Source organism: Dipodomys spectabilis, unplaced genomic scaffold (genome assembly GCF_019054845.1).
Source record: "Dipodomys spectabilis isolate Male_0828 unplaced genomic scaffold, ASM1905484v1 ptg000030l, whole genome shotgun sequence".
In the NCBI taxonomy this organism is placed as follows: Eukaryota; Metazoa; Chordata; class Mammalia; order Rodentia; family Heteromyidae; genus Dipodomys; species Dipodomys spectabilis.
Genome location: NW_024870707.1, coordinates 10,878,477 through 10,935,551, shown reverse-complemented (window position 1 = coordinate 10,935,551; position 57,075 = coordinate 10,878,477). Strand labels below are relative to the sequence as shown.

The 57,075-nt window shown below is 52.6% G+C and overlaps 5 protein-coding genes across 10 annotated transcripts in view; 3 read left to right on the top strand and 2 right to left on the bottom strand.

The window, feature by feature from the left end:
• Ovol1 (ovo like transcriptional repressor 1) overlaps positions 1–1,797 on the bottom strand; it is a 10,797-nt gene extending 9,000 nt beyond the window's left edge. Inside the window, exon 1 of the mRNA XM_042676071.1 lies at positions 1,613–1,797. Coding sequence (XP_042532005.1) covers positions 1,613–1,712 — 100 coding nt within the window. The 5' untranslated portion in view covers positions 1,713–1,797. The remainder of the gene's footprint in view (positions 1–1,612) is intronic.
• A 9,317-nt stretch (positions 1,798–11,114) lies between these two features.
• On the top strand, positions 11,115–14,247 carry Ap5b1 (adaptor related protein complex 5 subunit beta 1). The gene is made up of 2 exons (XM_042676503.1): positions 11,115–11,270; positions 11,350–14,247. The coding sequence occupies exons 1-2, from the start codon at positions 11,121–11,123 to the stop codon at positions 13,816–13,818; spliced, it is 2,619 nt and encodes an 872-aa protein (XP_042532437.1). The 5' UTR covers positions 11,115–11,120; the 3' UTR covers positions 13,819–14,247.
• Positions 14,248–20,315: 6,068 nt separating this feature from the next.
• On the top strand, positions 20,316–21,544 carry Rnaseh2c (ribonuclease H2 subunit C). Its single transcript, XM_042675933.1, has 4 exons — positions 20,316–20,645; positions 20,804–20,982; positions 21,056–21,175; positions 21,420–21,544. The coding sequence occupies exons 1-4, from the start codon at positions 20,477–20,479 to the stop codon at positions 21,444–21,446; spliced, it is 495 nt and encodes a 164-aa protein (XP_042531867.1). The 5' UTR covers positions 20,316–20,476; the 3' UTR covers positions 21,447–21,544.
• A 73-nt stretch (positions 21,545–21,617) lies between these two features.
• On the bottom strand, positions 21,618–30,946 carry Kat5 (lysine acetyltransferase 5). 5 transcript variants are annotated; one of them, XM_042675928.1, is made up of 14 exons: positions 30,745–30,945; positions 30,579–30,645; positions 30,201–30,269; positions 29,974–30,110; positions 29,528–29,710; positions 29,364–29,438; positions 29,194–29,268; positions 28,426–28,674; positions 28,260–28,349; positions 25,306–25,446; positions 25,134–25,227; positions 22,456–22,615; positions 22,263–22,344; positions 21,618–22,168 (listed from the first exon to the last, which is right to left on the bottom strand). In XM_042675928.1, exons 1-14 carry the CDS (start codon positions 30,754–30,756, stop codon positions 22,034–22,036), a joined length of 1,569 nt encoding a protein of 522 aa, XP_042531862.1. In that variant the 5' UTR covers positions 30,757–30,945; the 3' UTR covers positions 21,618–22,033. The 5 variants fall into 5 exon arrangements, with proteins under 5 accessions (XP_042531862.1, XP_042531863.1, XP_042531861.1 ...); XM_042675929.1 differs by having other exon boundaries at positions 29,528–29,683; positions 30,745–30,944; XM_042675927.1 differs by having other exon boundaries at positions 29,528–29,683; positions 30,579–30,946.
• Positions 30,947–47,492: 16,546 nt separating this feature from the next.
• Positions 47,493–56,618, top strand: Rela (RELA proto-oncogene, NF-kB subunit). Of its 2 annotated transcripts, none has more exons than XM_042676203.1 (11): positions 47,493–47,601; positions 48,165–48,191; positions 48,289–48,440; positions 48,611–48,759; positions 49,645–49,736; positions 50,085–50,216; positions 51,041–51,145; positions 51,359–51,571; positions 53,841–53,921; positions 54,016–54,087; positions 55,280–56,618. In XM_042676203.1, the coding sequence occupies exons 1-11, from the start codon at positions 47,595–47,597 to the stop codon at positions 55,897–55,899; spliced, it is 1,650 nt and encodes a 549-aa protein (XP_042532137.1). In that variant the 5' UTR covers positions 47,493–47,594; the 3' UTR covers positions 55,900–56,618. The 2 variants fall into 2 exon arrangements, with proteins under 2 accessions (XP_042532137.1, XP_042532136.1); XM_042676202.1 differs by having other exon boundaries at positions 48,286–48,440.
• Positions 56,619–57,075: the final 457 nt, after the last annotated feature.

The following is a 57,075-nucleotide window of genomic DNA, read 5'->3' as shown; positions in this document are numbered from 1 at the left end:
CCACGGGCTTCGTACCACGCACATGGGAAATTCTTACCAGCTGTCCTGCACATGGGCAGGTTGGCTGCGTCCTGCCCAAGCCAGCACTTGTGTGTCCCCTCACCTGGGTAAGAGCAGCAGGGGACATGGACCACCCAAGGCCACCTCTGCACCTGACAGGATGGGTCCCAGGGGCACCAAAACTGGGGTGGTGAGGAAATCACTAGGACTCAAAGAAGACTTGAACAAACGGAATTTCTTTGTCCTTCATAAAAGTCAACACATGATCTGGTACTGATTGGGATGTGAAATAAAACTAAAAATAACAGCGCACCGAGCCTGGCTCAAGGCTCAGCTCACCTTTCACACAGTCCAAGTTCAGTTTATCAGATCCCAAGGAGCAGCTAAGCAGCAAGTCAAACACAGGTTGGGGAGGAGGCAGGAGCAAGGAAGGGGCTGCCGGCCTCCGTGGCTCTTCCGGAGGTGGAGCACTGGCCAGCTAGCCAGGGTCCTTGGCAGGGAAGAACTAGAGTCCTGAGCCCACAGCTCAGGTGAGGAGCCACCAACTACTTCCCTTTTGGCCTCCCTTTTCTCTACTGGGGCCATCAAGCCTTCGGGCCCATTCCTCCGTTTAAGGAGGCTGCCGAAGTGTGGCCCTATCCTCTTGGGAACACGTTAAGTCAGTGACACTAGCCAAGCGATCCTGGAAGGCCAGGCCACAAAGAGCTCACCGTGACACATCTCCACTAGCATTTCCAAGAGGGAAACTGAGGCCAGAGGCTTCACAGAGCCCCTCACCCACTGCCCTCACTTCCCGACTTTCTTAAAGGCCTGGGCGGTGCCAGAGAGCCTGCGGATCAAGGGTCAAAGTCGGTTGGTTAATTACCACCTCTTCCCACCCCCACCCCCTCTTGGAGGCGCTGGGCAGCGCGCCCCCGCCCCACCCCCACCGCGGGGCAGCGGGGCGCCCAGGCACCGGCGCCTCCACACCAAAAGAGCAGGATGGGAGCGCAGGAGTGCCTTGAGGACACCGGAAGATGCAGCGGGTGGGGGGTGTGTGATACAACGCGGGTTACTCATTCCAAGTGGACGCGGACGCTGTCAAGGCGTCTTCTCGAAATAAACTGGGCGCACCAGTTTCCTGGTGCCCGTCCCCGGCCGTGGGGCGCACTTCTGGGACCCTCTTCTCCCCCCTCCCCGCGGCGTCCTCGGCAAGGTTGAAGGTGGGTGACGGAGGTGAGACCGGACCCCACGTTTGTCTCCAAGGGCAGGCGGGTGTAGCGGGCGCCGCTCGCCGTCCCCCCCTCCCCCGTTCCCCCCTCCCCGCTCCGGGAATCGCGCCTCGCCGAGCGGGAGCCGCGCCCGCCCCAGCCCCGATCGGACCCCTAGTGTGTGTGGGGATTGATCTCCCCCCGGGGCCCCTCGCCCGCCCCCATCGACGTCCCCGCTTTCTGGATTTACGGTGTGAGGGCCGGAGGAGGGGGTCGCCGGGGGTGCCACACCCCGCTGCCTCCGCCCCCCGCCCCGTGCCCGGCGCGGGCTAACGGGGCCACGGCCGCGCCGAGCCCCGCGCCCCAACGGCCGGCCCCCGCCCGCCCTCCGGTCCGCCCTCCCGCGCCGCGCCGCGCCGCACCTGGCACGTAGATCTCGCCGCGCTCCTCGTCCGGGAGCTCGCTCCAGTTCCGCTTGCACGTGGAGACGCACGGCTTCTTCACCAGGAACGCGCGGGGCATTTTCGAACCCTGAGAGTCTCGCGCCGGGCGCTTCCGTAACTCAGTTCGGCGCCGGCCCCCGGGCCGGGCTGGAAGCGCGGGGCGACGGGGCGGGTGGAGAACGGCTCCGGGGCAGGAGGCGCCGCGGGGGCTCCCGCGCTCCGCGCAAAGACGGTGCCCGGACGGCGCGCGCCACAGCCCACTCCGCCGACGGTCTCGGTCCTCCGTCCGGAGCGGAGCCCCTGCAGCCGGGTGCACCGGGCGGCTCGGCGTCTCCGGGTTCGGCTGCTGTCCCCGCGGCCGGCTCGGCGAGGCTTCAAGTGCGAGCCGGCCCGACGGGTTCACGCTTTATTGGCCCGCGGCGGTGCGTGGCGGTGGCGGGGCGGGGGCGGGCGGGGGTGTGGATCGGATCTAATTAGCTCCGAGTGGCCGGGAGAGCGATGGCGCATGCGTTGGGAAATAACGGTGACAACCCACCTATTTGTTACCTGTCGAACCGGTTTCCATTCCGCTGCCGGTGAGGTGGCCTCGCGGCCCGGGCGGGGCGGCCGGCCGGGGGCGGGCGGCGGGCGCCGGCTCGGGCTCTCAGCGGCCCCGGCTGCCCCCGCGGGGCCGGCCCGGCTCCCCGCCTCGCCCCCCCCCCCGCCCCCCCTCCCCGGCCCCGGCCTTCCCAGCCCGGCGAGTTTCGGAGACGGGGCGGGAAAGAGGAGGGCGGGGAGGGCAACGTTATTTGCACCGGCGCTCGCTCGCACGCTCCGCGGTGATGAAATGAAACTCGCCCAACTGGGCTGGGCTCAGCCCCGGGCGCCCGAGGAGGCGCGAAGCCTCCCGCCGGGAGGGGACGGGACGGCCCGGGCCTGCGCCCAGGCGGCCCGGGATCCTCAGATCCGCTCTGGGCCCGCCCCCCCCCCGGTGTTCGGGGAGGCGGGGACCGCCTACACCGCAAAACCGGAGACCTAGTCGAATTCATTGGGTCGGCTGAGAGCCCCCAAACGTCAGAGCTTTGACTAGTGGCTTTCCTGGTCCTAAACTGCCAGAGCGCAGATGCAGCCAGGGTCAGAGGAGGGCTGAGGGTCGGGGCCCCGGATGGGTCAGACCTAGTCTTTTTCCTAATGCTGGTGACCTGCCGAGAGATTCAGCCAGGGACCTCCTCGCCGCCATCCACCCAGGCCCGGGTGGGGGTGTCCCGCCCCCATCGCCTGTCCAGGAGGGCTGATTGGCCACCAAGAGCCACTTAACCGTGGCACTTTAGCCATGACTGTGCTTCTTTCATTGATTAACCTAAAGAGTAAGGGTGGGACCTAACATTTGAGTCCCTTTATCATATAGTATTAAATGGTTGCTGGAACAGATTGGGAGGAAATGAATCTGACCAATGAATGCACCCAGTTCAAAAAGTCAGGAGTCAGCATGAGCAGGAGGTGAATTGCAGTCATTCAGGAGGCTGGGATCTAAGATCAGGGTTCCAAACCAACCCGGGCAGAAAAGTCTAGGAAACTTATCTCCAGTTAACCTCCCCAAAAAAGCCAGACATAGAGATGTGGCTCCACTAAGCCTTGAGCTGCAAAAGCCAAGTTGAAAGCACAAGGCCCTGAGTTCAAGCCCTAGTAGTGGCAGAAAAACAAAAACTAAACACCTTCTCTGAAAACAAACTAAAAGCAAAAATGAAGTAGTGTGTGGTTCAAGTAGTGTGCCCCCCAGCCTCCCCCCCCAAAAAAAAGAAGAAATGAAGTGGCTGATGTGAGTTCTCAGACTTCTGGGTGCAGGTGGCATTCTTTCGAAAGCAAGGAGGCCTGTAGTCTCTGCACAGTCTGTTGAGCCTGTGGGTGAGGGAAGGATGGAATCTGGGGACAGATGGATTCTTGCTCATTGAAGGAGAAGGTGTCCAAGGACCTTTCCAGTTTGGCCGGTGAGAATTCTGTCACACACCTCCTAGCATTACTAGGAAAGATAGGAGCTCTTGCAAGAAGGTTCTAGGCTGTAGTGTTTATCCCCTTCCCTTCCTTCCTTTCCAGGGATTCTGCCTGTCCCAAACCTTCCCTCTCCATCCTCTACTCTGATCATGGACCTTTTTCTTTTTGCGTTCTTTGTTCTCTCTCTCTCTCTCTCTCTCTCTCTGTCACACACACACACACACACACACACACACACACTTTCTCCCTCCCTCTCTCTTTCCCATGCTGGTACTAGGACCTGAACTCAGGCCCTGCGTGGTTTTAGGCTTTTTCTCAAGGCTGGCACTCTACCACTTGAGCTACAACTCTGCTTCTGTGTTTTTGCTTTTTGCTAGCTAATCAGAGATAAGAGTCTCACAGACTTTCCCACTTAGGCTGGCTTCAAACCATGATCCTCAGGTCTCAGCCTCAAGTCTGAGCCTCAAGTGCCCGTCCAGTATCGTACTTCCTCTTTCATGTTCCAAGTGGTAGTAATGACGGCTACACAGCAGATCTCCTTATGATATGGAAAATGATAGTGCCAGCTTAGTAATAAAAAGGAAATGATTCTAGCTGTTGGGAAGACAAAGGAGTGGTGGGTACTGTGGAGAACATGCCCACCCACAAGGCAATCACAAGTATGTGGTTCAGGTAAGACAGTCATGGCCACATCATTACATTTTTCTTACACACACACACCCCTACAAAAATGGAGATCCAGATTTGTATGTGAAAAATAATTTTTAATGTTTACTCACATTAAAAACGAAGATGAGCAGGGCACCCGTGGCTCATGCCTATAATCCTAGCTACCCAGGAGGCTGAGATCTGAGGATCCTGGTTCAAAGCCAGCCCAGGCAGGAAAGGCTGTGAGATTCTTATCTCCAATAAACCACCAGAAAACCGGAAGTGGCACCGTAGCTCTCGTGGTAGAGCGCTCCCCTTGAGCTGAAGAGCTGAGGAACAGTGCTTGGACCCAGGGTTCAAGCCTGGGACACTGGTGACTCACACCTGTAATCCTAGCTGCTCAAGAGGCTGAGATCTGGGAATTGAGGTTCAAGCCAGCTGATTCAGGAAAGTCTATAATTTTTTTTTTTTTTTTTTGCCAGTCCTGGGGCTTGAACTCTGGGCCTAGATGCTGTCCCTGAGCTCCTTTGGTTCAAGACTAGCGCTCTACCACTTAAGCCACAGTGATACTTCTGGATTTTTCTGTGATTAATTGGCAACGTCTCATGTCCCTGTATCTGTGAGACTCTTATCTCCAATTTTAAAAAGCCAGAAGCTGGGCTTGGGTGGAACACACTTGTAATCCTAGCTACTCAGGAGGCTGAGATATGAGGATCACAGTTCAAAGCCAGTCCATGGACACAGATCTGAGAGGCTTGAGTGAAAAAGACAAGCAAGGCCCTGAGTTAAAGCCTGGTTCCACCCCAATAAATAAATAAGCAAACTGGGTTAGACCTACAAACAACAGAAATATGACATGATTGTAAAAGAAGGATTGTTTTCTAAGTGAAGAACCAGCAGAAGGGAAAAAAGGAAATAAAGGACAATGGAAATGAGCATGCTAAAAGTACATTAGTTGGCTGGGTGTAAGTGGCTCACACCTGTAATCTTAGCTGCTCAGGAGGCTGAGATCTGAGGATTGAGGCTCAAAGCCAGCCTGGGTAGAAAAGTCCATGAAACACTTTTTAAATATTTTTTATTGGTTGTGGGGCTTGAACTGGGGGCATGGTACTATTCCTGAGCTCTTTTGCTTAAGGCTAGTTCTTTACCACGTTGAGCCTTAGTGCCACTTCTAATTTTCTGGTGGTTAATTGGAGATAAAAGTCTTACTTTCTTGCCCAGGCTGGCTTTGAAACACAATCTTTGGAACTCAGCCTCCTGAGTAGCTGGATTACAGGTGTGAGCCATCAGCACCAGGATCGTGAGAATTGTCTCTCCAATTCACTCCTCAAAAGCCAGAAGCAGAGTTGTGGCTTAAATGGTAAAGTATTAGCCTTGAGCACAAAAGCTCAGGGACAGCCCCAGGACCTATGTGCGCGTACATATGTGCAATAATGCATACAAGAAGAACAGAATGAAATTCAGAAAAAAACCTAAAAAGTGAGAAAGGAGGGTAAGAGAGATGGGTAAATTTGATCAAAGTACATCATGCATGGTACTTTGTAAATATCACTATGAAACCCTTTGTACAATTAATATATGCTAATAAAAAACTTAAAAATAGTTCAGGGCTGGTGACTCACAGCTATAAAATTCTAGCTACTTAGGAGGCAGAGATCTGGAAGAACGCTGTTAAAAGTCAACCCACACAGACAAGGCTATGAGAATCCCATCTTCAGTTAACTAGCAAAAAAGCAGGACCAGACATGTGGTTCAGATGGTAGAGTGCCAGCTAAGCAAGCTAGAGGCCCTGAGCTCAAGCCTCAGTACAGGCATAAAAACAAAAATAGACTGGGCCAAACAAAACACTTGTGGGGCTGGGAAGGTGGCTTTGTGGTAGAGCGTTTGCCTTGCATGCATGAGGCCCTGAGTTCGATTCCTCAGCATCACATAAGCAAAAAGAAAAAAAAAGCCAGAAGTGGTGCTGTGGCTCAAGTGGTAGAGTGCTAGCCTTGAGCTGAAGAGCTGAGGGACAGCGCCCAGGCCCAGAGTTCAGGCCCCACAACCGGACCCCCCCCCCCAAAAAAAAAAAAAACCACTTCTGAGGGTCAGATTTGATCTACAGGCTGCAGTTTGTGGGCAACGGAGCAACTCTGGCCTTACATAAGGCATGCGAGCCTGGAGCTCAGTGCCGGGCAGCGTGAGGACCCGAGGCTCTGCTCTGTCACCGTTCATAGGCATGAGGCCAGCCAGGTGTCATTCTTCCTATCTTAATTCCATTAACAGGTATTTTTGTGGGTTCCAACTACGTGCTGGTCTCTGGGGCGTCTGCAATGCAAGGCAAAGAAATAAGGAACTTATGCCACACAGACCAGTTTAGTGATGGCAGCCCGTGTAGGCGCCCAGATGGCAGTGAGAGCTTGGAGCCAGCTGTGCAGAGCAGGTAAGAGCATGGCCAGCAGGGGAAGCGTGGGCGCCAGGGCCCCTGACTGCATGCTGAAGGGGAGGGGTGAGGCAGGAGAGGCAGGGGCCCTCCATTGGCTCCCAAAGCCACCGGACCTGCTACGGGGTGAATGGGCTTGTGTGTGTTGGTGGGAGTAGAAAGGCCAGTAATGGAGCCACTACAATGGTCTGAGCACGGTGGTGGCCTGCAAACAGCCAGGAGGACCTGAGTGGACATTCTCTCTCTCTCTCTCCCCCTCTCTCCTCATCCCCTTTCCCTTCCCCCCTTTCTCCCTCCCTGTCTCTCTCTCCCTCCCTCCCTCTGTCTCTGTCTCTATCTCTGTTTATCTCCGTTTCTCTCATGCTAGTCCTGGAGCTTGAACTCAGGACCTGAGTGCTGTCCTTGAGCTTCTTGCTCAAGGCTAGTGCTCTCCCACTTGAGCCATGTTTCACTTCAGCTTTTTGTTTATTTGGAAATAAAGGTCTCACAGAGTTTTCTGCCCAGGCTGGCTTCAAAGGGTGAGCCTCAGATCTCAGCCTCCTGAGTCGTTAGGATTAACAGGCGTGAGGCACCGGTGCCAGGCTTCAGTGGTCAGCTGTTGCCGGTACAGTGGGCAGAGGCGTGGCCACATGCTCCCAGATTTCACACTTAGCTCCCGTCCTGAGGCTCCAGAGACACTCAGATGGGATTTGGATAATGGGGGAGAAGGCCAGACCAGCCCTTCCTGTTTTGAGGAAAATCTGGAGAAGCCAGGCTGGGATGGCAGTGTGAAGGGGATCCTGGAGGCTCAAAGGCTCATGGGAGATGTGCTGAATAGACAGTCAGGAAGGATCCCGATGCAGACACGCTTACTGTCTAGGAACTTGAGCAAAGCTACCTGCTTTCTCAGAGCCTCGGTTTCACCTGTGAAAGTATCACTTCCTATATGAAGTGGGACTTCTAATTCTAGTCCTGCCTTGCAGCAGTTAAGACACTGGATCAGCCAGGCACCGGGGGCTCACACCCAGAATCCGAGCTACTCAGGAGGCTGAGAACTGAGGATGGAAGTTCAAAGCCAGTGCAGGCAGGAAAATCTGTGAGACCCTTTATCTCTAAACAGCCAAAAGCCCGAAGTAGAGCTGTGATTTGAAGCAGAGCGCTAGCCTTGAGCAGAAAAAGCTCAGGGACAGCACTCAGGCACGGAGTTCAAGTCCCAGTATCAACACAAAGAAGGGGGGGTCGGGGAACTGTGCTTCAAATTGGCTTTTGTCCTGAAGAACAGCAAGGGACTCGGCTTTACAGCAGACATGAAGCCTCTGGTTGGCTCAAACGTTAGCAGACTGTTCCATCTCTTGGGGGAATTCCTGTCTTGGGCCTCTGTGTGTGTGTGAGCAGGGTCACTGGGGACTGTTAGAGGGTGTCATACCCTTTGTGGTTATGGCAGAGGAGGTAGCTTTGTGCAATCTCAGCTCCTGGGGCAGAGAGCACCAAGGAATTCGGTCGGCCATATCATAGCCCTATGGTTGGCTATGGCTCCCAGCCTCCAAGTGCTCAAGGCCTGAAACAAGCTCACTGTCCCGCCCTCCCCCCCCCCACGTCATGTCTACCACCAAATCCCAGCAGCTCCCATGGCAGTGCCAAGCCACCGTTCACCTGTCCCCAGCCGCACAGCCAGCCCCCACATTTGGTAAGAACTCACGCCTCACTGGCCTCCTCTGCAGCACCGTAGCACCCCGCTGGCCCTCTCCTTCCCTCGGCTGCTGAAGCCCGGTCCCAGAGGAGCCTCTCCCGGGGCTCCTGTCTGCGGCATTTCCTGCCACTGCCAGGTAACAGGCTTCCTGTCCCCACTCAAGTCCTTTCTTCAGAGAGGCCCCTCTGATGCCCAGCTAAACTCCCTGCCCTGATTTGATTCTGTTTTCTTGGCAGTGCCTTTCACTGTGACATTTGGGTTAGTTTAAATGTTTCCTCTCCACCATTGGTAGTTCTGTATGTGGGATGCCATTTGTAATACCATTTTAAATCACTTATTTAAATATAATTTACATGCCATTAAATCCATTATTTTGTAAAGAATACAGTTCAATGGTTGTTAAGTCTCCTGAGTCTCACAACCATTACCGCTAAGTTCAGAATTTTCTTTGCCTCAAAAGAAAATCTGGCTGGGTGCTGGTAGCTCCTGTCTATAATCCTAGCTAGTCAGGAGGCTGAGATCTGAGGATCCTGGTTCAAAGCCAGCCCAGGCAAAGAAGCCCATGAGCTTCTTATCTCCAATTAGCCACAAAAACAGAAGTGGAGTTCTAGTGATAGAGCACTAGCCTTGAGCAGAGCAGCTCAAGGATAGTGCCCAAACCCCAAGTTCAAGTTCCAGGCCTGACACAAAAACAACAAAGTGGTGCACATGAGCGCCTGTCACCCTCTATTCCCCAGACACCAGTGCTGGCAGGCATGGCCCATCCAGGAACCCTGGACACCCAAGAGGGCTCAAGATGGCAGGTGTGTGTCAGGGGCTTTTTGAAGAAAGGCAGCTCCACCTCTTAGGAGCCCTGGGACTTGGTGCCAATGACTGTTTCTGCTCTCCTACCCCGGGTACCCCAGCATCCATGAGGCTGTGCCTGTCATGGTTCTGGAAACCACCTGGGGTCACAAAGCCCCAAGAAAGAGGAGAAGGAGGTTGACAGAGGCCATGCTGTCAGAGGCTGGGCCAGAGCCAGGGTTGGCCTCCCTGACCCTCAGAAGAGAGGCCAGCCTTAATAATGGTTCCGGGCCCTGGCAAGTGGTGAGACAGCCATGCAGTTATCATCTCTGCCTCCCCCCCCCCCCCCCCCAGACAGGGAAACCAGACAGGCTCCACGCCAGCAGCCTCCCTCCCAGGGCTGCTCTCATCCTGGCCTCTTTCATCTTAGGTTTAATTAGCCAGGCGCCCCACCCCACAGCCCTTTGGGCAGGAGTCATCACTCCCATTTTATAGATGGGGAAACTGAGGCATCTAGAGGGAAGTGGTGTGGGGCTGTCGCCTGTGAGTCAGCTGTGGAGCCAGAGCCGGGGAACCGGGACCAGGCCTTCTGGCTAGACCTGTCCCTCCCGGTGGCATCCTGTCTCCATCCCTCACACCCCACCTGCCCCTCCCTGGGCAGACAGACACCTCCTTTCCAGCCTTTTACCCACCGCTCCCATGTGCAGCCGCAGCACGAGGGGGCGGGAGGGTTTGGGGCAGCCTGGAGGAAGCAGAGGCAGGTTGGCCGCGGCTGGCATAGGGGCTCAAGCGTTTCATCTTCAAAGCGGCTCATTAGAGCCAGAGGCGTCAGGCTGGTGAGGTCCGGACGCCTGAGGTTCTGTGTCTTGGAAACCAGCGGTCAGTGGGGCGCCCGCGGCCCGGGCCCTGCCTGCTGAGCCTCAGGTCACCCCAAACAGCCAGGATTCAGGTGCTGGGCTCAGGACCTGCTTGGCCCCAGGTCTCAGGTCGCCCGGCCTTGGCTCCCGTGTTGGGTGCGGGCCTGGGCTCCGCGGCTGGCCCTGCGGCCCACCGGGCCCTGGATCCCGTTGTCTTCCCGCTTCCCTTGGGCTCAGGGCCTTGCCCCTCAGGCTTGATGCCAGCCCGCCCGCGGGACCCCTGCCGACCTCGGGCAAAGGTCAGCAGCTACAACCCCGCGATCAGGCCCTCCTCGCCCCCAATCCGGACGGGCTGGGGGCCGGGCTGGCGTCGGGGACGCGAAGCAGAGCTCCGCGGCGCCGGTCGGACCGGTTCGGCGGCGGCCGCACGCTCTTCCCGCGGCGCCCGCGCCTCGCGCGCCCCCGAGCGGCGGCCGGAGGACCCGCGCGCCGCACGCAGTGCGCCCGGCGGCCGGCGGGGGGCGCGCTGACGGCCTTCGTGACCCGCCCGGGCCGCTGTGCGCCCGAGGTGCTGGGATCCGGGCCCCGGTCGGGAAGCCCGGCCTACCCCGCTCCACCGCCCCTGCGCGTGCCTGCGGCGGTTTCGGGGAAGGAGGCCTGCGCGGCGGACAGTTACTCAGCCTCAGCGAAACCGGCGAGCCCACACCTGCCGGGCGGCGGGCGGGGCAGGCGGCGCCCCGTTACGCCCCGCCCCGGGCCTGCCCGGGCCCCACCGCCCACGCGCCGGGCACCCCGCCCCACGCCGCGGGCCCGCCCTCCCGGAAGGAGCCGGCCCGGCCGGCCCGACGCCCGCAGCGGTGAGTCAGCCGGTGAGAGGCCGGCCCGTTACCGCGGGCGGCTCTGTGGGCTCGGGGCCGGCGCGGACGGGCGGCCGGGCGGCCCCGGGAGCTCCGGGCACGCGCCCGCCCGGATCGCCGGCGCTCCCGCCGTGTCAACCCGTGACCTCCCGGCTGGGCTGGGCGCCGGGGCGAGGTCCCCGCCGGGCTCGGCCAGGTGGTCCCGGTGACAGCGGCCCCGGGGCGCCCCCCGGCGGCCGCCCGCGGCCGCCGCTCTCCCCGCTGGGCGGCGAGCCCCGCCATGGGGCCCCAGAGCCGGGACGCCTGGGCCCAGCGCCTGGGGGCCTTCCGAGCCAGCCCTGCCGCCTTCCTGGCCGGGGCCGAGGGCGAGCACCTGGGTCGTGACCTGCTGAGTGACCTGAGGAGCGAGAAGCTGAGCGAGCCGACTAAGGTAGGCCCCGCGCGGCCCCTGCCCGTCACCCCGCGGAACCTGTCTCCAGGCCTTTCACCTCCTCAATCCTCCACCCCAGGTTTCCCTGCTGGCCCTGAGCTTGGAGTACCCAGCCCAGCTGTGGCCTGACGCCCCTGCGGCAGAGGCGGCCGCCACCTCCCTGTTGGACACCCTCGTTCTCCTGCCCCCGCGACCCTCAGCCCTCCGACGGCCCCTGTTGCTGGCCACTACCACCGTCCTGGTGGCAGGCGGCGCCCTGGGCCCCAGCTCGGGAGCTTCCGGCCGGCTCCTGCCGCTCCTGCTCGGCCTGGCCTCCGGCCGGGATGTAGGGCGAAGCTTTGGCCCCGCCTCGGAACAGCGCCCCCTGCAGGCCACGGCGTGCGAGTGCCTTCGCGAGCTGGAGAGCTGCCAGCCTGGGCTGCTGGGGGGCAGCCTTGGGCCACTGCGGAGCCTGCTGGGGCAAGGGGGTCCTGTGCAGCCCCTCAGCCTGCTGCTGGCGCTGGCGCTGCGCCACACGCTGCTGGTCCGCGGCAGGTCTGGGGCTGGACTGCACAGCCTGCTGCTGGCAGGGGTCTCCTGCAGGGGCAGCGCCTGGGACTGGACACTGGCCAAAGGAGATGCCCGCCTTCAGCCCCAGGCACCCTGCTGGCCGACAGCTGAAGGGGAGCAGGGCCCTGCAGAGGGAGAACCCAGCTCCGAAGACACCCAGGAGCTGAGGGCCACTGTGGCCCAGCTGCTGGACGCTTCCTACCTGCTCACTCCTGTGGCCCAGGCCCAGCTTCTGTGGCTTCTGGGCTGGGCCCTGCGAGGTCTGCGGACTCAGCCACCAGTGCTCTTCAAGCCACAACTGGTTCGCCTGCTGGGAACAGCGCAGCTGGCCCTGCTGCACTCTATTCTGGCTCTCAAGGCAGCTTTTGGTGAGGCGCTGTTCACTGCCCAGGATGAGGCCCTGCTGCTCCGCCGGCTCACCCTGGCAGCCCAGCACCCATCCCTACCCCAACCCACACATCTCTTCTACCTGCACTGTATCCTGACCTTCCCTGAGAACTGGCCGCTGGGCCCGGAGGGGGAGGAGGCTGCCCCGCTGCTGCTGGGACCCCAGCTGTGCCGCAGCCTCATGCCCAGCCTCCTGCATGAGCCGATGGCCCTCCTGGCCCGCCTGCATTTGCTGTGCCTATGCTGTGCCGAAGACGAGGACGAGGAGAAAGGCCTAGTCCAGAGCCCACAGCGGTACCTGGAGGAGCTGCTGGCTGGCTTGCGGCAGAGGGCAGCTCTGGAGGGTGGACCCCGCGCACTGGCCATTCTCTGTTTCCAGGCCTCCTACCTGGTTGCCAGCTGCCTGGCCAAGCAACCTGCAGTGGTAACACCCTTGATCCATGGACTGGCTCAACTTTACCAAGCTCGGCCTGTGCTTGCGCCCCACTTTGTGGACTTGTTGGATCAGTTGGGGCCTGAACTCAGGGAGCCCCTCAGACAGGTGCTGAGGCAGGAAGTGGTGTCCAGGCCAGTCCGGGATGAAGCTCTTCGCTGGCATCTGCACATGCTGGCGAAGGTGGCAGGAGGGGATGCTCAGAACGCCACCCTCAGCTTCCTGCAGGCTGCAGCCACTCACTGCACTGACTGGGGCCTGCAGCAGGCTCTGCTGGGGGTCTGCCGGGTCTTGCTGCAGACAAGTGGAGGTGCTGGCCTGGCGGATTTGCTGCAGGTGTTGGCCAGACAGCTAGAGGACCCTGATGGGCGGGATCATGCCCGTCTGTACTACATCCTTTTAGCCCACCTGGCAGAGCCCAAGTTGGGAATGGCACTGGGCCCCTCCCTTGCTGTGCCTGCACTGGCCTCATCCCTGGTGGCTGAGAACCAGGGCTTTACAGCAACACTGATGGTACAGGAGACCCCGGCCCCAATTCAGCTGAGCCTCGGGCCCCAGAGGGCAAAAGGCCCATTCCCAGTGCTCCAGCTCCAGGTGGAGACGCTGGAGCCTGTCTATTCCCTGGAGCTGCGCTTCCATGTGGAAGGACAGCTCTATGGTCCCTTGGAGGCCATCCACGTGCCCTGCCTGTGTCCTGGCCGCCCCGCCCACCCTCTGTCCCTGTCCCTGCAGCCTCGATGCCCAGTCCCTGCACAGCTGGATGTCCAGGCCCTGTACACTACACCTGCTGGCCTCACCTGCCACGCCTGCCTGCCACCCCTGGCAGTGAGCTTCGCTGACCTCTTTCTTCCTTTCCCCCAGGCCCCCAAGGGGGCTGAATCGAACTTCTTTGAGGAGCTCTGGGACTCTTGCCTACCAAAGGGTGCAGAAAGCCGTGTGTGGTGCCCACTTGGGCCACAGAGCCTGGAGACTTTGGTGGCCCGCCACCTAGGGCCCTTTGTAGTGGTGGCACAGCCTCCCACCAGCTACCACATAGCTGTCCGGCTGCCTCCGGACTCCATGCTGCTGCTGCGGCTGGAGATGGCCCGCAGGGATGGAGTGCCCGTGGCTCTGCGGACAGATGACTGGGCTGTGCTGCCACTGGCTGGTGACTACCTCCGTGGGCTTTCAGCCTGCTGAGTGAGCCCCAGGAGCTCATGTGGAGCAGGACTATGGTCTTTGTAGGGACTGACCTTAGATGGGCTACAAAGAGGCCATGCGTCTGGAGCTCTTGTTCCATAAAAACCTGTAACTGCCAGTAACCCTTATTGGGCTTGTTTACTCTTGAACCCTGGATAGGAACAGGCTCACTAGGGTGGGATCATAGGCCCCAAGAAAGTTCCAGACTAACGCTGGGCATTGGTTGCTCATGAGTATAATCCTTGCTACTCAGGAGGCTGAGATCTGAGGATTTTCAAAGCCAGCCCAGGCAGAAAGTCTATGGGACTCTTCTTTCTAGTTTACTAGCAAAAAAAAAAAAAAAGATAGACAATGGAACTAGCCGTGGAATAGCATCTAGGCCGAGCTGAAGTTCCAGAACTGGCACACACAGAAAGAAGTTGTAGATGAGCTGGGCGCTGGTGGCTCACGCCTGTAATCCTAGCTACTCAGGAGGCTGAGATCTGAGGATCGCGGTTCAAAGCCAGCCCGGGCAGGAGAGACCGTGAGACTCCTATCTCCAATAAACCACCAGAAAACCGGAAGTGGCGCTGTAGCTCAAGTGGTAGAGTGCTTGCCTTGAGCTGAAGAGCTGAGGGACAGCGCCCAGGCCCAGAGTTCAAGCCCCACGGCCGACCAAAAAAAAAGAAAGAAAGAAGTTGTAGATGAAACCCAAAAAATGCGGGCTCCCTAGTTCCTTCCTGCTCAGGCTGTGTCCAGAATCTCTGGAGGGCATGCGCTAAGACCACTCAGCAAAGCAGGAGGGAAGCAGCAGCATGGGCTTCCTCACCTGGGGGTGCTGTCTTCCAACCTTCCCAGCTCCATAGGATGGCAGACTGGCAGCCTGAATCAGCAGCTCCTCATACTGTGCTGAGTGGAACCTGCCAGGAAGGGTTTCAGGCAGAATGGGGGTGGGGGTGATCTGTGCTAAAATCAAGCTAGCTTCTCCTAGCCTCAGCCCCCTCCCCGGAAACCCAGTCTATGCTTAGGTCTCTTCTTGCATTAGAATAACTTGGTCCCTTATATGGAGGCCAACTATGGCTGCTAGTGCCCAGCCAGTATTTTCAGGTATGTTGCTTAGTGTCAACCTTGTAGCTGCTTTCAGGGCCTCACAGATGAGGAAACCTGTAAGCCAAAGAGGTTGACCAAGATCACCAGCTGATTGGGAGTTGCATGTTGTCATCGTGTAGTGGCTTTCCCTGCCCACATAGAACACAGTCTTCAGGGGCCACACAAGACCCCAGGATGCCTTGGACACCACAGCTAGCAGTGCTGAGTGGGAGAAGGACCTTGGGCTTGAGCCCTCCTGGAGGAAGGGCCTCTTCTGGAGCCCCTGGGCTCCCAACCCGCAGGTTTCTTATGAGCCAGTCTTGCTCTCTTGGCTGGGACAGACTAGGAGAGGAAAGAAGGGGCAGGACCAGTGGAAGTGGTTATGGGTCAAAGTGCAGGGCCAGTTTTAAGCTCAAGTTGTAGAATTAACTTACTCTGTCACTGGCAAGCCATTCCCAAATCAGAAAGCAGGCAGTTCAGGAAACAACGTCTCCAGCTATTTTCAGCAGAAAGGATGGAAGACAAAACCACAGGCACTTTCTTATATATTTTTGTTGGTCCTGGGGCTTGAACTCAGGGCCTAGTTGCTGTCCTTGAGCTTTTTTCTTTTTGCCAGTCCTGGGGCTTGAACTCAGATCCTGGGCACTGTCCCTGAGCTTCTTTTGCTCAAGGCTAGCACTCTACCACTTGAGCCACAGCACCACTTTTTCTGTTTATGTAGTACTGAGGAATGGAACCCAGGGCTTTATGTGTGCTAGGCAAGCACTCTACCACTGAGCCACATTCCCAGCTCATCCATGAGCTTATGTTGCTTTACCATTTGAGCCACACATCCACTTCCAGATATTTTTGGTAGTTTATTGGAGCTAAGAGTCTTATGAATTTTCCTGCCCAAGCTAGATTTGAGCCATGATCCTCAGATTTCAGTCTCCTGAATACTTAGGATTATAGGTGTAAGTCATCTGTGCCAAGCCCTGGGGAAGACTGGAAAGGTCAGTTTCTGGGCTACTACCACTAGCACTATTGGAACACACTGCCCTGTGTGCAGTGCTGTCCTCTCAGCACCAGGAAACTGGACCTGGACCCTGGGATGGGGGTGGACTGGTGTCATTGCCTCTCCACCCCCACAAAGCCAGAGACATGTTGCTGTTGTTGAACTGTCAAGTTTGGGCCTCTGCCACAAAGGACAGATTCTAGCTAGTCAGGAGACTGAGATGTGAAGATCGCAGTTCAAAAACAGCTAGAGCAGGACAGTCTGTGAGACTATGATCAATTACGCACCAAAAACGCCAGAAGTGGAGTTGTGGCTCAAGTGATGGAACACTAGCCTTAAGCACAAAAACTTGGGGACAGCCAGACCCTGGTGGCTCACACCTGTAATCCTAGTTACTCAAGGAGGCTGAGGTCTGAAGATCCGGGTTGGAAGCCAGTGGAGGCAAGAAAGCCCATGAGACTCTTACCTCAAATAAACTACTCAGAAAAAGCCACAAGTAGCACTGAGGCTTAAGTGGTGGAATGCTAGCTTTGAGCAAAAGAAGCTCAGGGACAGCACCCAGGCTCTGAGTACAAGCCCTAAGACCAGCACAAAAAAAGAAACAAGAAAACAAAAAAGCTAACTTCTCCCTATAACAACTCAGTCATCTTCTTGTCCCATGTGTTTGCCCACTAATACATCATTTTATCCATCCACTCTTCCAGTGCTGGACACCAGGTGACCTCTAGCTTCTCCACCAAAACAGGCTATAGACTCAGTCCTGCAAGACTGCCAGTCTTTACCTACCAGTTGGATGTCCAAGGTTATGACCTATGATTCTCACCAATAGGCTATAAATTGGGGTTTCAATGATTATTTCTGGGTTTGATGGTTTCTAAGAAAGTTCACTGAAAACCAAGGAAACATTACTTAATTTTATGGGTTATGTTTCTGGAACACATCTGTAGTCTCAGGACTCGGGTAAGTGGGTAGGTGTGAGGCCAGCCTGTGTGATATAGGGGGACCCGGCAGGTCTCCTACTCTCTGAATTGGGCGATTATCAAGTGAAATGATAAACGCAGAGAGCTGGAGGCATGACTTAAGTGGTAGAGTGCCTTCTAGAAAGTGCCAGGGGCCTGAGTTCAGCCCAAATACTACAACAGAATCCCAGCAAAATTTGTAGGATTAATAGGTATTTATAGCAAGATTTCTTGATATAAGGATAATACAAAGAGCAAGCAGGAAGTGGTAGCACATGGAAGGCAGGAAGGGAAAATATTGATTTTAAGGCCAGTACAAGCAAAGTCAGGTATCACCCCTACACCTATTAGAATGACCAGAATCCAAAACACTGACACCACCAAATGCTAACAAGTATGTGGTGCAACAGGAACTCTCAGGCTGGCTGGAAAGTGGAAGGTAGGCACTTGGGAAGCTAATTTGTCAGTTTCTTACAAAACCAAACACTCCTACTATATGATCCAGCAATGGTACTCTTTGGTATTTACTCAAACAACTTGAAAGCTTATGTCCATATAAAAACTTTTACATGTATGCCAATAACAGATTTACTCATAATTGCCCAACCTTAGCAGCAATCAAGATATCTCTCTGTAAGCAAATGGCACATCTAAACAATTGACTATTATTTGGTACCAAAAAGGAATAAACTATCAAACCATAAAAAGACACAGCTTAGGGGCTGGGAAGGTGGCTGGGAAGTGGTAGAGTGCTTGCCTTGCATGCCTGTGGCCCTGGGTTCGATTCCTCAGCACCACATAAGCAAAAAGAAAAAAAGCCGGAAGTGGCACTGTGGCTCAAGTGGTAGAGCGCTAGCCTTGAGCTGAAGAGCTGAGGGACAGCGCCCAGGCCCAGAGTTCAGGCCCCACGACTGGACCAAAAAAACACACACACACACAAAAAAAACACAGCTTAGTGTGCCTTAAATGTATGTTAGTGCCAGAGGCATGGCTCAAGTGGTGGAGCACCTGCCCGCTAAGTGAGAGATCCTGAATTCAAACATCTTGATATAGTCTGGATCTTAAGCATTGTCCCCCAAGCCGGAGTGTAGCTTAGTGTTCCTGGGTTCAACCCTCAGCACATCCAAAAAGGTGTGGACCCCAGGGCAGTGCTTGGCCCTTCAGGGCAGTGCTCCTGGGAAGTGGAACCTCCCGGGAAGTGGACCAGTAGGAGGTTGTTAGATCATTGAATGTGTTACTCAAAGATGGTAATGAGACCAGAGCCCTATCTTCTCCTGTTGCAACCCACCGGGACTGGGAGCAAGGCAATAACGGAGACTAGTCCTTAGAATTGAGGTTTGGGGTACCAGAGGACCTATAGCCTTCCACCATCTTCAGATCCCAAGGTTCCATTCACCAAGGTTTTCATTGGTCTTGTATAGGGCAGCATGTGCAGAAAGTAAGGTATAAACTTCACCGTAACAGTATTTTTGTATACAAGTGGTAGATGACCACCTCATTCCAAGAGCTTTAAACAGTAAACAGCTTACAATTTGCATAAACCTTAATCTACCCCCAGCATGGATTAGATGACAGCCAGGATAGAAATCTGAATTCCCGTTAAGCCAGGACAGATGTATTTCCAAGAAACTCATCGTTCTCAGAGTACATTGGGAAAAGGCCTTTCACACTCTCAATCCTTTCGGGGTCTCACAGCTTGGATTTTCAGGCTCTCACATTCTCCCTCTTTGTTGTATAAAGGGATGAGCAGGTTTGCTCTACCACATACTCTCTTTTTTTCTGGTGCTGATTCTGAGGCTTGAACTCAGGGCCTGGGCACTGTCTCTGAGCTTTTGTGCCCAAAGGTAGTACTCTACCATTTGAGCCATAGCTCCACTTCTGGCCTTTTGGTGGTTAAATTGGAGATGAGTCTCAAGGACTTTCCTGCCTACACTGGTTTTGAACCATGATCCTCAGATCTCAGTTCTCTCAGTAGCTAGGATTACAAGCATGAGCCACTAGTGCCCACCCTGTCATGAAATACCCTAACAAATCTTTTTTTTTTTTTTTTGTCGGTCGTGGGGCTTGAACTCTGGGCCTGAGCGCTGTCCCTCAGCTCTTCAGCTCAAGGCAAGCGCTCTACCACTTGAGCTACAGCGCCACTTCCGGTTTTCTGGTGGTTTATTGGAGATAGGAGTCTCACGGTCTTTCCTGCCCGGGCTGGCTTTGAACCGCGATCCTCAGATCTCAGCCTCCTGAGTAGCTAGGATTACAGGCGTGAGCCACCAGCGCCCGGCTACCCTAACAAATCTTAACTTGAAGGACAGAAGACTAGATGGACGCTGTAGCTATTAAAGAAAGAAGGTACTACTGAAGGAAAACTTTTTTTTTTTTTTTGTGAGTCCTGGGGCTTGAATTCTGGGCCTGGGCACTGTCCCTGAGCTTTTTTTGCTCAAGGATGGCACTTGAACCCCTTCCAGCTTTTTCTGTGTATGTGGTACTGAGGAACTGAACCCAGGGCTTCATGCATGCGAGGCAAGCACTCTACTGCTAAGCCACATTGCCAGCATGGGCTTTTTTGAGTAGTTTATTGGAGATAAGACTCTCTCAAAGACTTTTCTGCCCAAGCTGCCTTCAAACTCCAATTTTCAGATCTCAGCCTCCTGAGTAGTTAGGATTACAGGCGTGAGTCACTGACACTCGGCCTTTACATGTTTAAGGAAAAACTTGACAAAGTATGCATGTTGGGTATCTGAAGGAATATGAAGTTCAAAAGGTATTGCAAAAAATAAAAATGGCTGATAAAATCTGACTACAAAAAATAAGTTTTCTGTAAAGTAATAAAAATCTCTCCCTCCCCCCACCTCTCTTTGCCAGTCCTGGAGCTTGAACTCCTTGAGCCTCTCTGTGCTGAAGGCTAGCACTCTACTACTTGAGCCACAGCACCACTTCTGCTTTTTCTGTGTATGTGATGCTGAGGAACCGAACCCAGGGCTTCATGCATGCGAGACATGCGCTCTACCATTCTACCACTAAGACACATTCCCAGCCTCCAGAAAAGTTTTTTTTTTTTTTTTTTTTTGCCGGTCATGGGGCCTGAACTCTGGGTCTGGGCGCTGTTCCTCAGCTCTTCAGTTCAAGGCTAGCGCTCTACCACTGGAGCCACAGCGCCACTTCCGGCTTTTTCTGTTTATGTGGTGCTGAGGAATCGAACCCAGGGCCTCATGCTTGCAAGGCATGCACTCTACCACTGAGCTACGTTCCCAGCCCCCAGAAAAGTTTTTCTTGTATACAGGTTTGCAAGACAATAAGTAAAATAGCTTAAGTAAATGTGAGAAAAGCATTGGTGACTCTATTAAACTAAAAAATAACCTATCTTCCTGCCGATATAAAGAGGGCACTCTTCGCAACAGCTTTAAGTTTTTTACAAAGCGGTTTTTTGTTTGTCTTTGTTTTTAATTGTTACGGGGGAAACGCAGGAACTTGCCAGTAGGGAAGCGGGCCTTTTCGAAAGACTACATTTCCCACGAGGCTGCACGACATTGCCCGGCCTTCCGGACTACATTTCCCATGAGGGTTCGCGCCATGGCCCCAGCCTCCCGACACACCCTGCGTGCTTTACCCGCCAGCTTTGGCTTCTCCCAGGGAGCGTCAGGCGATGGAGAGCAGCGACCCAATCGTTGGAAGGCAGCGCGTCCACCTACGTCCCGCTACTCTGCGGGACGCAGCCCCGGTCACGCTACACCTCCTGCCCTGCGAAGTCCTGGCGAACCGGCCCGCACCAGTGGAGCGGTTCTTCACGCCTGCCATCCGTCAAGGCCCTGACGGTGAGCCACTGGTCCACTCCTGCTCCCAGCAGTCTTTGCGCTCGTCGCGGGTGCCGCGAGGGCTCCTGGGTATCGTGGTTCGTTCGAGCGGGCGCGCTCACCCGCAGAGCTTGTGTACCGGGCTGGCCTGATCGGGGACCCGGTCCTCCTTCCGGCAGGACTCCAGGTGTCGTTCCGGGGCCGCAGCCTCCGGGGCGAGGAGGTGGCCGTGCCCTCTGGCCTCGCTGGATACGTGATGGTGACCGAGGGAAAGGGTGACGGGCTGAGGAAACAGGACTTCTCGGAGAGCCTGAAGAACGGCGGAGAGGAAGAGCAGGAGCCGCTGGAGCGGGACTTCGTGAGCCAAGGGACAGGGGAGGCCGGGGTGCGGGAGGAGCAGCAGTTCCAGTGCTGAGAGGGCCCCTTTCCAGGACCGCTTTATCGGAGCCACTGGCAGTTTCAGCCGCTTCACCCTGTGGGGCTTGGAGACCACCCCCGGCCCAGATGCCAAAGTTCATGGGGCCCTGGCTTGGCCCGACCTCGCTGCAGCGGTGAGTACACCGGGGACCTCTTCCTCCCAGGCCTGTCCCCTCCCAGAATCTTGTCCCTAGTGGATTTGGGGCCTTATCGCTGAAATGCCATGGGATGAGGCTGGGAAGGGTGGGAAGCACAGCTATCTCCCACGTGCTCCTCGGCCGTTAAAAGGGGGTGTCGTTCTGAGTAGCTAGCTCCTTCCTGGGTAGTCGGCTCTGGAATCTTAAAATTTACTACAGTGGAGGCGACTTCCCGTTGCAGATTCACGCACAGGTGCCTGAGGACTGAGAAACAGCTTGAAAGCTACAGATCTGTTCACACCAGTAACTTCACTTCACTTTGAAGCCACTGATTTTGTTCTCCCAATAAACAGCCTCTTCACAGCACCTGTGAGTCTGTGGGCACATTGGTGTCCCAAAGCCAGCTTGGTTCCTTCTTCCACAAGAACTCTTTGGTGGCTCTGGCCTATAGAGACAATTTATTGCTGGGGGCAATTAGAGCAAAGGAGGCCAGATTTTGCAGCCAGCATCCATCCCACCCCCAGCTCCTACTTTACAAAAGAAATTTTTACAATCACCAACCCTCTGTACAGTGTCCCCTGTCCCATATTACTGTACACAGCTGCTTAGCTTCCTCTGGTCTCTGGTTCAGAGCAGGCCTGGGCATGTGACCAGTTGTCCTTGGACCTAGCTTAGCCCTGAGCTCGCTGTGATCCCAGCCCCTCCCAGGCCTGTCTTCTGGAACTGTCCTCAGCCCTGTCTCCCTTGGCTGCCTTCTCTTCCTCGGTGTGCCTCTTGGGAGCCCTGCTAGGGGCAGAATAGGCTGCCAGTCCTGTTTCTGACAGCTGTCGTGGTGCTGTGATGGGCAATGCCTGATCACCACTTTCCTCTCTTGCTCCAGTCCTTGGGAGTGAAATGCAGACACTTGGAGTCAATTCGAAGGAGCCTCTTGAGCATAGCTCGCTCATGCCCATCCACGATGTCTTCTGACAAAGTCAGGATGTACTGTCCCTGGATAGGAGATGGGCCCAGTAGATAATCAGCCATAGCCACACAGGGCCTACAACCTACACCCTCTGGCTTACCTCCCTGGCATGCCTCCTACCTTGTAGTAATTGATGAGGTTGAGGTACTGCAGGGTGGATATGACATCCTCTTTCTTGATGCTTGTGATTTCACTGATCTCACTGGGGGAGAAGGGGGCAAAGGTCAGCTTCTCTGAGGGCCCTCATCTGTCCCCAGGACCTCCAGGGACAGATATCATGCCATGCATTGCCCAGGTACAAAGCCAAACTCACTTGATGGTGATCTGTGGCCTCTCCCCACTCTCTGACTTCAGCCCCATCAAGATCTCCAAAATGGTCTGGGACCAGTAACTTCGGTAGGATAGGAGGCCAAGATCCGAAAGGGGCTTCTCAGGGGTCCCTGTCTTCCCTTCCACTTTGGAGAGTTCATAGCCTGAAGCATTGTGGAGCAGGAGAGGGTGGGTGAGTAGTCACAAGTGCACACAGGCAACCACACAACAGTAGCAGCTGCAGAGTTAGGCTATTTCTCATCCTAGTCGTCATGTTTGGCACTTGCAACCTTGGATAATGTGGCTTTTCTGCTCTATCTCTACCTTTCCTCAGAAAGGTCAAGTAGGCATTCACTCTTCATCTGCAAGCTGAGCAGATGAGGAATTGAAGGCACCAAGCAGCAGCTGCAATCCAGGGGTGCTCAGGAGCCAGCTAAGGCTTATACATAAACTGGGAGACTGCAGACACAAAGGCTTATGGAGAGAAAAATGCCACCAATTTTCCTTTGCTTTTCGTTCCCTTATATCCTGTTTAAGGGGTGGGGGTGGGGAGGTGAGGCCAGCCATCATCTGTGCCCCGTCCTGAGGATGCCTGAATTGGTGAAATTAGTCCCCCAGCTGTGACCCTGGGAGTGTCAGCTGATCTACGATGTGGTTGTCAGGGTAGGAAAGCACATCTAGATGTTTCCCATCTCAGGGAAGGTCATTACACAAAACCAAGTAAGTGACCTAGAACTTCACAGCAGCTTCTGCCTATTTGGGCTAACTACTGGGCACTGCCAGATAGATTCTGGTGAGATCTGAAGGTTTTGTAGAGCTGAGTGGCTTCACTGCTCTTCCACAGGGACCTTTAATTTTTTGCTATGGCCCTGGTACGTCTCTGACATACCACAGAAGCCCTTCCTCACCTGCAGCCATAACTGGCCTCATGGTGAACCTTGGAGCTTTCTGCTTTTCCACCTTTGCTACATATCATCAGTCTTACCCTCTTCCCAGTCTACTGTGACTTGACCCAAGCATCCTGTGGTAAGACAGACCAAGAGGCTGGTGTCGAGAGAGGAAGCAAGAAGGGGAAGAGGGCACAGTGGTTTCTTACTCAGCTCTGCTGGATCCCCATGCATGTGGTCCTCACAGATCCACTAAGGCCATATTCACCACCACAGCCCCTCCCAGGGAACATCCACCTTGTGAGCTATGTGGAATTGTGCTTTGAGGTGCCCTGTTGGACAGAGTCCACCCCCACAAAAGTCTTGACTTGACTTTTTTCTGAACTCTGGGCCTTGACTTGACTTTTTTCTGAACTCCCAGCCCCAAGTCTTGACTTTTTTTGTGTATTCCTCTACATGTTCTACCAAGCTGAGTTTGCCACAGATGTGACCCGTTTGGGTATACCATTTGATCAATAAAAAATTTCTCAAGTGGACTATGATCTTGGTCAGGTCAGATCAGTGTCTTCACTGGGCAAACAGCTAAGAATTCTGACTCCTAGGTCAGAACTTCGATATTCCAGTACTTTGGAGAGTGCTGAGATGAATGGGGAGTGAAGTAAGGCTAGAAAGCATCCCTCCTAGGCTTCAAGATTTACTTGGGGGGCTGGGAAGGTGGCTCAGTGGTAGAGCGCTTGCCTCGCATGAGGCCCTGGGTTTGATTCCTCAGCAGCACATAAGCAAAAAGAAAAAAGCGGTAAGTGGCGCTGTGGCTCAAGTGGTAGAGCGCTAGTCTTGAGCTGAAGAGCTGAGGGACAGCGCGCCCAGGCCCAGAGTTCAGGACCCAAAAAAAAAAAAAAAAAAAAAAGCAGAAAAAGCCGGAAGTGGTGCTGTGGCTCAAGTGGTAGAGCGCTAGCTTTGAGCTGAAGAGATGAGGAACAGCGCCCAGGCCCAGAGTTCAGGCCCCATGACCTGACCCTCCCCCCACCAAAAAAAAAATTTTACTTGGAGCAACAAAAGGAACAGCCCAAGTCCATCTTATAATTGGTAACTTGATCAAAGACTTTTTCTATGCCCTTTTTTTTTTGGTGGTGCTGGTGTCTGAACACATAGCCTTATACTTGCTAGGCAGGTGGTCTGCCATTAGAGCTATACCTTCAGCCCTTTTTTGCTTTATTTTTCAGAAAGAGTATTCCCACTTACTGCTTTGACTGCAGTCCTACCTTTGCCTCCCATATAGCTGAGATTTTAGATGCATGCCTCTACAAGGCTTAAGATAGGATCTCAATCAATTTTTGCATGGACCAACCTTGAACCACAGTCCTCCCTCCCCTTCACCTCCCAAGTAGCTGAGATTATAGATATGCTGGGCCTTGTATTAACAGCCTTCTAAACACCTGCAAGGGTCCTGGAGATATGAACCATGGGTCCTTGGCCAATAACTTGTATCATGGAATAGGCCCAGAAAGATGAGTAAGTTCTTAAGAGCTCCAGGCAGATGAGCCCATTTGGAAAAAGTTGAGTGGTGCTTAGAAAACTAGCCAAAATGTAGTAGGGGTTGAGAACCTACTCCAGCAGGGAAGAGACCTTAGTTGAATCCCACCTCTATTTTTAGCCAGTTCCTATGGTGATTGGGCTATACTACCAGGGCTGAGAATGGCAGCAACCTGGCCTGTCTGTGAAACAGGTGAGGGTGTATTTGTTCTGAGCCTGGGCCTGTCTCCCTCTAGACCTGGCTGGCAGCATGCATACTCACTGAACTCAATCAGCAATTTGCCATAGCCCCGGCGCTGGTAAGGAGGCAGGGTCAAGATGCAGGCCACATTATAGTCTTCTGTGGACTCCTTCTCCTGGAAAAGAGGTGCAGGTTAATAAGGGAAGGGGCCTGACTCTGGTAGGACCGAGGGACAGTCTGGGTGATAGCTGACCTTGGAGAAGTAGCCCACGATGTGAAAGCCCTTGCAATCATACTCTGTCATCACGTAGAAGAGGAAGGGGTCTGTGTCATAGTACAGCGTCTTGTGGTCAAGGAAACACTTGGCTAAAAGACACAGGTTCTGGGAGTAACTCTGCAAAGGAAAAAGGTCTGTCATTACTTTGGGGAGCTATGACCAGGGTGGATAGGTGATGGCAACTGCTTCCTGGGGCTTCACCTACTCCACCAGTCAGATCACTGTCACTTATTTAGGCAGGGCCATTTTTCAGCGTCTGGGAGTCCACATACCAGTTCCATACTGATGTCTAGTCACTTATAAGACATGCAGGTTTCCTCTGCCCCCCCCCCCCCCCCCCCCCCCCCGTTACTTCTGCCTAAGCCTGATCTGGAGGACTCCACGGCCATCTGCTGGCTTTCTTTTGTTTTAATCATGCCACAGGCCTGGGTGCTGTTCCTGAGCTTATTTTGCTGAAGGCTAACACTCTTGCATTTGAGCCACAGCTCCACTTCCTGCTTTTGGGTGGTTTACTGGAGGTAAAAGTCTCATGGACTCTGTTTTTTTGTTTTTTGGTTTTTTTTGGGTCCAGTCGTGGGGCCTGAACTCGGCCTGGGCGCTGTCCCTCAGCTTTTCAGCTCAAGGCTAGCGCTCTGCCACTTGAGCCACAGCGCCACTTCCGGCTTTTTTTCTTTTTGGTTATGTGGTGCTGAGGAATCGAACCCAGGGCCTCATGCATGCAAGGCAAGCGCGCTACCACTGAGCCACCTTCCCAGCCCCTCTCATGGACTCTGTATGGGCTGGCTGTGGACTGTAGTCCTCATAGTCCTCTGAGTAGCTAGAATTATAGGCATGAGCCATTGGCACTGGATGCCCTCTGCTGTTTTTTTCTGTTGTTGTTGCTGGTCATGAGGCTTGAACTCTGGGCTTGGGTACTGTCCATCAGCTCTTCAGCTCAAGGGGAATGCTCTACCACTTGAGCCACAGCACCACTTCTGGTTTTTTGGTGGTTAACTGGAGATGGGCCTCATAAACTTCCCTGCCCAGACTGGCTTTGAACTATGATCCTCAGATCTCAGCCTCCTGAATAGGTAGGATTACAGGTATGAGCCACCAGTGCCTGGCCTCTGATTTTTTAATTTTTTTAACTTTTGAAGAAGGCAGGGGCTGGGAAGGTGGCTCATTTGTAAAGTGCTTGCCTAGCATGCATGAAGCCCTGGGTTTGATTCCTCAGTATCACATAAACAGAAAAAGCCAGAGGTGGTGCAATGGCTCAAGGTAGAGTGTTAACTTTGAGCCAAAAAGAAGCTCAGGAACAGTGCCCAGGCACTGAGTTCAAATCCCAGGACTGCAAAACAAAACAAAAACCACAAAGAAGTCAGACTCCTACCAAGTCTCAAGACTGAAACTCTGCCCATCTGGCAAGTCAAAATCCTAATGGTTTTAGCTCACAATCATTAATCTTGAGAATTAATCCACTATTCTATGTATTTGGAACAAAGTAACAGTCTTGGGTGATTCCCCAGAATTACAAATAATCTGGCTGCTTTATATCCTTGGTATCAAGGGGAATTTCAGACACAGCTGCCCCCCCCCCCCACCCCCGCAATATTGGTTATTAAACCCAAGACCTTTCAGTGTGTTAGATAGCCCTTTTGTTTTTGTTTTTTTTTTTTTTTGGGGGGGTGGGGGGTCCGGTCATAGGGCCTGAACTCTGGGCCTGGGCGCTGTCCCTCGGCTCTTCAGTTCAAGGCTAGCGCTCTACCACTTGAGCCACAGCACCACTTCTGGCTTTTTTTATTTTGCTTATGTGGTGCTGAGGAATCGAACCCAGGGCCTCATGCATGCAAGGCAAGTGCTCTACCACTGAGCCACCTTCCCAGCCCTTGTTTATATTTTGTTTCTGAGACAGGATCTTGTGAACTTGAGGCTGGCCTCAAACTTTCTTTTTTTTTTTTTTTTGGTCTGGTCGTGGGGCCTGAACTCTGGGCCTGGGCGCTGTCCCTCAACTCTTCAGCTCAAGGTTAGCACTCTACCACTTGAGCCACAGCGCCACTTACCGCTTTTTTCTTTTTGCTTATGTGGTGCTGAGGAATCGAACCCAGGGCCTCAGGCATGCAAGGCAAGTGCTCTACCACTGAGCCACCTTCCCAGCCTCTGGCCTCAAACTTTCAGTCTTCCTGCCTTCACTTCCTGAGTAGCCAGCCAGATACAGCTTGTACGTACTGGGCATACCCATGAATGCCCAGGTCCACACTTAACCAGATTTCTCACCAGGGCAGATCCTAGTCAATCTGGTGGCCCATCTTTCCCCATTGACCTGAACTGTCCCTTATCTTGCCTTACCCTCTATGCTTTCCCTTTTAGCCATAGTGACCATTGCCTTTCACACAGTATCCCGGAGGTCTGTGCATGCCCTAAGAACCCAACGATTAGAATTTCCTTACTTTCTCCTTCACATCCAGGCTCAAGGACACTTGTGAAGCCTTGACGATTACTTTTTCTAAACTCTGCTAATCTGCCCTTCGTTCATGACTTCTCGAAACAGGATGGCAGTAGCTGGCACTTATTGACTATATGTGTCAGTACCAAGGCTTGAACCCTTGGCCTCATATTCTCACTTGGCTTTTTCACTCAAGGCTGAAAGTCTATACCACTTGAGCCACACCTTCCCTTCTGGCTTTATGTTGGTGAATTAGAGACAAGAATCTCACAGACTTTCCTGCCCAGGCTAGCTTCCAACCAACCATGATCCTCTAATCACAGCCCCCTGAGTAGCCAGGAAGCACCAGGTCTTAATATCTATTTCAGCTATGACTCTCAGAGAAGTCTAACTCTTGGTCATCTGTATCCCCCACCATCTGCCTTATGGCAGGAATTCAATAAAAACAGGCTGAATCTTCAGTTGCTCACTTGGCTTATACCAGGTCCCACTACCCTCACTCACTGACCTTGTTTTTCCGTCCATCAATCTCAAAGAAGGAGATGGTGCCTTTGCGGTAAATCTCATTGCCTGGAGGGTGCCGCAGGTCACACTTGGTCTAAGGAAGAGAAGAGGTCAGGGGCAGAGGCTGGTGTGGGGATGCTGTGAGGGAAGCCTCCTAGGACCCTTCATACCAAGTGGCGCTGCAGACACTTGAGGCTACGGCCGTATTTGAGGCAGAATTCGCACAGGTACAGAACAGGCAATGTGGTAAGCTCCTGTGGGTACGGGGAGAAGTACCACGGCTTGAGGCGGTGTCGGCCCAGCTCGATACACTCTATGTTCTTCATCCGGGTGACAATGTCGTCGTGACTCCGGTCTGACACCAAACTACCAGTCATGCGTGGTGCTGATGGTATTCCATCTGAGCTGTCCTGAGAGTCCTACCAGGGGCCAGTGGAAGAGTCCAGGTTAAAGGAGACAGCTTTAGCAAGAACATTGTAACTCCCAGTCCTGTGCAACCTTCCTCCTGCAAGCCTAATGGCTGCTCTGGGGAAAGTACCATGAGCCTCACCTTCGAAAATAAGGAAAACAAAGCTGAAAAATTGGTCATTTGGAAAAGATTATGCAAGAGCCAGTCTGAACCATGCTCTGCCACGTTTCCAATCCTACCATTACTACCCAATATCCTTTTTTTGTTTATTTTTTTGGTCGGTCATGGGGCCTGAACTCTGGGCCTGGGCACTGTCCCTCAGCTCTTCACCTCAAGGCTAGGGCTCTACCACTTGAGCCACAGCGTCACTTTGTCTTTTTCTGCTGAGAAATTGAACCCGGGGCCTCATACATGCAAGGCAAGCACTCTACCACTGAGCCACCTTCCCAGCCCCCTTTGTTTAGTTTTAAACCTGACATGATTAGACTTTGCACCCCAGCCTCCCTCACCCACTGCTCCACAGACACACCTCATCAGTGCCCAAGCAATTTGACTTCCGCTTCCGTCCGGGCTGAGCTGCCACTGCCCTGCGGGCTGATCCATTCTGCAGAGATGGTAAAAGAAGGAGTGGCTGTGAGATGAGCCTGCAGGAGGCGGCCAGAGAGCAGAAAGGAAGATGAGGGGACTGAGGGGACTCACCTGAGGAAACACTGAAGCAGGGGCTGTCTCGTTAGGCACTGGCGTTGCTGGTGAAACCACCTCCACCTTCCGTTTCTGCAGAGAGAAACCAAAAAAGGTGGGTCAGAAGGTAGAGAAGGTGGGACCTGAGAAGAAAGCAAGGTCCCTGGAATTGCTGAGGGTACCGTTGAGCGGTGGTTGGGTTGCAGGCAGGAGCTGGAGGAGAGCGGCTGGTCGGGCTCACCACCGGGAATGGCCTCCCGCTCCTTAGGCAGGTTGAAGCGGAGTGTGATCTGGACCGGGATTGGCAAGGTCTTCCCGCTGGCCTGGGCGGAGGCCGGCTGTAGAGATAGGTCCAGGGTCTTCCTCTGGGGTGGGGATGGTGGTGGGATGGCGAAGGGGAGGAGGGGCCCCTCATCATGGAGTGATCAAACCCCACCCAATGCTTTCTCAAGGACTCAGTAATAATCACTGGACTCTGGAAACTACATCTGCAATTTGGCCCCCGTCCTTTGCAAGCTACAGTCAAGGTGGGAGTGTGCCGCCTCCTCCTGCCCATCCAGCCCCTAAGGCCAAGAGATGAGAGAAGGAAGAGGCATCAGAGAAGAGGTGAAGTGGGGGACCTACTCACCACCTCTCTCTCTGGAGAGCCGGGGCGGGACCCAGGAAGTCCGTTCTTGGTTGGGGTCTTGGCCTCTTTCTTGGGGAACTGGATCTTCTTTAGGTCCAGCCGCTCATGGGTCACCCATTCATCCAGACGTTTGTTGACTGCAGCAGTGGGAGTGGCTCAGGAGGGAATGCCAGAGGCTGCCTCTCACCCTACCCAGCAGCCCCATCCCACCCAGACCCAGAACTCACAGTCAATATAATGGACGTAGAAAAGCTTCCGGCCACTGATGTCCTTCACGCTTAGGATCTCAGCCAGGGCTATGGGAACAACACAAACAGGGGTCTCAGACCAGGCTATGAGGCTCCACCTTTCTACAACCTGAACCCAACCCCCATGTCTGAACCCACTACTCCAGCACTTGGAAGCTCTGGCTCAAGCCCCCTCCAGGAACGAAGTGCCACCCCAGCTCCTGGCCCCGCCCGGTCCATCTCGGAGCCACGCCCTCCGGAGTACTCACGCCCGCCCGCCCCAGGATTCCAGAGGCTCCTCCCTCTCCCAGGGGTTCCGAGGACTCCCTCCCGCCCCGCGCCTCGGGTTCCTTGGCCCCGCCCCCCTACGTCACTCACGCCACTCATCTTCGTTGTCCTGGTTCCGCCGCAGCACGGGTAGGCGGCAACCCTCGATTATCTCCCCCTGGGGAGACAGCGGGGCGCCAGGGTCGGCTACTGGGGGGCCTCGGGCTCTACCCACCTCCCCTGGCTCCCTCCGCCCCGCCCCAGGCACCGGACTCACCACCTCCGCCATCTTCCCTCCCTCCACTGCCACTTCCGGCCCCTCTGGGAGACGTCACTTCCGGGACTCACTGCACGGCGGGCCGGGGCCTCCTGACGCCACTCTAGAAGACAACATTTGAGAGACTCCTCGGCCCTGTTGCTAGCGGGAGGTGGCTGGCAGGAGAATGGGGGAGTCGAAATGTCCGGCCTGGCCCTCGGGGGAAATTCCTACAACGTGCAGACGGCTTGATTCGGTCACGTGACGCCCACCGGGCGCGACGCCGGTCACGTGTTGCGGCGCCGGTCACGTGTTGCGGCGCCGGTCACGTGTTGCGGCGCCGGTCACGTGTTGCGACGCCGGTCACGTGTTGCGGCGCCGGTCACGTGGAGCTGGTGATTGCGCGGTGTCGGCGCGCTGGCCCCTCCAAGTGGAGGCGGCCGGCTGCGGAGTGGGCCGCGTGTGCGGTGCCTGCGGTGGGCCTGGAGGGCGGGAAGTGACTCTTGGAAGCTGGTGGAGTCCTAGGGATTGGTAGGGCTTGAATTCCTTGCTAGGCCTGTAGACTTGATGGCGCGGGACTGGGGACTCCAGGAAGATTCCCAACCTTGTTCTGTAGGTTGATTTTTCTCGTTTTAACCTATTCCTAGCCACTCAGGAGGCTGAGTTCTGAGGATCACGGTTCAAAGCCAGCCGGGCAGGGAAGTCCGTGAGACTCTTATGTCCAATAAACCACTCGAAAACCAGAAGTGTCGCTGTGGCTCAAGCAGTGGAGCGCTCGCCTTGAGCTGAAGTGCGGAGGGACAGCGCCCAAGCCCAGTGTTCAAGCCCCATGACTGACATAAAATAAAATAAAAAACAAAAATAATACATGGGCTGGGAAGGTGGCTCAGTGGTGGAGCGCTTGCCTCACATGCGTGAGGCCCTGGGTTCGATTCCTCAGCACTAACATAAGCAAAAAATAAAAAAGCCGGAAGTGGCGCTGTGGCTCAAGTGGTAGCGTACTAGCTTTGGGCAGAAGAGCTGAGGGACAGCGCACAGGCCTAGAGTTCAGGCCCCACAACCGACAAATCAATAAATAAAAATAATTCATAGAAGCTGGGTGCTGGTGCCTTTTGAATGTAATCCTAGGTACTAAGGAGGCTGAGATCAAAGCCAGCCCGGGCAGGAACGTCTGTGAGACTCCTATCTCCAATTAACCACCAGAAAACAGGAAGTAGCGCTGTAGCTCAAGTGGTAGAGCACTTGCCTGGAGCTGAAAAGCTGAGGGACAGCACCGGGGCTCAGAGTTCAAGGCCCATGACCGACAAAAGTAATAATACATAGAGGCGGGGTGCTGGATCACGCCTGTGATCCTAACTGCACAGGAGGCTGAGCTATGAGGATCTTTGTTAGGAGTGAGCCCGGGCACAAAGTCCGCACCAGAGAAAGCTGAAGTTAGAATGCTGTATGGTAGAATGCTCAGTGACAGCACCCAGGGCTTGAGTTCAAGCCCCGTGACTGACAAAAACAAAATAATACATAAAAGTTAGAGGAGTGGCCCAGTTGATAGAGAGCCAGTGAAACCTAAAATAATAATACAACATAGCCTGTGGTGGCTCGTGACTGTAATCCTAGCTACTCAGGAGGCAAGATCTAGGTTTGCTGTTGGAAGCCAGCCTGGGCAGGAAAGTCTGCACCAGAAAAAGCTGAAAGTGGAGCTGTGGCTTTATGATAGAGTGCTAACCTTAAGCAAAAATGCACAGTGACAGCACCCAGGACCTGAGTTCAAGGCCCAGGACAGGCACACACAAAAAAGAAAATTTCCTGAGACTGGCTAGGTATTGATGACTTGAATCTGTAATCCTAGCTACCCAGGCTGATCTCTGAGGGTCCTGTTACAAAGCCAGCCCAGCCCAGAAAGTTTGTGAGATTTTTTTTTCTTTTTTGTTGGTGGTGGGGCCTAAACTGGGCTTGGGTACTGTCCCTCAGCTCTTCAGCTCAAGGCTAGTGCTCTACCACTTGAGCCACAGCACCACTAATGGCTTTTTCTGTTGATGTGGTGCTGAGGAATTGAACCCAGGGCCTCATGCATACAAGGCAAGCACTCTACCACTGAGCCAACTTCCCAGCCCAGTTTGTGAGATTCTTTTTTTGGGGGGGGGGAGGGGTCCAGTCGTGGGGCCTGATCTTTGGGCCTGGGTGCTGTCCCTCAGCTCTTTAGCTCAAGGCTAGCGCTTTACCACTTGAGCCACAGAGCCACTTCCAGCTTTTTTCTTTTTGCTTATGTGGTGCTGAGGAATCAAACCCAGGGCCTCATGCATGCAAGACAAGCAGTCTACCACTGAGCCACCTTCCCAGCCCCTTTGTGAGATTCTTATCTCCAAGTAACCACCAAAAGCCAAAAGTGGACCCGAACCAGGTGGTAGAGCCCCTTGAGAGAAAAAGTTAAAGTACCCTGAGTTCAAGCCCCCAGTACAGCACACACATGAAAGAAAAGAATAAGGAAGGGAATGAGGGAACGAGGTAGAGAAGGAAAGAAGAGAAAAAAAATGAGAATGGTGTCCCAAGAAGTAACATCCTTTGGAAGCAAGATAATTGCTTAAAATTTGATAATTGAGCTGGATGCCAGTGGCTCATGCCTGTAATCCTAGCTACTCAGGAGGCTGAGATCTGAGGATCATTATACAAAGCCAGCCTGGGCAGGAGAAGTCCATGAGACTCTTATCTCCAATTAAATACCAGAAAACCAGAAGTGGGGCTATGGCTCAAGTGGTAGAGCGCTCCTCTTAAGCTGAAGAGCTCAGGGACAGTGCCCAGAGGTCAAGCCCCAAGAATGACCGACAAAAAAAAAAGTTATAATCAAGGGAGTCCCCATGTGCTCCTGGCCTGACCTGTTTGGCCTCCTGCTTCCCTGCCAAGTTATGACTTTCAGGGGGCCTCTTCAGAGGCACAACAGGGAGCCTCCTGATCTGGAGTTTTCACCCTTCAAACACCCCCTGTGTCTTTACCCTCTCCTCCCTCTTACTTTTCTTTTTTTTCTCTTTCCTTTCCCTCCCTCCCTCCCTCCCTCCCTCTCTTCCTTCCTTCCTTCCTTCCTTCCACAGTACTTGGAACTGAACTCAAGGGGTGCTAGTGGTAGCATTCAGCCATACCCCTAGTTCTTTTTCCTTGATTTGTATTTCAGATAGAGTTTTATGCTTTTGCCCAGGTCCAGCTTTGGACTCCAGTCCTAACTCCACCGCCCCCGCACCAAGTAGCTGGAATTACACAAATGGGCCAGTACAACCAGCCCTTAAATGTCTTTTATCAACATTGCTCTTTAGGTATTTTGTTAAAGCAACAGAAACAGATTCAGATACCATCCTAGGAACAGAGCCACTGTTGGTATAGCACCTCTTGACATCATGGTTCTTGGTGACAAGCGTTGCCCTTCTCCCGAGTCCCTGTGCCATCCCTCCCTGTGCCCAAGGTCAATGAAGCTCTTAACCAATTCCCAGGTGCCCACTGGCCAACATCCACCATTGACACCTTTGGTCATGGCTCTAGCCCAAAAACCTGGCTTCCAAACCCCAGATCCCTCTCTGCTGCTGCTTCCCAAGGCCCATGATTCCACATATCTATTAGAATGGGGTTAATAGGCATAAAGTCAGCGGCCTTGAGCAACTCATTCTCTCTGGGGCTCTTTCTTGTTTTCATGCCTCAGCCAGGGTTGAGGCTGCCTGCAACTGGGACACAGCCCCTTCCCGGGGATATGCTCAATGCTCTGCTCCTTTTTCTTTCTTCCCCCATTCCTGTTTTGGGGTGGGTTTTTTAAATCAGGATCTCACTATGTTGCTCAAGCTAGCTTTTAACTCCATATCCTCTCACCTTAACTCAAGAGTGCTGGGATTAAAAGCATATACCACCTCACCAGCTTCTCCCCTTCTTTGTAAAACCTTTACTATTCTCACCCTTTCTTTATTGCCTTAGTGAGGGTGGGAGGGAGGACAGACAAGAAGGTAAAGGCTCAATAGTTGAATATTCATTTTTCCAGACTTGTTAAGGACTCTGAAAACAGCATTGTAGCTTCCTTTGTTCCATTGTGTCCTGAGTCAGAGACTGGACAGGGAGGGTCACAGGATAACAGGAAATATGTGTCTGGGTGTGGGTGTATGTGACCCGTGATAAAAATCTCAAAGTCCCTTCTCCAATTCCAAATACTTAATATACAAGGCTTGGGGAGAGATGTGGAGGAAGGCTGTGAATCTGAAAGAGCAGCCCTGACACTTGATCCTGGGCCATGGCTGGACTGGGAAAGATTTTGGAGACAATGGGGGTAGGGGAGGGATTAGAAGAGGAAAGGGCAGTGCTATGGAGAAGGGAAGGTGTGAGTTTAGTGGGAAATAACCTTGGGCTTGGGGGGAAGGGCAACAGAGACTCAGCTCTGAGAGATGAACGTGGCAGTGGGGTGGGCTTGTGGTTCAGACTGCATATTTCATGTGTGGTATTTTTCTTTCCTTTTTCCTACATGGCCAGAGTGCAGCTCTGGGATTGCCCTGCACATACGGTCACGCCAAGCCCCAGGGACACCAGGTCATCACAGCCAACCCCATGCCCTGTTCTCTGTATAGCTACCTTCTCTGAGACTATGTTTCCAAAAGACTTTAGATCTGGAAGACTAGAATGATCTGGAAAGACCACAAAAGGGTGAGGTATGTCATGCAAGCACTAAACTTTCTCCCTATCTCTCCCTTTAAAATGTCACCCCTGGGGCTGGGAAGTTGGCTCAGTGGTAGAGCACTTGCCTTGCATGCCTGAGGCCCTGGGTTCGATTCTCAGCACCACATAAGCAAAAAGCCGGAAGTGGCGCTGTGGCTCAAGTGGTAGAGCGCTAGCCTTGTGCTGAAGAGCTGAGGGACAGTGCCCAAGCCCAGAGTTCAGGCCCCACGACCGGACCCAAAAAAAAAAAAAAAGAAATCTAAAATGTCACCCCTATGCTTGGAGCTGGTAGCTCCTGCCTATAATCCTAACTACTCAGGAAGATGAGCTCTGAAGATCGCAGTTCAAAACCAGCCTGGGCAAGAAAGTCCGTGAGATTTTTTTTTTTTTTTTGCCAGTCCTGGGGCTTAAACTCAGGGCATGGGCACTGTCTCTGAGCTTCTTTTGCTCAGGGCTAGCACTCTACCACTTGAGCCACAGCACCACTTCCAGCTTTTTCAGTTTCTGCAGTACTGAGGAATCAAATGGGCTTTATGAATGCTAGGCACTCTACCATTAAGCCACATTCCTAGCCCCTGAGAAACTCTTATCTCTAATTAACCATTAGAAAACTGGAAATGGCACTGTGGCTCAAAGTGGTAGAGTGCTAGCCTTAAGCACAAAAGCTCAGTGACAGCACTCAAGCCCCAAGTTTGAGCCCCACAACTGACAAAAAAAAAAAAAAAAGTCACCTTTCAGGCTGGGAAGGTGGCTCGGTGGTAGAGTGCTTGCCTTGCGTACTTGAAGCCCTGGGTTCAATTCCTCATTACCACACAAGCAGAAAAAGCTAGAAGTGGCACTGTGGCTCAAGTGGTAGAGCACTAGCCATTGAGCAAAAGCAGCTCAGGGCCAGTGCCCAAGCACTGTGTCCAAGCCCCAGGACTTACAAAAAAAAGAAAGAATAAAACCTTATAGGATAGGGGCTGGCCTTCTTCAGGAAGCAAGAGAGAGGCAGATGTTGATTCTGCACCAGAAAGGCGTTAGGTCAGCCAAGCTGCAGAGAACTCGCAGTTCACTGAGCTAAGCCCATTGGGTTTGGAGGTGGACCCTGAGATGCTCTTTGAGTGGGACTTACTCCAGAGGAAGCACATAGGGTTCTTGAAAGATTATTAGGCTTTGCCAGAGAACCATGCAGACATCCAGGTACAGAGAACAAAGGTTTATTGCCAGGAAAGAGGGCCAGCAAGACCCCTTCTCACGAGATAGAAGTGAGAAGTACCAGCTATTGTCTGAGGTGACCTATATAAGCTAGAGGTTTAGGAGGGGCTAGATGGGGCTAGGAGGCAGAGATCCTGGTGAGGACATGTGTGGGCCAGGGTCTTCATCATGGCGGACTAGGATTTATGGCTGCTGTCTAAATAGTAGATAAGGGGTCCTGCAACTGCCCAGAGCTGAAGGTCAGTCTAAGGGGCTCTTGTTGCCTTATATGGTGGTAGCTGCCCCAGAGAAGTGCCATCCCAAGATAAAGGAGGTTGGAGGATGATTATTTACTGCCTTTACTACATGGGCCGGCCTGGTGTTGCCTAGGAAGGGAGCATGCTAAGCTGTGGAGAAGGGAAGGAGTGGACTAAGCTATGGAAAGGGAGCTCATTTCGCTAACAGTTCTGGGGGTGCTTCCAGCTCTTGTGTCCCAGAAGAAGGCAACTGCAGTGGAGGTGGAAGATTTTTAATTACTATATAGTCTAGATTGGCCTCAAACTTTTTTATAAAGGTGATGCGCAGAGGGGTTATGGTATCATAAGTCAGGTAACTGGTACATTTCTTTTTAGATAATGTCACTTTGGCCTCAAACTCATGATCATTCTGTCTCTGTCTCCCCAGTGCTGGGATTTCAGGTGTGTGCTACCCTGTCCAGCTCTTTTTTTTTTTTTTTTTTTGTCAGTTGTGGGGCTTGAACTCTGGGCTTGGGCACCATCTCTCAGCTCTAAAGCTCAAGGCGAGTGCTGTACCGCTTGAGCCACAGCACCACTTCTGGTTTTCTAGTGGTTTATTGGAGATAAGAGTCTCATGGACTTTCCTTGCCCGGGCTGGCTTTGAACCGTGATCCTCAGATCTCAGCCTCTTGAGTAGCTAGGATTACAGGCGTGAACCACTGGCGCCCCGCTGTCTGTCCAACTCTTGAATCAGGGTTCAAGTCCTGGTCCTCCATTGAGCTGTGTGGCTTCAGCAAGTCACTCAATATATCTAAATGTGTTAGAGCACTCATAAAGGGTGCTATTAATGGGCCTATCAGAAAGGCCAGCTGTTAAGTGTTAAATTCAAAGATAACGTTAGTATATTTATCTCTCATCTGGCATACAGCCATGCCCAGTAAACATTGGCTATTGTTAAAGTGCTGGAGATGGGCCCAGGGACTGGTTCCCAGAGGCTGGGGAAGTAGGATGGGTCATATGCAAAGCAAATCACCAGCCAAAAGTCAGGTACATGGCTCAACTTTCTTTTTTGGTGATTGTGGGGCTTGAACTCAGGGCCTGGTCATTGTCCCTGAGCTTTTTTACTCAGAGCTGATGGTCTGCCACTTTGAGCCACAGCACCGCTTCTGGTTTTCCAGTGGTTAACTGGAGACAAGAGTCTCATGGACTTCCTGCCTGAGCTGGCCTGGAACCATGAGCCTCAAATCTCAGCCTTCTGATTAGCTAAAATTATAGGCATGTACTACTGGACCCAGCTCACTTTGTATATTTAAAATTGAAGCCACGGACTGGTGGCCACATTTGTAATCTGTGGATCATGATTCAAAGCCAGCCTGGGCAGGAAAGGTCCTGAGACTCTTATCTCCAACAAACTATGCAGAAAAAGCTCAAAGAGACACTGTGACTCAAGTGGTAGAGCACTAGGTTTGAGCAAAAAAAAAAAAAAGCTCAGGGACAGCATCCAGGCCCTGAGTTCAAGCCCCAGAACCAGCACAAAAATAAGATAAAATAAATATTTAAAGTACACTCTTCTAGAGTGATAAAATTTTGCTAGTAATTTTTTTTTGCGTCTTCTTTTTTTGGTTGTACTGAGATCAAACTCAGGGCTTTGCACTTGCTAGTTAAGTAGTATACCACTGCTCATGCATGTGGCCCAATGATGCTGTTTTGGGGAGAGCTACAGAGATACATTTTTAATTGTAGATGTTTCTTGTCTGTATCAGAAACATGGAGAGGTCTCTTGGTTCTGAAGTCCCTTCTCTAAAGATGGAGTTTTAGGAGATAGTCTGCTCTTTTCTATACAACAACAACCTCCAACAAACCAGCTATCTACATTGTTTATTGTCAGTGCTTATACTATTTTATTAACTTCAGCTCTATTAATGAAAGCAGATCATTGGTGGAAACAGTACATTTATCAACAGTGACAAATTTGTTGCTTTAAAATAACAGCTGTTCCTCAGTATCCACAGGGAATGACTCCCAGACCTTCTCAGATTCCAGAATTTCCAGATGCTAAGTTTCCCCTTCCCCCCAGTGGAATGTATTTGCACATAGTGCTGTCAATTTGGGTAGAATGCAAAAGCTATGTAGATAGTTGTTCTACTGTACTGTTGGGGTGAATAATGATAAGAAAAAAGTCATTTTTCCCTAATATATACAGGTGTATATATGTATTGGTTATGGTACTTGAACTCTGGGCCTGTGGGTGCTGTCCCTCAGCTCTTCAGCTCAAGGCTAATACTCTACCACTGAACCACGGCACCATTTCCGGTTATCTGGTGGTTAATTGGAGATAAAGAGACTCAAAGACTTTCCTGCTCAGGCTGGCTTTGAACTGCAATCCTCAGATCTCAGCCTTCTGAGTATTTAGGATTACAGGCATGAGTCACTGGCGACTGGCCCTAATTTTTTTTTTTTTTGGTCCGGTTGTGGGGCCTGAACTCTGGGCCTGAGCACTGTCCCTCAGCTCTTCAGCTCAAGGCTAGTGCCCTACCACTTAAGCCACAGTGCCACTTCTGGCTCTTTTCTTTTTGCTTATGTGGTGCTGAGGAATTGAACCCAGGGCCTCAGGCATGCAAGGCAAGCGCTCTACCACTGAGCCAACTTCCCAGCCCCGGCCCTAATATTTTTGTATTGTGCTAATTCTGGGACTTGAACTCAGAGCCAGGACATTGTCCTTGAGCATTTTTTTTTTTTTTTTGTCAGTCATGGGGTTTGAACTCTGAGCTTGGCTACTCTCCCTCAACTCTTCAGCTCAAAGCTAGCATTCTACCTCTTGAGACACTGCACCACTTCCAGTTTTCTGAGTGGTTAATTGGAGATAAGAGTCTCACAGACTTGGGCTGGGAAGGTGGCTCAGTGGTAGAGTGCTTGCCTTGCATGCATGAGGCCCTGGGTTCGATTCCTCAGCACCACATAAGCAAAAAGAAAAAAGCCAGAAGTGGCACTGTGGCTCAAGTGGTAGAGCGCTAACCTTGAGCTGAAGAGCTGAGGGACAGTGCCCAGATCCAGAGTTCAGGACCCACGACCGAACCTCCCCTCCCCTCAAAAAAGGAGTCTCACAGACTTTCCTGCCCAGCCTGGCTTTGAACCATAATCCTCAGATCTCAGCCTTCTGAGTAGCCAGGATTACAGGCATGAGCCACCGGTGCCTTTGACCTTCCTTGAGCATTTTTGCTCAAGGCTAAGTACTCTACCACTTGAGCCATAACTCCATTTCTTTTCTTTTTAGTATGTAATCAGAGAGAAGAGTCTCACAGAGTTTCCTGGTAACTTGGAACCACTGTCCTCAGATCACAGCCTCCTGAGTAACTAGGATTACAGGTACGATCCACTAGTGCCTATCTTCCTAATTTTTTGTGTGTGTGTTTGTCCTGGGGCTTGAACTCAGAGCCAGAGCGCTGTACCTGAGCTGCTTTTGCTCAAGGCTAGTACTCTACCATTTGAGCCACAGCACGACTTCTGGCTTTTTCTGTTTATGTGGTACTGGGGAACTGAACTCGGGGTTTCATGCATACTAGGCAAGCACTCTGCCACTAAGCCACATTCCCAGTCCCATGAGTCTTATCACCAATAAATTACTCAGAAAAAGACGGAAGGGATGCTGTGACTCGTGTCATAGTGCTAGCCGTAAGCAAAAAGAGGCTCAGGGACAGCACCCAGACCCTCAGTTCAAGTCCCAGCACCAGCAAAAAGAATTAAAAAAAAAAAAGAGAGAGAGAGAAAGAGAGAGCAGGATGCTTATGGCTCACACCTGTAATCCTAACTAGTCAGGAAGCTTAGATCTGAGGATCATGGTTCGAATTCAGCCTGGGCAGAAAAGTCCTCAGGAGACTTTTGTTGTTGTTGTTGTTGGTCACGGGGCTTTAATTCTGGGCCTGGGTGCTGTCCTTGAGCTCTTCAGCTCAATGCTAGGGACTTCTGGTTTTTGAGTGGTTAATTGGAGATTAAGAGTCTCATGGGGACTTTCCTGCCTGGGCTAGCTTTGAACTGCGATCCTCAGATCTCAGCCTCCTGAGTAGCTAGTATTATAAGCATGAGGGCTGGGAAGGTGGCTCAGTGGCAGAGTGCTTGCCTTGCATGCCTGAGGCCCTGGGTTTAATTCCTCAGCACCACATAAGCAAAAACAAAAAAGCTGGAAGTGACGCTGTGGCTCAAGTGGTAGAGCTCTAGCCTTGAGCTGAAGAGCTGAGGGACAGCGCCCAGACCCAGAGTACAGGCCCCACGACAGGACCCAAAAATAAATAAATAAATAAATAAGCATGAGCCACTGGTGCCTGACTCCCCGAGACTCTTATCCCCAATTAACCACTCAAAAACCATAAGTGGGGCTGTGGCTCAAAGTGGTAGAATGCTAAGCCTTTGAGTAAAAGAGCTCAGGGACTGCACCCAGGTCCTGAGTTTAAGTCTCACAACAGACTAAAATAAATAGTCTCATAGACTTTCCTGCCTGGGCTGGCTTTGAACCTTGATCCTCAGATCTCAGTCTTCTGACTAACCAAGATTACAGGTGTGAGACATCAGCACTCAACATCCTAATACTTTTGATCATGGTTTGTTCAGTGTGGATGCCAAACTCACACATGGAGGACTGACTAGATGAGCTCTACCATTGATGCTTCGCTCTAAAACTTCCCACCCCTATCGGTGCACTCAAGGCAAAAAAAAAAAAAGGAATCAGAAGCAGAAAACCGTCCACGGAGGGAAGCGTTGCTAAACTGACCCACAGTCTGTTATTTAACTTCACAAACAACCAGTGCCAAACATGTGAAGGCAGGCTCTTAAGATTAGTAGAAATAGGAAAGAACTTCTTGTGAACAGTATGGAGTAAGGATTAGGTCTCCAAATAACCATTTACAGCCCTTGTCCCTCCTGAGTCCATCCACAACCAGTTCTGGTACCTGAAGTTCTGCCTACTGGAAAGATTTCTTCCTCACCAGGTTTTTACTGTGAGAGGGGCTGGAGCATAGCAACAGTCCATTTTGGTTCACTCCATTAACTAACCCATCCATGCATTAACTAACCCATCCATGAACCAGACCTAAAGTTTTCTTCACTAGCTGGTCATAAGGAGCCTTAAGAGGTCATAGGTCTGGGCTGAAGAAGAGATGCTGAGGCAGCAGAGATAGGTGAGGATCAGGCCACAGGGTTAGGAGACTCACTTGTGCCTTTGAATCTTCTCAATTTTTGTGGTAGTTAATTCAAGATAAGAGTCTCACAAATTTTACTGCTGGGGCTGGTTTTGAACCATGATCCTCAGATTTTAGCTTATTGAGTAGCTAGGATTACAGATGTGAACCACTGGTACGCAACTAAAGCAGCCCATATTAATAGAGAATTTCAGAGCCATATGAGGTAGGACATGCCTACAATTCCAGCATTTGGGAGGTGAAGCCAGGAGGATCAAGAATTTGAGGGTAGCCTCAATAAAGTTAGACCTAATCTAATAAGCAAAATACAGACAAAATGCAAAAGTGCTGGGGCATTACTTAAGTAGTAGAGCAAATGTCTAGCATGTGTCAAGCACTGCATATAAACCCAGGACTTAAACTCTAGCACGACCATTCATCTACTTCCTCCCCCAGCCAAGTGGCCATTTTTCTGTTCAAATCTGGTCAAATGTAAGGACTGTGTCCACCAAGTGATCTACTCAGAAACAGACTGTAGCCTAAAGCAGAATTGCAGAAACCGAGCTAGTCAACCCTGCAAAGGGAATGCCTTGATCTTGGAATTTTATTGTTTTGTGTGCATGTGATTCTTAGTAATGGTTTGTTATAGTACAAAACAAACAGCTTATGTTTGTATTTATTTTCTATCTCATACATCTCTGTGCCCTGTCTCTCTTTCTTTTCTCTCTCCTCTATTCCTTAAAAAATCTGTTGGATTGTAGCCAGGTCCTGGTGTCTCACACTTGTATTTCTAGTTACTCAGGAGGCTGAGATCTGAGGATCAAAATTCAAAGACAGCTACTTCCCCATAGGAAAGTAGGTGAGATACAACTGCAATTAACCAGAAAACCAAAAGTGGAACTGTAAATGTAAGTGGTAGAGCACTAGTCTTCAAAAACAAAAAACTATGGGCTGGGAAGGTAGCTCAGTGGTAGAGCGCTTGTGTTGCATGCATGAGACCCTGGGTTCAATTCCTCAGCACCACATAAGCAAAAAAGAAAAAAACTGGAAGTGGCGCTGTGGCTCAAGTGGTAGAGCGCTAGCCTTGAGCTGAAGAGCTGAGGGACAGCGCCCAGGCCCAGAGTTCAGGCCCCACGATTGGACCAAAAACAAAACAAAACAAAAAAAACTGCCGGGCATCAGTAGCTCACACTTGTAATCCAGCTACTCAGGAGGCTGAGATCTGGGGATCACAGTTCAAAGCCAGCCCAGGCAAGAATGTCTGTGAAATTCTTACTTATTTTCTTTTATCGGTCATGGGGCTTGAACTCTGGGCCTGGGCGCTGTCCCTCAGCTCTTCAACTCAAGGCAAGCGCTCTACCACTTGAGCCACAGCACCACTTCAGTTTTCTAGTGGTTTATTGGAGGTAAGAGTCTCACGGAGTTTCCTGCCCAAACTGGCTTTGAACTGTGATCCTGAGATCTCAGCCTCCTGAGAGGCTAGGATTACAGATGTGAGCCACCAGTGCCCGGCTTCCATGAGATTCTTAGCTCCAATAAACCACCAGAAAACTGGAAGTGGCACTTTGGCTCAAGTGGTAGAGTGCTAGCCGACAAAAAAATAATAAAATAAAACAATAAACAAAAAAATAAACAAAAAAACCCCAACAGGTACAACACCCAGGCTCTGAATTCAAGCCCCACAACTGACAAAAATAATTTTTTTTTTTTTGGGTCCGGTCATGGGGCTTGAACTCTGGGCCTGAGCGCTGTCCCTCAGCTCTTCAGCTCAAGGCTAGCGCTCTACCACTTGAGCCACAGCGCCACTTCTGGCTTTTTTCTTTTTGCTTATGTGGTGCTGAGGAATCAAACCCAGGGCCTCAGGCTTGCAAGGCAAGCGCTCTACCACTGAGCCACCTTCCCAGTCCGACAAAAATAATTTAAAAAAAATTGGGCCAGGTGCTTGTGGCTCACACCTGTAATCCTAGCTACTGAGGAGACTCAGATCTGAGGATCACAGTTCAAAGCCAGCCCAAGCAGGAAAGTCTGTGAGACTCTTCTCTCCAATTAACCACCAGAAAACTGGAAGTGGTGCTGTGGCTCAAGTGATAGAGCTCTTACCTTGAGGTGAAGAGCTGAGGGACGGTGCCCAGGTTCAAGCCCCATGACTGAAAAAAAAAAAAGTTGGATTGGATAGGAGGCAGGAACTAGCAGGATGAGGGATGTTGGGGAGGACTAAAGAATATGAATATGCATGCATATATATGAAAATAGGAAAATGAAATCAGTTGAAATTGACAAGAACAGGGATTGAGGAAGAGTGGTAGAGGGGGTTGACAAGGGTACATTGTCTGCATGTAGGGAAATGTTACAATGGAGTAAAACTAATAGATGCTAATCAAAAATTTAATTTACAAAACCTATTGGGGCTGGGCACCAGTGGCTGACTTCTGAAATCCCAGCTGCTCTAGAAGTTGAGATCTTAGGATCACAGTTCAAAGCCAGGAAAGCCTTATGTTGTTGAGACTTTTATGTCCAGGAGACTCATCTCTAACCACCAAAAAGCTGGAAGTAGAGCTGTAGCTCTAGACATAGAGCACTATCCTTGAGCACAAAAGTTCAGGGACAGTGCTCGGGTCTGAGTTTAAGCCCCAAGGCCAGCAAACACAAACACACCCACCCACATCCACACAATTGGAAATATAAAAGACATTATTGGGGCTGGAGATGTGGGGCTCAGTGATAAGGGCTTGCCTAGCATGCACAAGACCTTGACTTCCATTCTAAGCACCACAAAACAAAATCCAATATTCACTTTCTATCTGTGTGACCCCTGGGCACAATCTATGTTATACTTCCTGTCCAGCTAAGATAATAGGTGTGCATCACTACATTCAGCTCTCCATAGAAGGGGTCTCAGGACATTTTTCTGCCTCACCTAGCCTCAATCCAATATCCTCCCAAAATTCAGCCACTAATCCCAGCTGCTAGCTAGGATTATGAGCATGAGCCACACAGCTTGTGTAAATGATCACTTTGGATCACTGATTGAAAATGGTGGAAAACCAATGCAACTGAGGAAACTGAGGAAATACTATACCCTAATAAATCACTTTAAGGTATATACCCAAGAGAAACTCTTGGATACATGTTTAACCAGAGATATTCACCAGGAATATTCTTAAGAAACATAGTTTGAAATAGAAAAAAAAAAAAAAAAACAGGAAATCCTATTTCCATCCTTAAGGCAAAGAGATTAATAAACTGTGGTATAGTAACACAACAAAAAGAATATCGAGCAAGGAAAAGTGAATAAAACTGAGTTGAATGAACCTTACTAGGTTAATGCAAAAAGAAAGTATAATAGAAGGACAATAATAAACTATTCTCTTCATAAAAGTTCAAAGATAGGGGCTGGGAAGGTGCTCAGTGGTAGAGCGCTTGCCTTGCATGCCTGAGGCCCTGGGTTTGATTCCTCAGCACCACATAAGCAGAAAAAAGCCAGAAGTGGTGCTGTGGCTTTAGTGGTAGAGTGCTAGCCTTGAGCTGAAGAGCTTGAAGGACAGCACCCAGGCTGAGTTCAGTCCCACGACCAACCAAACACACACACACACACACACACAAGTTCAAAGATAAAGCCAAACAGTATGTTTTGTTTTTGGTGGGTCAGGGGGCTTGTACTTAGGGCCTGGATACTGTCTCTGAGCTTTTGTGCACAAGGCTAGTGCTCTACCACTTTGGAGCCACAGCCTCACTTCTGGTTTTCTGGTGGTTAAATTGGAGATAAGTCTCATGGACTCTCCTGCTCAGGCTGGCTTTGAACTGTGTATGATCCTCAGATGTCAGCGTCCTGAGTAGCTAGGATTACAGGCATGAGCCACTAACACCCAGTTAAACAGTATATTTTATAGATATGTAAAGATGTGTAATTTTTTTCTTTGAAATACATTCTTCCAGCCAGGTGCTGGTGGCTCATAAGACTTATCTCCAATTAACCACCAAAAAACCAGTAGTGGGGGCCGGTGCCAGTAGCTCACACCTGTAATCCTAGCTATTCAGGAGGCTGAGATCTGAGAATCAAGGTTCAAAGCCAGCCCAGACAGGAAACTCTGTGAGACTCTTATCACTAATAAACCTCTAGGAAAGCAGAAGTGGTGCTGTGGCTCAATCGTTAAGAGCACTGGCCTTGGCACCGGGAAAGCGCCCAGGCCCGGTGACCAACAAAACAAAACAGTAGTGGGGGTGTGGCTCAAGTGGTAGAGTTCCAGCCTTGAGCAAAAAAGTTTGGGGACTGTACCCAGGCTCAGAGTTGAAGCCCAAGACCAGCACAACACAAAAAACTAACAACAATAACAAAAACAGAATTCTGGCCAGTGGTATCCAGGACACGCAGATAAGGAACAAACAGGTGAAAAAAATGTAGATGAATGTGGTTTTATATCTGTCCCTTCAAGGGATAAAACTCGACTTTGCAATGAGTATTCATGGTATTAAGTTATAAACAGATGTCAATTTTAAAATGAGGATCATACATGGATCAATGATGATTGTGTGTCATTAACTAGAGATTATAACTAATCCATTCGGTCGACTTGAAGTCCGCCTCCCCAAAACAGTAAAACTGCCTTTCCTAGTCAGGGCCAGCCAAGGGAGAAACAGAAACGAGTGGGAGGGGCGGTAACTATTTTCACTTTTCCCTTCCTGTTTTGTCAGAGACTGGGAAAGCAAGTCAGAATTTCTAATCTTTTCCAATTCCCACATCATTTCCTAATTTAAATTGAGAGAACCTAAGTCTCCAAGTGGAGACGACTCCGGGGCCGCCCGGGAGGAAGCTGCGTGGGGCGCACGCGCGCGCTCAGCCCGAGGAGCCGGGCACTTAGCGTGACCCCCCGGGGGGCTGGGATCTTTAGGGCCACACTCCCCCAAAGTGGCAGGGAGGAAGCTCGGGGTTTACTCGTGGGCGCCCCCGAAGGCCGGCGTTTAGCGGGGCAGGTGACAGCCCCGAGCCCGGTCGCGCGCGGCGGCGATCGTGGCCCTGTACCTCGGTACCAGACGGCGCCTCGTGGGCTACCCAGGTGCCGTCCACCACCGGCCTTCGCGGGCGCAGCAGGCCCGGGCCTTTCCCCGTGCGGGGCGGGCGGCTGCAGGGTAAGCAGCCCTGGCTCGGCTCCAGACCCGGCCCGGGGTGACATCACCACACTCCTCCGTTCCGCGCGGGGGGGGGGGGGGACCCGAAATCCCCTAAAAACAGAGTGAGTAATCGCCGGCCCGCCCTCCAGGCGGGGCGAGACCCAAGAACAAGCTGAGCGGCCGCAGCGCCAGCCGCAGGAGCGGCCTCCAGGCGGGAGCGCTTTTGTCGCCGGCGCGGTGCGCTCCGATCCCGGCTCCCCGGCTCCCCGGCTCCCGGCGGCGGCGCGCGCGGCCTCTCCGTCCTCCGCGCGGCGCGCACTGGCTGCGGATCCCCGCGCGCGGCGGCTCGGGCAGCGGCGCAGCGCGCAGGCGCGGCCGGATTCCGGGCAGTGACGCGGCGGCGGGCGCGCGCGGCGCATTTCCGCCTCTGGCGAATGGCTCCGCTCTAGCGCGCGCCGCGGGCTCAGCTGCGACCCCGGCCCCGCCCCCCGGGACCCCGGCCATGGACGGTGAGGGCGCCCTCTAACCCCACGGGGTAGCCGTGTCCGGGCGAGCGGGGCAGTGGCGGCCCCCGTACCCCGCCTTCTGCGCCGCGCGAGGTGCTGCGCAGGGAGCGGCCGGCCGGATGGTGGCGTGGGGCGGGGCGGGCAGCGAGGGGTCTGACTCAGTTTCCCTTCTCGGTGTAGGGGGAGCGTTGCGCAGTACCTCCCCGGGTGGGAGTGTGGGGTGAGCCTTGACTCACTTTTCCCCCCTCCAGGGCCCATGGGGGGGGCAGTTCTGAGTTCGTTTCCTTGTTAGGGGAGAACGTATCTGAGCCTGCTTTCCGCGGGGGGGGGGGGGGGGTAGTGCCCTCTTTTCAGTGCCCCTTATGAAAGTGAAACTTGCCCTGACTCAGTTTCCTTTTGCAGAGTAGGCATTCCATAACCCTTCTTCTTTGAGAAACAGGTGCTGCTGCTCCCTTCGTTTCACCGCAGGGTGTAGGGGCAGGTGCTGAGTCCTAGAGGAGCCCGGCTCCATCAGATGCCCCTCCTTACCCTGTAAGGACTGACAGTGTCTTCCCTTTCCCTTTCAGACCTGTTCCCCCTCATCTTCCCCTCAGGTAAGTGGACAGGCCTTTGGTAGTAGCAGAGGAGGGGCTATTGGGGTTCAGGACCACAGCGGCAAGCCCCTGATGGCACTGGCTGTGCCTCCAGCAGAGCCAGCCCAGGCTTCTGGTCCTTATGTGGAGATCATGGAGCAGCCCAAGCAGCGGGGCATGCGCTTCCGCTACAAGTGCGAAGGGCGCTCTGCGGGGAGCATCCCTGGTGAGAGGAGCACAGATACCACGAAGACCCACCCCACTATCAAGGTCAGCACTGACCCCTAGGGATGGGTGGGAGCACAGATGGAATGGGAGGGACCCCAGGAGCCCCAGCCGACTTGCCTCTCAGGCTGCTTTACATTCATCCCCCCCTCGCCTGTGTCCGAGAGCCAGATTTGGGATTGCTGGCCTTCTAGAATACTCTGTACTTTGGACAGATCAATGGCTACACAGGACCAGGGACAGTTCGCATCTCCCTGGTCACCAAGGATCCTCCACACCGACCTCACCCTCATGAGCTCGTGGGGAAGGACTGCCACGATGGTTTCTATGAGGCTGAGCTCTGCCCTGATCGGAGCATCCACAGGTGAGCGCTCTGCAGGCCTGAGGTGGGGAGGTCAGGGGAGGGGACTGGAGGCAGAGGGCTGGGGAGTGGTTACAAAGTTTCTCCTCTCTGGGCACAAAGTCAAATTTCTCTCATTGTTCTGCCCCAGCTCTGCAAGCTGAATTCTTTGTCTTGAAATCAATCTGTGAATATATCTATTGAACTGATGGACTTTGTAACTAATAAACTACCTGTTGACAAGAATTAATTACACAAATAAATAGACAAGATTCCTTGAGAGTAATGATTTCACTAGTAAAAAGAAAACAGGGTAGGAAGTGGGAATGTGGCTTAGTGGTAGAGTGCTTGCCTAGCATGCATGAAGTCCTGGGTACAATTCCTCAGTACCACATACACAGAAAAAGCCAGGAGTGGTGCTGTGGGTCAAGTAATAGAGTGCTAGCCTTGAGCAAAAGCAGCTCAAGGCCAGTGCCCAGGCCCTGAGTTCAATCCCCCGGACTGGCAAAAAAATAAAGAAAAAATAAATCAGGGTAACAGGTTGAAAGTATAACTAACCCAAGGCTGGGGAGCTGGTCTCATTCTTTTGGATTGAGAAATCAGAGAAGACCTTTTTTCTAAGACTTGGTGAGAAAGAATAGAGATGCATGAAAAAGCATTCCAAACCAAAGGAACAATGACTTTGAAGTAGGAGTGAGTTTAGTCTGATTAGGGAATGGGGAAGAAGCCCCTGTGGCCAAGAATGGGGAGCCCTGGGGTGGGGGGAGGGTGTCTTGTCCCCAAAGGTAAGGAGAAGAAAGCCTTTGAAGGCTGTGGAGCACCCCAGCAGTTACCTGCGGGTTGAGGAGGGGCCATCTGGGCCCTGCTGAGACAGGGAAGTAATTTTTTTTTGGGGGGGGGTTACTTCAGCTTCCAGAACCTGGGTATCCAGTGTGTGAAGAAGCGGGACCTGGAACAGGCCATCAGCCAGCGCATCCAGACGAACAACAACCCCTTCCAAGGTGAGGGGCAGGGGAGAAAAGACTGGAGCCTGTGCCCCACCCCCACTGCCGTCATCTTCCCCTGGCGGTCTGTCATGCCTGTCCCTCAATGCCAAGACTCACAGTATAGATGGACTCTTCCCTCCCATACCTGCCACGCTCCCATTTTGCCACTGACATACAAGCCCAGAGATGCGGAGTGACATTCTGGGTCACAGTGGAGTCAGCAATGGGACCAGAACCTGGTCTTCCTCCTCCTCCCAGACCTTCTGTCACACCCGCCCTCAAACAGCCATCTCTGCCAGAGCTCCCTGCCCTCCTTCATCCCTTCCCTCTGCCCCTCCCTAACCCCATCTGTTTTTCTGGCAGTTCCCATAGAAGAGCAGCGTGGGGACTATGACCTGAATGCTGTGCGGCTCTGCTTCCAGGTGACGGTCCGAGACCCATCCGGCAGGCCACTCCGCCTGCCGCCTGTCCTCTCTCATCCTATCTTTGACAACCGTGAGTGGCCAGGTTGCCTAGGGAAGGGGCGAGAGGGTGGACCTGGGTAGGAGGAGGGGGCTGAGGTGGGTGTGGCCTGTGAAAGGGGCTTTGTGCAGTTGTCCAGCACGTTCATCCCCTCGTCTGTGCCCATGGTGCTGGTTGAGGACACGGGAAGACCCAGAAGTGCCCCCCCAAGTGTCGCTCCCAGGCTGTCTGGGAGTGTGCTGGGAATCAGATGTTTTGCATATCATGTGCCCAGAGGGTGGCATGCCAGGATCTGTGCTAATGACTCTAGGAAGTGGACTCCCCGGAACCGGCCATGCTAGACAATAACATTGCAATGACAGAGGCTCCTAGGAACTTCGAGGTGAACTGAGCTGACATTGACCAATCGCAGTCTTTCAGTAACCAGCAGGACGAATGAAAATAAAAGGGCTCTCGAGCCCCAAAGACAGGAAACCAAGATAAACTGGAGGGGGGGTGGGGGGAGAGCTTGTTGCCAAGATGGGGATAAACCAGATCCTGAACCTATGCTTGGGTTGGGTGGAGAAAGAGAAAGCGGGACCAGCTAATTCCCACCACAAGGACATTGATGCTTAGGTGTTAGTCACTCTTGTCTTCCCCTGGCCTGGAGTCCTACTGAGCTCTGAACCTAGCAGGTGAACTAGTTGCTGCATTGGTTGGGTTCTGGGAGCAACTGGAATAGTCTGACTTTGAGCACGGAGGTGAGGTTGACAAGCTTTGGGTAATCTTGATGCTGGGCTGGGCTGTTGCGACTCCAGCAGGCCACCCTGGGGACTTGTGGTGGCTCAGGGCTTCCTTCCTGATTGTCACACCCTCAGGCGCCCCCAACACTGCAGAGCTGAAAATCTGCCGAGTGAACCGAAACTCTGGGAGCTGCCTGGGCGGGGATGAGATCTTCCTGCTGTGTGACAAGGTGCAGAAAGGTACACTCGAGGGGCAGGACTGGACTCTTTGGACTGAGCGGTGAGGGCAAGGCTGAGCAGAGGTGGTGAGTGCCATGTATCTGGCTTTCGGTGCCCCCCACACCCTGGTGTCTTGGACAGCAGGGTGAAGTCTCTGGAGACAAGCGCCGGAGGTTGGGGCAGCAGGTTTGGGAGGTTTCAATGCCTGACTGACCTGCTGCCCATCTCCTGCAGAGGACATTGAGGTCTATTTCACGGGACCTGGCTGGGAGGCCCGAGGCTCCTTTTCTCAAGCTGACGTGCACCGGCAAGTGGCCATCGTATTCCGGACCCCTCCCTATGCAGACCCCAGCCTGCAGGCGCCCGTGCGTGTTTCCATGCAGCTGCGGAGGCCTTCTGATCGCGAGCTCAGTGAGCCCATGGAGTTCCAGTACCTGCCAGACACAGGTACGCAGGGGGGAGGCTGCAGCCCGCTCGCGTGGCCTCCACCAACAAGTGGGGGCAGAACTTGGGATTCATACTGTGCAATCATTACCATGCCAGCCCCACATAACATCTTGGTCACATCCTGAGGTTCCTATAACGGTGAATTCATCAAACTGCATTTCTCAGGGTCCCCTCTGACACGTGTCTCCCCAGAACCCATTTCATACCTCATTTAAAATAGTGACACTCAAAGCTTACTTTGAGTAAGGTTAATTAACTACATCTGCCCCTGTTCCAAGAGTTTCAGCAAAATAATTTTAAGCTCTCCCTACGTTTTTGAGGACTGAGACTGGTCTATGCTCCTTTATCAGTGGGGACGAGGCATCTAATCGCAGGTCCCTGGCTCTACAGATCTGTTACTGTGCTGTGTGTCTTTTCTTTTTCCTCTCTTTTTTTATTAGTTTATGTTAACATAAAGGGATTTCACTGTGCTACTTCCATACATGTGTATGATGTACTTTGAGCAAATACTTCCACATAATTTTTTGTTGTTGTTGGTATTGGTGGTCATGAGGCTTGAACTCAGGGCCTGGACTCTGTCCGTGAGTGTTTTTGTTCAAGGCTAGCACTCTACTTCTTTGAGCCACAGCACCACTTCCAGTTTTCTGGTGGTTCATTGGAGATAAGAGTCTCATGGACTTTCTTGCCCAGGTTGGCTTTGAACCACAATCCTCATATTTCAGCCACCTGGCTCCATAATTCTTTTCTTTCTTTCTTTCTTTCTTTCTTTTTCCTTCCTTCCTTCCTTCCTTCCTTCTTTCTCTTTCTTTCTTTCTTTCTTTCCTTCCTTCCTTCCTTCTTTTTTTTTTTTTTGCCAGTCCTGGGGCTGGAACTCAAGACTTGGGTACTGTCCCTGAGCTTCTTTTGCTCAAGGCTAGCCCCAGGGCTTCATACATGTGAGGCAAGCACTCTACCACTGAACCACCTTCCCAGCCCTCCAGAATTTTTTTTTTTTTTTTTTTTTTTTGCCTGTTGTGGGGCCTGAACTCTGGGTGTTGTCCCTCAGCTCTTCAGCTCAAGGCTAGCACTGTACCACTAAGTCACCCTCCCAGCCCCACCTCCATAATTCTTATCACCCATTTTTAAACAGTTTTTAACATGTCCCATTGGTGTCTCTTGTCTCTGCCATTCAAGCCAGCTATATTTTGGTTAAGCTTTATATGCTTGTGTGGTGGCAGGTGTATGCCAGATTCTTATTTCGTTGTTATTGTTGGTTGTGGAGCCTGAACTCTGGGCCTGGGTGCTGTCCCTGAGCTCTTCAGCTCAAGGCTAGCACTCTACCACGTGAGCCACAGCTCCACTTCAAGCTTTTTCTTCTTATGTGGTGCTGAGGAATCGAACCCAGGGCCTCATGCATGCAAGGCAAGCACTCCACCACTGAGCCATCTTCCCAGCCCGTGTATGCCAGATTCTGTAAATACAAAGATGACCGAGCCAGATTCCTTGCCCTTCACAAACTCAATCACCACACAGCCATGCAAGTCACATCCTTAGTTCAAGAATGGCGGGCAAATTGCTGGGTGCTGATGGCTCACGCCTGTAATCCTAGCTACTCAGGAGGAGGAGGATCTGAAGATTGCGGTTCAAAGCCAGCCCGGGCAGGAAAGTCTGTGAGACTCTTATCTCCAATAAACCACTAGAAAACCAGAAGTGGCGCTGTGGCTCAAGCGGTAGAGCGCTCACCTTGAGCCCAAGGACAGTGCCGAAGCCCAGAGTTCAAGCCCCACAAGTGACCAAAAAAAAAAGAATGACAGGCAAACGGAGGTAGGTGCAGAGTGCCCTGGGAGCACATCTGTAGGAGCCAGAACTCAGAGGAGGTGGCTTTAACCATAGAGAAACACCTAGAAGTGCATTTTCCAGGCAGGAGGCTCAGACATCCATGTAGATGGCTCACACCAATCGTTCCCCAGCCACCTCTAATTCAGCCCCCAGATCACATTTCCGGTGCTGTTTACTGTCACGAAAGTGTCAAGGCTTTAGCAATTGGAGAGTGTCCCCCCTAGAGCCGGGCTCCTGAGTTTGGCTCCACCCAGGGCCCTCCAGGGGGATATTCAGCCAACAAAGCTTTCTCGGACAGCCACGGAGTGTTGGAACTGCTGAGCTTTGATGCTACACATCTCCAGCAATTGGTCGGAAGTATGGGTGTCTTTGGGGAGCACCAGGGCCTGGCTGGGGAGCACCAGGGCCTGGCTGAGGAGCACCAGCCCCACTCTCCCTGTTACTTTCCCAGATGATCGCCATCGGATTGAGGAGAAACGCAAAAGGACATATGAAACCTTCAAGAGCATCATGAAGAAGAGTCCTTTCAGTGGTGAGGCGGGGGTAGGGAGAGCCCTGGATAGAGGCCAGGAGCAGCACCGGGACAACCTTAGGGGCTGAGAGCTAACCCAGCCTTTGCCCTGCAGGACCTACTGATCCCAGGCCTTCACCCCGGCGCATCGCTGTGCCTTCCCGAAACTCAACTGTCCCAAAGCCAGGTAAAGATTTTCTTTGGTATCCCTGGAGCAGTAGCTCAAATTTCCTCAAGCTGAAGCTAGGACACGTTCTATGACAGCAATGAGCTGAGGCATCGCCTCACCCACAGGCAGCTAGTGCTAGTCAGGCTCATCTGGGGAGCAGTGCACGTGGCGTAGATTCTTGGGTCCTGGCTCAGAATGGAGATTTTGGAAGTGTGGTGCAGGACCAGCAACTTCCTGTCCATGGAAGTCTGAGGACCATTGCAGTAGTTAAAACCTGAATTGGATTTTTTTTTTTTTTGTACTGGTCCAGGAGCTTGATCTCAGGACCTGGGCACTGTCCCTGAGCTTTTTTGCTCAAGGCTAGTGCTCTACCACTTGAGCCACAGCCCTTCTTCTGGCTTTTTTGGTGCTTAATTAGAGATAAAAGTCTCATAGATCTTCCTTTCCAGGCTGGCTTTGAACCATGACTTTCAGATCTCAGACTCCTGAGTAGCTAGAATTACAGGCATCAGCCACCAGCACCTAGCACCTCTTTGTGTGTGTGTGTGTGTGTGCGTGCGTGCGTGCGTGCGCGTGCGCGTGCGCCACTAACAGGCTTGAATTTCGGGCCTGAGTGCTGTTCCTTAGCTTTTTTACTCAAGGCTGGTCCTCAGTCATTTGCACCACTGCTCCACTTCTGGCTTTTTGATGGTTTATAGGAGATAAGTCTCATAGACTTCCCTGCTTGGGCTAGCTTTGAACCAAGATCCTCACATCTCAACTTTCTGGCTAGCTTGGGTTACAGGCATGAGCCACTGACAACCAGATTTGTCTTCCTCAAGATACAGACGCAGAACTGGGATAGCTACTTCAAGCTCTCAAATGAATTAGGAAAGCAAAAAAACAAAGCACTGCTAAAGTAGCAAGATGTACGTGCTGGTGAATGGCTCAAACAGTGACAAGTACCCACTGCAGGCCACTGTTCCCTGAGCGTGCCACAGATTGGGCCCACTTACAAAAGAGCTTTAAGGGAATTGGTGGGCTTAGGTCAAGGGCTGGAAGCAGATCCAGCGAGCCAGGGCAGATTGAGTCAGTGGAAGGAGCTACTGTGTTGGCAGTGACTGCAAAGGGAGGGGTTGATCCTGAGCACTGTTGCGAGGGTGTGGGGTACAGAGGATGGAGTGGGTTTCTTGTGCTGTCTCTGATCCCAGTCTCTTTGTCTCTCCTCCAGCCCCCCAGCCCTATGCCTTTCCACCATCCCTCAGTACCATCAACTTTGATGAGTTTTCCCCCATGCTGTTACCTTCAGGGCAGATCCCAAACCAGGCCTCAGCTTTGGCACCTGCCCCTACCCAAGTCCTGGCCCAGACTCTGGTCCCTACATCAGCCATGGCATCAGCTCTGGGCCAGGCCCCAGCCCCTGTGCCAAGCCTACCCCCGGGCCCTCCCCAGTCTGTGGTCCCACCTGCCCCAAAGACCACCCAGGCTGGGGAAGGCACACTGTCGGAGGCCCTGCTACAACTGCAGTTCGATGCTGATGAAGACCTGGGGGCCTTGCTTGGCAACAGCACAGACCCAGCTGTGTTCACAGACCTGGCATCTGTTGACAACTCGGAGTTTCAGCAGCTGCTGAACCAGGGTGTATCCATGCCCCACCCCACCACCGAGCCCATGCTGATGGACTACCCTGAGGCTATCACTCGCCTGGTAACCGGGTCCCAGAGGCCCCACGATCCAGCTCCTAACCCACTGGGGGCCTCAGGGCTCCCCAATGGCCTCTCAGGTGATGAGGACTTCCCCTCCATTGTGGACATGGACTTCTCAGCCCTTTTGAGTCAGATCAGCTCCTAAGAGGGTGATGCCGGCCCTACCCAGAGCACCAGGTTGCAGGGACTGAAGCCCCCCCCCCAAGCACTGTGGATTCTGGGGAGTGTGCTCCAACTGCCCCCACCTTCTTTGGGTGGCATCTTCTGGAGGCGGCACATTTTATTCTTTGGCAGTGTCTCTCTCCTTTTTGGAGGTGCTTAAGCAGAAGCATTAACTTCTCTGGAAATGGGGAGGACTCTTACTCTCTCTTCCCCAGTCTTGATGGTGGGCTCCCTTCTCTGTAGGGAACTCTGGAGGCCCCTTCCCCATCCTCCAGCTTATAGCGCTCTCCTGAATAGAGGAGCAGCTGGAACTATGGCCTTCAAGGCCACAAAGCCTTATTATCAAGTGTCTTCCTCACATCACAAATTCATTTACACCACGGGCTAAAATAATGCTCCTATTGCAGCCTCCGTGTGGCATTGCCTGACACCAGCACTTGAGGGGCTGGCCTTCCTGCCCTTTAGATCTGTACCAGCTCTTTCCTTGCTCAGCGAAGGCTGAAGTCCAGGATCCCCAAGGGAGTGTGGAGACTTCCCTGCTCCCCCTTTTCTCAAGTGCCTTAATAGCAGGGCAAATTGTATGAGAATAGTGGAGAACAGGCTGGAAGCTCTTCAGCCAAGAAGCAAGTCTTTAACCGAAGAATCGAAGCAGTTGGACTCTCGCTCTTTCTATTCTGAACTAATAAATATGTTGCCAAGCTGGCCAGGGATTTGTGGTCTTTCAGCAAACACTGAGCTCACTCGGCTCATCATGTCATGCGGGACACAGGCGATAGAGTCGAGTTACTAGGTCGCCCTGAAAGACACCTGTAGTTACCGTCCAAGTTCGGGGACCAGGCAGCTGAAGCAGGGCCCCCAGTCAGTACTGCCTCGGGATGGAGCGCTTTCAGATCCTTCACGGAGGCCTTCACACTCGTTCAAGGTCTTAGGTCAACAGAGGGTGGATCTCACAGAAAAGCTTGCCAGCTTTTGGAAGACATTCTGGTAAGAAAACAATTGGGGCAGCCTGTGAGCGCTCTGGAACGCTGCCCAAACAAGTTTGGGATTCATTTCTTGGGTGACCAAGGGGTTTACTTCTGCCTGGGAAAGGGTTGTGGGGGGCGGGGGGAGGGGGGTTGATCTCTGCTTATTCCATCAAAGCTCTGATCCCTGTTCTGGG

What these genes read in the sequence shown, in the direction of transcription:
- Ap5b1 (XM_042676503.1), top strand. Translation starts at nt 11,121, where the DNA reads ATGGGGCCCCAGAGCCGGGACGCCTGGGCCCAGCGCCTGGGGGCCTTC. An exon ending in AGCTGAGCGAGCCGACTAAG is followed by an intron (nt 11,271 to 11,349) that starts GTAGGCCCCGCG and finishes CCTCCACCCCAG; the next exon opens with GTTTCCCTGCTGGCCCTGAG.
- Rnaseh2c (XM_042675933.1), top strand. Translation starts at nt 20,477, where the DNA reads ATGGAGAGCAGCGACCCAATCGTTGGAAGGCAGCGCGTCCACCTACGT. An exon ending in CATCCGTCAAGGCCCTGACG is followed by an intron (nt 20,646 to 20,803) that starts GTGAGCCACTGG and finishes TCCTTCCGGCAG; the next exon opens with GACTCCAGGTGTCGTTCCGG. An exon ending in GGCCCGACCTCGCTGCAGCG is followed by an intron (nt 21,176 to 21,419) that starts GTGAGTACACCG and finishes TTCCCGTTGCAG; the next exon opens with ATTCACGCACAGGTGCCTGA.
- Kat5 (XM_042675927.1), bottom strand. Translation starts at nt 30,756, where the DNA reads ATGGCGGAGGTGGTGAGTCCGGTGCCTGGGGCGGGGCGGAGGGAGCCA. An exon ending in TTGATGGACGGAAAAACAAG is followed by an intron (nt 25,447 to 28,259) that starts GTCAGTGAGTGA and finishes TTTCCTTTGCAG; the next exon opens with AGTTACTCCCAGAACCTGTG. An exon ending in TCGTGGGCTACTTCTCCAAG is followed by an intron (nt 25,228 to 25,305) that starts GTCAGCTATCAC and finishes CCTCTTTTCCAG; the next exon opens with GAGAAGGAGTCCACAGAAGA.
- Rela (XM_042676202.1), top strand. An exon ending in GAACAACAACCCCTTCCAAG is followed by an intron (nt 49,737 to 50,084) that starts GTGAGGGGCAGG and finishes TTTTTCTGGCAG; the next exon opens with TTCCCATAGAAGAGCAGCGT. An exon ending in CTCAACTGTCCCAAAGCCAG is followed by an intron (nt 54,088 to 55,279) that starts GTAAAGATTTTC and finishes TCTCTCCTCCAG; the next exon opens with CCCCCCAGCCCTATGCCTTT.